Source organism: Camellia sinensis, chromosome 14 (genome assembly GCF_055761805.1).
Source record: "Camellia sinensis isolate YWXY chromosome 14, ASM5576180v1, whole genome shotgun sequence".
Lineage (NCBI taxonomy): Eukaryota > Viridiplantae > Streptophyta > Magnoliopsida > Ericales > Theaceae > Camellia > Camellia sinensis.
Window position 1 is genome coordinate 67236694 of NC_138974.1, and position 72089 is coordinate 67308782.

The 72089-nt window shown below is 35.7% G+C and overlaps 2 protein-coding genes and 1 pseudogene across 5 annotated transcripts; 1 reads left to right on the forward strand and 2 right to left on the reverse strand.

Moving 5' to 3' along the window:
- Window positions 1–3716: 3716 nt before the first annotated feature.
- Window positions 3717–8246, reverse strand: LOC114318733 (scarecrow-like protein 33). 3 transcript variants are annotated; one of them, XM_082905916.1, is made up of 3 exons: window positions 8052–8235; window positions 5358–7781; window positions 3717–4070 (listed from the first exon to the last, which is right to left on the reverse strand). In XM_082905916.1, exon 2 carries the CDS (start codon window positions 7747–7749, stop codon window positions 5452–5454), a length of 2298 nt encoding a protein of 765 aa, XP_082762042.1. In that variant the 5' UTR covers window positions 7750–7781; window positions 8052–8235; the 3' UTR covers window positions 3717–4070; window positions 5358–5451. The 3 variants fall into 3 exon arrangements, with proteins under 3 accessions (XP_082762042.1, XP_028121477.2, XP_028121476.2); XM_028265676.2 differs by lacking the exon at window positions 3717–4070 and adding an exon at window positions 4746–5124 and having other exon boundaries at window positions 8052–8236; XM_028265675.2 differs by lacking the exon at window positions 3717–4070 and adding an exon at window positions 4746–5124 and having other exon boundaries at window positions 5358–8246.
- Window positions 8247–16178: 7932 nt separating this feature from the next.
- Window positions 16179–18308, reverse strand: LOC114318734 (scarecrow-like protein 14; annotated as a pseudogene). Its single transcript, XR_014350668.1, has 2 exons — window positions 16745–18308; window positions 16179–16483 (listed from the first exon to the last, which is right to left on the reverse strand). The product of XR_014350668.1 is annotated as a scarecrow-like protein 14 (transcript).
- Window positions 18309–27518: 9210 nt separating this feature from the next.
- LOC114318724 (uncharacterized) lies at window positions 27519–47778 on the forward strand. The gene is made up of 6 exons (XM_082904968.1): window positions 27519–27582; window positions 45367–45696; window positions 45793–46314; window positions 46420–46470; window positions 46730–47104; window positions 47210–47778. Exons 1-6 carry the CDS (start codon window positions 27519–27521, stop codon window positions 47776–47778), a joined length of 1911 nt encoding a protein of 636 aa, XP_082761094.1.
- Window positions 47779–72089: the final 24311 nt, after the last annotated feature.

Below are 72089 nucleotides of genomic sequence, written 5' to 3' on the forward strand. Positions count from 1 at the left end.
CCAAAATTTCGTAACATTAACCAAAAATTATGTAACTATCTATTAATTGGTATAACAAAAACATCTGAAATTTTTAAAACCACAAATGTCATAACCAACTCACAAAATTTAATAACATCAACTATAAAATACGTAACTGCACCACTAATTGGCATAATAAAAATAATCAAAAATTTTACAAATCACAAATGTCATAACCAACCCATAAAATTTCGTAACATCAATCACGAAATGCATAACAACACAACTAATTGATGTAGCAAAAATATCTAAATTTTTTATAAACCAAAAATATCGTAATCAAACAACAAAGTTTCATAACAATTATTATAAAATGACTAATAAATCACTAAAAATCGTTGAATCACCAATCGGGATCTCTCATGACATAGAGAAAACAAAATGTAATGACAATCATTAAATAATTTAATCAACGACTTAAAGCCATGGAACAAAAAATGAGAGTTAGAGAAGATTAACCAGTAGAGCGAGAGGAAAGGAAATATGAGAAAGAGAGATTGAACGGGCTTATCGCCTATGAAAATGACGTCAAAGGTGGTGTCGTTTTTGATAAGGAACATCGGAGATATCTACAGTGACAGTAAGGAATGAGAGATGCTCGAGGGATGAAAAGAACTGAGATAGCAGAACAGTACAACAAAATATGTAATATTTATTTTTTCAACAGTTCTATAACACATGTACAAATTGATAATAACAAAACCTTTCAAATCATAACTACGGCCAAAGGTTTGTATATGTATGACATATTAATGTGAAAGAGGTAGAGTTTCGAGATAGATGCATTTACTAGATAGAGAAATATCACCAAAATGAATAGTGTTGAAATAGACAGAGAGGGTAATGACGAATTCAAGGATCTATTGCAGAGACACAGGACTAGAGACATGAAGAATCCAGTGAAGAAGAACTATCAACGATGGTCATTTCGATGATTTGAGCGAAATAGAGACATCTAATTAAGAAATAGAGAGAGCTTAGGCATAACTAGGACAAATCAAGGGAAAGAAAATTGAGTGGAGAAAAAAAAAAGTTGGAAAAAAAATTTAGGAGAAAAATTATTTAGTAGAACAAAATAAAATTACGTCATAGATAATTTTTTTCACCATGGTTTTTATTAAAATTTAGTCAAATTATATATATATATATATATATATGTCTATAAGTGTATATAGATATTTTAAAAAGTATATCGTTTGTATATTATTATTTCTATTATATTTAATGAAGATACTATGACTAAAAATAAATCTAAAATAGAGATAAGTAATCAATTGCAATTGTCACTTAGGGATGACACTTCAAAAGTAATTGAAAGAGTTGACAGTTCAGAGAGAATGAGAGTTTGAGAGATGGATTTGTTTGTAAGAAATAAAATGAGAAAGGGATGGTATTTATAGGACTTGGGGGGAAGGGATTAATTTATACATATAAAAATAAAAAATTGGATGTTGGTGGAATTAACGGTTATATGATTGTTTTAAATTTTTGACCATTGCACTAACAGAGGGGGGCAGGGAGCCGTTGGGGTCGAGGCGAGCTCACGGGTCCATAACACACCAGGGCCGGGTCGGGCTCTAGAACACATAGCCTAGGGTCTTAGGTTGGGCTTAGGCTCGGGCCTGGTTGGGCCTACCTAGAGCACGAGTGGACTTGGGATGTGCCACGAGCTTGTGGTCAAATTTACACCCCTATATATGGCTAATGGTTATGAGATATATGATTAGTGATTATGATATATGTGATATTGGTTATGAGACAAGGGAGTTGGTTATGAGATGTGGTTATGACATATGTGTGTAAAAGTAATAAGATATATGATTAGTGATTATGAGATATGTGATTTTGGTTATGAGCAGAATGGTGCAGTTATAGGTCAAATGTTGTTTGGATATAAGATATGTGATTAGTGGTTATGAAATATGTAATGTTGGTTATGATCAAAGTGGTGTGGTTATGAGATATGTGATTAGTAATTATGATATATATGATGTTAATTATGAGTTATGTGGGTAATGGTTATGAGATATTTGATTAGTGATTATAAGATATGTGATTTTAGTTATGGACAAAGCGGTGTCAAAGGGTGTTTAGTTATGCTATATGTGTTAGTGGTTATAAGACATAAGATATTGGTTATGATCAAAGTGGTGCGGTTATGAGCAAAAATGTGTTAGTTATGAGATATGTGACTAGTGATTATGAGATATGTGATGTTGGCTATTAGATATGTGACTGGTGGTTATGAGATATGTGATGTTGGTTATGAGATGTGGTTATGATTCATGTGGGTAGTAATTATGAGATATGTGATAAATGGTTGTGAGATATATGATGTTGGTTATAATTAAAGTAGTGTGGTTATGAGCAAAAAGGTGTTACTTATGAGATATGTGACTAGTGGTTGTGAGATATGTAATGTTGGTTACGACAAAAAAGGGTTGGTTATGAGATACGTGACTAGTGGTTATGAGATATGTGACGTTAGTTATGACTCAAAGTGGTTGGCTATGAGATATGTGATCAATGGTTATCAGATATGTAATATTGGTTATAATCAAAGTGGTGTTGGTTATGAGATATGTGATTATGGTTATGAAATATATGATATTAGTTATGAATAAAATGATGTTGGTTATGAGATATGGTTGTGACTAAGTTATGATTAATTTGATTATAGTTATGAAAAAAAATAATTTTGGCTCATAACTATAAAAAGTAACATGTTTAGCCGGTCACTTTTGATGATGTGATTCAATCTTAACCTTTAATTTTTTTATATACAGTACATTTTTTAAACAAAATGTATTATAGACTTTCCCCCGCCGCACCCGGGGGGGGGGGGGGGGGGGGGGGGGTAGCAACTGATGAGAAATAAGACGAGTGAAATTTGAGATATTATTCTTACGTACCTCCGAGAGATATAATGATAATATATAGAAATCTTCTTCTTCTCCACCTTTTTCTTGCAACAGAGGTCATGAATTTTCCCAGAAACAGAGCACACAAATGCTGGAAAGTGGGAGGAAGAGGATGTTCGTCAGTCAGAGACCTATAAAAAGTAAAGTCTCAACCGGTAATAGCCGGTCAAGTGCGTCTCTGTTTGCAATTCGCTGGTTTTCGAGTCGGTCTGAGTTGTTATACATCTCAATGTATTATACTATAATTATAGATAAAAATCGAAGGCAATACATTAACAAATTCTTAAAGTTGAAGGAGATAATTTTATTACTCAAATACAAAATGGATTATCCATTGTTCAAGCCGCCTCACAAATTTAATATTAAAAAAACAAATGTCATAATCTGGTGATCTTTGACTTCGCATGCCTATCCTCTCTGCGATTTCACATTATATATGGTGTTGAGATGATATTGGGTTTGTTAACAATATTTTCAGAGGATTCATGCATATACGGTGGTAATTTTGATAGAAACTTCCATTAGACTTTGTTTTCAAAATGTAATAAGATAACACATTGTAGTCTTCATGATTTAAGATAAAGTGACAAGGAGTGATATCTTCTAGTGTTTCCACAAGTTCAGTCAGACAAGCACAAACGGCTGCAACAAAATAGAGGTAGAGCTGGCTAGCCCAGTTTGACAACTTGTTGCCCTTCACATGATTGTTATCTGTGTTGTTTTTGCTCAGTGAAATTTAATTTACCAAAAATAATAAAAAGACTGAAACACAAATTCAGAAGGATGCATAACTATTTGATATCAATCAAGTAGAGAATTGTTCTATTTCTAAAGGGATAGGGCAAGACCCTTAAGAGCATATCATTTCCAAACAGCACTTCACAAGCATTTCTAAACAATCTATCATCAACAAAATTGATCTCTAGAACAAGATAAGCAAAGGCTTTGAAAATGATGGCACACAGAAGAAGATAGTGAACCAACTTCATCACAAACATCAAGGTGTAACTTGTAGATAAGCCCTTTCAGAACAAACTGAAGCAGGAACCACTAATAAGACAATCCCAAAACACGAGTCACCAGCCACAGCAAGGTTTGAGGAGAGTCCGATATACACAGCCTTAACCCCTGCACATCCGTGGTTTGAACCCATAACATCTAGGTCAAACTTACTGGAGGACATTCTAAAAGTATATATATGTATATATAAGAAGAGAGCAAATTTTCACTGATTCATATACAGCAACATCAATATTCTATGGCATCAAAGTCAAGGAAGCTCTGTTTTATGGAAAACAGAACATGTACAAGTGGTGCAATGCCAAAGAAGTACTATCTACTTGAATCCTAGTTCTGTTTTACTGAACACGATTTCAAAAAGACATGTAACTAAACATATTGCAAGCTTGGTTTACAATCCAAGGAAATATGTAAGTTCAACAATGGAAATACTCCATAATCAAAAGGTTCAAAGAAAAAGGATACAGTTGTAATAGCTTTAACTATAAAGTCACGAGAAAAAAGAAAAAACATCAGTGATGATCACCCATTAAAAAACAAGCATCAAGAAATAAAGGCCACCCATTCAACAGTGTAAATTTAGTTTAACTACCTCTTTCTAGCAAAATCACATATACGGGTTTCCATCAATACACTTCACAAGAGGGTACATGTAGATTCTGAGATCATTGGGTCAACAATTTTTCAGCCCTAACATTTATTTAGTTTCAATATCTACCATTCAAAGTTGAGATTGCAATTGATCCAAAAGGGCAATATGCAAAGTGGAACTGAAATCAAGAATACAACAGAACAAAATATGAAAACTTTTACTTTCAATTTGCAAATCTGATCAAACAGACAGTCACACGCAGCTACTAGCTTGGGAGAAATCTACAAGCAAGATGTAAATTTACAACAGTAAGTGATAGCATAACAACAGCTTCATGAACACAACAAGGTCCTTAAGTTACAAATCTTTACACTGCTGAACCATTTCTACACCCATGGTACTAAACCATGCTAGAAGATGTTTCTTGAAAACCACGTCCACTGAGTGATGTGCCACTAAATTTACTTAAACACCAAGAAGTATTATCCTGTAAAATTTGTGCATGATAATACACCACCCTCATAACCCTTAAGTTTCTTCTGCACGAAAGCAGATACCACTGCATATGATCTGAAAGCAAGAAACAAGAAATTTCAGCTCCTTGTTTAACTCTATGCGTAAAATTACATCTGTTACATTTACTGCGTGTATTCATCATAAATAGATAATAGAACTAGAAACAGATATAGATTTCCATACAAATACATACCTACATGTATATAAAAATCAATACATGAGTGTGGGTTTGAGTTTGTGAGCGTGTATGAGAGAGAGAAGTAAACACAAGTTGAAGAAAGCAATACCTTTGCCTGTGTTCTGAAACATCAATGCCAGCAACATTGGGTAGAAAGCTGTAGTCTTCAATGCAGAGTTATAACAAGCATGCCTTCAAAAGTTCTATGCAGGTACCCAACAGGAGCTAGCACAGAAAATCCGACCCTTCCATCCCTGCAGCATCCATTGACCATCTTCTTCGATCACAAAATCAGTGTGGTACCCTCCTGTCTTCAACTTACCCCTGAATTTTTTTAACAGCTCCTGATTCAAAGGGAGCATCTTGAAACCAGCCCTCATGTTGTGAACCTGCCAGTGCTTGTATGTCTCGGGCCTCTCAACCCTTTCTGCACCCTCACAAGCAATTATATTCATAACCTCACGCCCATAGAACTCTCTCTCTAAGTTTACCCTCTCCTGACCTTCCTGTCCTTCACGGGACATAGTAATGTCAAACATATCAAATATTGAAGAGTAGTAGAAAAGCGCCTCACGAAACCGAGTGACAAAGAAGGGGGCATTGTGGGATCCATTAAGAACAGAATGAGTGAAAATGTCCGGATTCATCTTCCTAATTAACTTCAGAACAGCATCCCTTGGACTATCCACGTCAACTGTCTCATCAGGTAGTATCCTAAACCGGAAGAGAGAGTTCACAGCAAGCACCTCATCACTCTGTATACTCAGGTCCTCAATTTTGATAGTTTCCCATTTCTGTGCTATGCCATGGTATTGAAATCGAACATTGAAGCGTTCACAATACTTTGCCAAGCGACGCCCTGTCTCCTCAACCAATTCTGCAGGTCGGAAACCAGGTTGTGGAAGCTCTATCCCAGTGATTCGAAGTTCCGGGGCTCCACCAGGTAGGGCTGAGAGGTATTGGATAAGGATGGGCCACTGGAAACCATATAGGATACCAAAATCAATAATATGGAGCTTTTTTTTGGTTGAATTCATAGCTAAATCCAAAATCATTTTGTTTGAGAAGAATGTTGATATCATCTTGAATGGTGCAGCTGAAAGATAAAGCTGGTAAGCTTTCAACTTTTCTGCAGCTGTAATCCTCTTGGAAGCTAGGGTTGCATAAATCTGGCTTCCAGTGCCAGCCAAGCGTGCCTCAAGACCATTGGCAAAGATATGGGCTACCCTCTGAGACCCATTACCAAAAGGAGAAGCGTGCTGCCTAATCTGCTTAAGTTGTTCTTTGGCAGTCCTGCGATCATCAACAGCAACAGATTGCGCGCAATTAATCAAGAGTGTCCTCAAATCCACCGCTTCATTTTTGTTGCCCTGTTTCTTAGCACGAGTCTTTGCGCCACTAGATCCATGTGGTTGTCCATTCTGCTGGGAGGTCTTGGTTGCTTCAGTCTGCTGCACTTCTTCTTCTCCATTACAGCCATTATGGCACACAGGGTCCACTTTCATACCAGTAAATAGCAAAACCCTATCAAACATCTCGGACAACTCAGACTCGTCCATGTAAACTGCTGACTGCTTGCTACTCCTCTCCTCTTCTAAATCAATATCCTCCCGGTGATGATTCTTCCTACCCCTAGATCCATTCGGCAAGCTGTCCCTGCCCTCCTCCACCTTGACTACAACCTCTGAAGCCCTTTCCTCCGATTCTGGAGGCAATTTATAGCTATCCAAATCAATAATCAATTGATTATTTTTAGGAAGGAACTTGCTAGCTTCCTCCATCCCTCTCTTGAACTGCAAAATGGATTCGCTATTGCTAAACATGTTTGAAACCAGATGGCTACTCATAGAAGAGTCCATTAGACCTTTAGAATCATCACTGAAACCCCTTGTAGAGTCAAATGACAACTGCGAAGTAGGTTTCAAAGTGGTCTCAAAAGGGTATCCGGAAGGATAACTTAGTACAGATTGTTTTTGCTCTCCTGGGTCAACAATCCATTGAGAATCAATGGAATTGGTACCGTTAGTATTGGTTCCAGTACTCTGCTCACTGGAACCACCAAATAAAAAATCAGGGCTTTCAACATTTGGATTGAAGTAAAGAGGGGGTGGTTGATTGGGGGAGGCAGGGTACTTTTCGCCAAGAACGTCATATAACGATTTCTCAGTTTCTTGTAGGGCCAAAGGATCATGAAACATACTGGGTTTCTGCTCTATGTTCTCCTCCATGATTATGGAATTTATGTAATTAAGAACATTACCAGAAAAGTCACTATCATCTTGAGAGTCCACTTCTGAGTTTCTACTCGATGTCTGCGCAAAGAAACCGGGGTCGGGAGAATCGGGGGGAAGGAAAGAAGGGTCAACGGAATCGAAATCTAGCAAAGGAAGGTCATCTTTAAGTTTGAACATGTTTGCAAGATTTTCAGGCTGTAAGAAGGAATCATCGTCGAAATTGAAAGAGTCGGTAGAATCGGAAAATTCAGTGAAACGTGGATCCATGATAGCAAAATCAAAAGTTACCCTTAAGAAACCTAAAACCCAAAAATTCGAAAAAAATTAAAAGTAAATTCTAGAGACCGCCATGACACCATATTGATATAGCTTAGCAATGGGTATACCCTAAAAACAATTGAATCATGGTAGATCATACATGTATCATTGAAAAATAACAAAATTTCAAGCTAAAACAGAACCTAAATACAAGTTTGCTAGTAATTCATTCGGTCAACAATTTACCTGATATCATCAACTCAGAATCACAAACACAGAGAGAGAGAGAGAGAGAGAGAGAGAGACCGAACCTTGTACAAGAAGCTAGACGGAGCATTCATAAAAAGAGATTGAAAGGATGAAAGACAGTAATGATAATATATGAATGGATGAAAGAGAGTAATGATAAATGGATGAAAGAGAGTAATGATAAGTAATGGATGAAAGAGAGTAATGATAAGTAATGATAATATATGAATGGATGAAAGAGAGTAATGATAATATATATATGAATAATAAATCAACAATGATTCATTCTACTAAAAACATCATCACTAGTAGTATTAATATATTAAAAAAGTAAAAAAAAAAAATATAACTCTAAGACTAAAACATCACATCATTAATGGTGAGACACACTGCCACCTAATTAGTGGAAACAATAATTAGTACTCCCAAGTATTTTTCATAATAAATATATCTTCTTTTCTTTTTTTTGGAACTGAGTGGAAGGAAGACTCTGAGTGGAAGGAAGACCGCTAAAATTACAAGAGAGTCTTGACCGGCAAGTACCGGTCAACTCCGCTCTGCTCCTTGGCTTGGGAGTTGTGTTGTGTCCTAATTGTACAGGCTCCAGATCTGTATGCCGTTGACCACATTAGTGTCCTATTCGTAAGACCAATAATTGTTTTTTTTTTTTTAATTAGGTCAAGTTTGACTACAAAGAAAAAAGTACACTTATTTCATCTTTTTATCTTTTTTAAGTCACATCAATCAACATCTTCTCTCTATTTTTTCTACGCATAATACAAAAAAAGTCAAAAAGTGCATTTATTTAGTCTTCCCAAACTAGGCCTTAGTGTATTATATTATTATAATTATACTAAGCCTTCATTTGACATCCTAATCTTAGGCCAAGTTTGGCATGATTGAAAAAAGATAAAAAGTCAAAAAGCTACTATCCTATTTAAGTCACATCATCTTATTTAAGTCACATCACCTCTCTAACACATCACTTCAAACCCAACCCAAATCCAACCCATATTTCATAAAAAGTCAAAAAGTACACTTATTTAGATCATCCCAAACAACCCCTTAGCCTAAAATAGTCATAAAATGACAAATAAATTAAAAAATCAATAAAAATATAATGTCATATCTAAATTATAATCATTTCATTTTTCTTTTCACAAAAATTTAAAAAATCAAAAAATTCATCCCAAACGAAACTTTAATCCAAGCTAAGATGGTTAAAAAAGTAAAAAGCCAAAAAATCAATTCATATCCCAAATGAATCCTAAAAATCAAAGATTGTTGAGTGGATTGACTTTTTAGCCATTTTAATTTTGGTTAAAAAATTTCATTTTAGTTAAATTTTTTGACTTTTTTTAATTTTTATAAAAAAAATAATAATTATGATTTAAATATAATATTTTATTTTATTAATTTCTTAATTTATTGAACTATTTTGACCTTTAGCCTAACCAACAGGCCACGCGAATGCTCCATATCTATCCATGGCTTCGTTTGAGGCTTTTTAGTTTTAGCATCGCTGGGAACCCACCACCCCCACCCCACCCCCCACACGTGGAGGGCTGTGAGTACATGCCTTAAAAAAAATAATAATAATAATAATTCTGCACCAATCAAAAAACAGTGGGAGTGGTGGGGTCACCTCCATTGGAGGGTTTGAAGGATTATTCTTTTAGTTTTTTAACTTTTTAATTTCATTTGAGTTGGTTTTCTTTTTTTACTTTTATGAGAGTAAAAATAAAATAATTATAATTTAAATGTAATATTTTATTTTATTTACTTTTTAATCTATTTTATCTCTTTGTAAATAATTTAGCCAAAGAGTTAACCCAACCCAATTGCTACCCAACACTACAAAAAAGGAGGTTTTTAGTGAGTAGAGTTAAGAAAATTCTAAGTGCTTAATTCAAAATTTTTAATTTTTTAATTTAAAAAATAATTAATAAATCACACACTAGTATTTTCTTTTTAAACAAAGAATGCATTTTTATTCTTAAATCATTCATCTCTTACCATCAAACAAGAAAGGAGTTTTCTAATTAAAAAATTAATTAATAAATCACACACTCAAAAAAAAAAATTTCTAATTAAAAAAAATTAATAAATCACACTAAAAAAATATTTCGTAGTAAAATATTTTCTATTAAAATATTTTAAAATTTTCACCATAAAACATAAAATAATTTATTATATAATTAAAATTTCGTAATATTTTTTTTTTCTCACTATGGCCATTTATTACTCAACGTATATATCAAAACTTATTATTTTCATTCACAGTAAACATTAATAGGATTTCTTTAAGATTCAAACTCTCAACTTAATTTTTTTTAATGATGAAAATACTAAGTGTCATTATTTGTTGCATTTTAATTATTTCATAATTAAATTCATGAAATTTTATATTAAACCTTTAAATTATGCTACCATAATTACCATTTCATGTTACTTCCTTAATTTATGTTTACCATACCAAATTTATTTTCAAAATTGCTTCCCCACGATTGCATTGATGCATGATTTTGATACATTTATATGCACATATGAAAAGTAGTTAATTTTTTAACTTACAATTTAAACATTATTGATTCTTTAACATGTCCTATGCTTCTCTCCAGTCCTCCATTAGACTGGAGAGGTACTGTTGGGTTTTGTGAACTTATTTTTGGGTCTCATTTTGATAATTTGAACCATTCATATTTTAAAATTCGTCGAATACATCATCTCTGTAAAAAAATAAAGTCGATCAGCCTTTATTTAGAATGTGGGTTGACTTTTTGGCTTTTTGGCTAATTTAGCCTAGAGTTAAAAAGTCTCGTTTGTAAGAGACTTTTTAATTTTTTTGACTTTTGTGAGAAAAAAAATAAAATGATTATGATTTGAATTTGATGTTTTGTTTGATTGGCTTTTTAGCCTATTTTGTTTTTTTGTGACTATTTTAACCAAGGCTTTTTTTATACCAAATGAAGTCTCGGATAACGACAACCATATATTTGTATCAGTTTTGTATATAAAAAAAAATAGATAGTAAGAAAATAAACGGTTTATACAAAATTCATCCAAACACGTAATTTTCGTTATCTGATCAATTTGATTTTTTGCAGTGATGATCTACTCGACAAATCCTAAAATGTGAACGGTTTAGATCATTAAAATGGGACCCAAAAATTGGTTCATTGAATGTATAATCATATTATTAAAAACTCCTTAACGGTCAGGAATCGATTATGATATAATTTATACATAATGTTTAAATTTGTTATTATCAAATATTTTTACTAAGATTAAAGCTAAAATATGACATAAAATTTAGAGTGGTTCTATCTTAGATAATTTTTTAATATATGAATGTATGTCACTATTTATTTCATAGTGTTAACATAAATATATAATTTTTTTACCTAAGTTCAAAATTTTTAATAGATATCTATCAAATATGTTCATATTTTTTATTTAAAAAATAAAAATACTTATAGATATTTTAATAAATAAATAGGTCAAATGATTCATAAGTTGGGCATAGATCAAGGCATTTTTTAATGATTAGGTAAATGTCATATTGGTATAAATATACAAGCCATTTATGCATAACTCTAATAAAAATGAATAAAATTTAATTGATTATATCATTTTTACTACATATTTTAGATAAATTTTATATTATTATTCAATTTTAAAACTAATTTTTGTTTATTTATTTATACTCGTGCACAGCACAATCAAGGCTATTTTACCGGCTCTTAACACAGAGTAAAAATAAAACTAACTAAGCTTTTAAAAAGAAAGGTAATTTTTTTTATTTAGTAGTTTCAGAATACAAAAATTGCTAAAATTTATGAGTTATTGACACAACAAAATTAAAACGAAACTAATTAAGATTTTAAAAAGAAAAGTGATACTATTTTTTTTATTTAGTAACTTCATAATACAAAAATTGTTGAAATTTATAAGTTATTTACACAACAAAATTAAGAAATAATAATGTGATCCCTTGAATTTTTTTTTTTAATTAAGTAACTTTAGAATACAAAAATTGTTAAAAATTATTAGTAGTAAAAAAAAATAGAGTAGAAATTTGTATAATAAGATATCATAAATAATTATTTTTTAACTACACAAAATTTAAATTTTAAAAAATGATAGTTGTCATTTAACTCTTATCTAATTTTTAACTCACTACACCTCAGTTCTAATATTTTAGTTTTTTTTTTTTTTTACAAATTTAAAAAAATTATAGGTGACATTTCATTCTTATCTAATTTTTAAACTACTACCCTCTTCTGTTTTTCTTTTATTAGAGTTTTTAATTTTTTTTTTTAGGTTTACCTTATTTTATTTTTGAATTTTTAAATTTCAACTTAATTTTTTTTATTCAGTGGTCTTTTGGCAAGTTGGGTTAAAAGCTGCATTTGTAGCTTGTGGGCTAAAAAAGCTAGGGGTGATTATTAAATATTCTCGGAATATGAACATGTGGTGTTTCGTAAGGTTTTGATTGGTAGAGAGGGATAAAGACCCACGATTTATGTTGGGAATGAGGGGACAGCATGAGGGCTAAATAATTGGTGATTGGCTTGGAGTATGGACACGTGGTGTTCCGGAATTATTAAATAATTTTCCAAAAGGTAGATGGCATTTTTAGTTATGGAGTCATTTGGCAAGTCTAAAAAAGCTACATATAAAATTACAATTACACGCTTTATATTATTTAGGGTTATACATGAGTGAAAATGTAAATTTTCTAAATTGGGTGGGGTAGTTTGGTCATTTTATTATGATGTGACATCATTTGATGTTTACTGAATTTCTCTCTACCTCATTTTTCTTGAATTTATTTAATTTTCCCTTTCTACATTCTTATAGTTCATCCTCAAATTTAAACTTGATTTTTTTTTTTTTTTTATCTTTATCTTATATTTACATAATCCACTCTCATTCTTGATTTTCAATTGGATTTATTCTTTTTTGAATATTCATCTAATTTTCTCTTTCTATATTCTTTTTCAACTTTAAACTTAATTTTTTTTTTTGGTTATCTTTATCTTATATTTATAGAAATTCACTCTTATTCTTTCTTTTCAATTAAGTGTATTTCAAAAAATTTAATTAGTCTTGCATATTTATATAAAATAGTGAAATCACTCAAATATATTATTTAAATATCCATATAAATTAATATCATAGTATTTAGTTAATTTTTAACATATTTCGTATTGTTTATCACATTTTCGTGGATAGTACATATTTTATGCTAGTATAGTAAAATAGGCATGGCAGGGCGGAGCTAGAATTATTAGGCTTCATTTACAAAGAGTCAATTTAGCTTGGTTTTTTAATCTTTTGACTAATTTAGCCTGGTTAATTAGTTTAGGAATAACTTTTAATTTATTTATTTTTTTGGTTTAAATGTGATAGTTATGAGAGAAAAAGTGAAATAATTATGATTTGGATGTGATATTTTATTTAATCTATTTTATTTTTTTTTTTTGTACCTTTTTTAGTCTCAACTAAATTGCCAAACAGGGAACATAGTATTTTGTAAATAGTTTTTAGAGATCATGTAAATTGACACCATTAAAATTATTTAAAAAAATATGATGGCATTAAAATAATTTATAGACAGAAAATTTATAAAAAAAAGTATATTTAGAATCATGTGTCAACGATATTTTTAAAATTATGAGGATAATAGTGAGTGTTTTATAAAAGAATAAAATAAAATAAAATTACATCACTCTATTTAAATATTTTGTTTATATGTCATTATCTTTTTTTTTTCTTTTACTTTTTTTAAAAGAAAATAGTTAAGGGTTTATCCAGAGCATTTGGTCTAAAGGTTATGGAGAAATGCCCCCATTTAATCATCCTTAATTATTATATTTTCTTCAACAATAATATTTGGGAGCTCTAATTTGAGAGCTTTAATGATGTGGAGAGTGTCCATGTAATATAAGGGCTAGGCTCGAGCCTGTGCTTAAAGTCTCGAACTGGGCTGAAGCCTAGGCCTAATCGGGTCAGGCCCACTCCAGGCCGCAAGTGGGTTTCGAGCCGCCCATAGACTACGGGCCATTTTTGTTGGATAATCTTCACTGTATTTAAGTTGATTAAATTCTGTTGTGTACTAAACAACAACTAGAATATAAAGAAATAAAGGAAATGAGAGAATTTGTTTGATTACAAAAATCAAACTAGAAATAAAACAAAATAAATAAAAACAGATTTTATTTTGTTACAAAAATAAAATTAAAATCTGATTTAAATAAATAAATAAAACAGAATAATAAATTAAACAACTTACTTGATTAATTTCTTTGAATAATTATCTGATCAAATCCAGTGTTTGACACTGTGTCCTTAAGACAGATTCGTTCTCTGCAAAGCTTTCAGAATTTGGACGTCTATCTCTCAGGATAAAATGATCTACTACAAACAATAGCAACACTACAAATTGTTTACCTAACGAACACACTAAGTGTTTATACTCTCTCACAGAAGAAAATAATGCAGCAATATGAAAAGAATATTTGCAGAATTATGAAGGACGAAATTATTAGAGTTACAAAATACAAATGAGGGCTGTTCTATTTATAGATGGATTGGTGGTTGTAGATTTTGAATTAAACAAACAGATTTGAATCTGTTGGGTTCACAATTCAAACAGATAACAAAAAGGGGAAGGGCCATGTTTGGGTGTACAGTAAAATCGAACAAGTTTATTTCGGTTTAATTTGAATTTTGGACCAAAAATAAAATTAAATTCAAATGTTTTGACCTCAAAAGATTAGTATTGGGCCAAACAAGCCCAACTCAACCACGCACCCGTGCGCAGGCCCAGCCCGCTTGGCCAATCGAACAGCAGCGCGTGGTAATTTTTGGGTCCAATGGGTCTAGCCCATTTTTCCCACAACCTCTCCCTCTAAAACACTTGGGTACCTTTTGGAGCACACCCCAAGTACCAAACCCATGCCTTATAAACTCATTCAAAACTTCCTACCAAATCAATGTGGGACAAGCCTTATTCAATACCTTTAAGGATTTTTCACCAAAACTCTATTTTCATGGAGCATACTTTGGCTTCAATTTCTCATTCACTCGGTAATGGTTTTGAGCAACCAAATATACCACGTGAATCACAACGTGGCATAAAACGCGTTACCACTTTGACCCGCGAAAATCGATGGTCGGGACCCACCTAAAAAATAGACCAAACTTAAGAAAAAATTCTGATTTTACCCAGAATTTTATAACCATGTCCAACAATTTTTACACTCCTAAGTAAGTAGCTCTCTCTACTAGATAACAACCAATCTCTTAGAAACTTTTTTATTTATGTATTTTGTATTAAAAATTTAAAAGCTCACGACTTGAATTTTATAAGCTAATTTTTGAAAAACAAATAAATTATATTTTGTGAAACTTTTTTCCCTAGCAATTAATAGGAATTGGATAACAATGGACATCTAGTCTAATGATAATCATTTGTCTCTCATATACGAGAGATTAAGAGTTTGACTTGACAAGAGTCAAGTGATAGTGAAAATGCTTTCGCAATTTATATTTGTACAACTTATTATCCATTGTAACGTCACTTATTATCATCACTATCATGTCTAGAGTCTAGATTACACTAAAAAGAGTATAATAAAATTTCTCTCCTTGGTGGAGGAATGAAGGGAAAATTATTTGATAGTTGCGGAGTATTATTTCATATAATTTATATTGAGACACTTGTTCTATTGTCCCTTAAAAAGAAGACACAAAAGTGATATATCCCACTAATTAGGTCAATAAAATTTAATAAATTGGAACACTACTTATATTTGCTCTTAAAGCATTATATAATTTTTCAAAACAAACATGTTATGGTGACAAAAGGCCTAGGTGGGAAAAATTTATTCCTAATCCTAAAAATACAAAATGGGCAACAAAAAATGTTAAATAGTAAGCTAAGATCGATTCTGAATAAGTACTTCTCAATAATTAAATTTTAATCTCAGTATTTCATTACATTTTTTCGTAAATCATTCTTTGTTCCTTTCTACCTTCCTAACATTGTTGAAAATAGTGTCATGTGTCCTTGTTTCAAGTCAATTACAAAGTAACACACCTCCTAAATAACTTTGAGATTGCAACTGATTCAAAAGGACAACTAGCGAAATGGAACTGAATCATGAGTCAAGAATACAACAGAAGAAAATATGAAATCTCCTACTTTGATTTGAACATCTGATATCAAACAGGACAAAAAGCTACTACCTTGTGAGAAATTTACAAGCAAGAAGAAGTAGAAGTACTTGATCATAAAAAAAAAAAGTAGTAGAAGTACAACAGTAAGTGATAGTGTAGCAACATAGCTTCATCAAAACAACAGGGTCCTTAAATACGTAACAAATCTTTACTCTGCAAGACCATTTTACATTCATATGTCTAGATGATGTTTCTTCAAAACCCATGAAGTGTCTTCAGCAAGAAAGCTTACACCACTGCAGATGATCTGTAAACAAGAAACAAGCAATTTCAGCTCCTTTTTAAAATCAATTGTTAAAACTACATTAACCAACAAGAAGGATCAAACTTATGGGACACCAGAGAAATGTTTGGTAGATGTAGAGCTCTCTCTCTCTCTCTCTCTCTGTGTCTGTGTATTCACCATTAAAATACATACCTACGTGCATATAAATATATGTACATGCGTGTGGTTTTCAGTTTGTGCGTCTATGAGAAAGAAGTAAATAAAAGTTGAAGAAAGCAGTACCTTTGCCTGTGTTCTCAAACATCTTTGCCACGTTGGGAAGAAAGCATTAGTCTATGCAGGAACCCGACAGGAGCTAGCACAGAAAATCTTACCCCTCCATCCCTGCAGCATCCATTGACCATCTTCATGGATCACGAAATCTTTCTGGTACCCTGCCTTCTTCACCTTATCCCTGAATTTGTTTAACGTCTCCTGATCCAATGGGAGCATCTTGAAACCAGCCCTCATGGTGCGAGCCTGCCACTGCTTGTATGTCTCGGGCCTCTCCACCCTTTCTGCACCCTCGCAAGCAATTATATTCATAACTTCACGCCCAAAGAACTCTCTCTCTAAGTTCACCCTCTCCTGACCTTCACGGGGCATAGTAATGTCAAATATATCAAACATTGAAGAGTAGTAGAAGAGTGCCTCACGAAACCGAGTTACAAAGAAGGGGGCATTGTAGGATCCGTTAACTATTGAATGGGTGAAAATGTCCGGATTCATCTTCCTAATTAACTTCAGAACAGCATCCCATGGACTATCCACGTTAACTGTCTCATCAGGTGGTATCCTAAACCGGAAGAGAGAGTTCAAGCAATGCAGACAACTCGGCCTCCTCCACAGACTCCATGTAAACTGCCGACTGCTTGCTACTCCTCTCCTCTTCTAAAACACTATCCTCCCGGTGATGATTCTTCCTACCCCTCAAGCCATTCGGCGAGCTTTCCCTCCCCTCCTCCACCTTGACTACAACCTCTGAAGCCCTTTGCTCCGATTCTGGAGGCAATGCATCCAATTCAACAACCAATGGATTGTTTTTAGGAAGGAACTTCTTAGCTTCCTCCATCCCTCTATTGAACTGCAAAATGGACTCGCTATTGCTAAATATGTTTGAAATCAGATGGCTACTCATAGAAGGGTCTATTAGACCATTAGAATCGTCACTGAAACTCATTGTAGAGTCAAATGACAACTGCGAAGTGGGTTTCAAAGTCGTCTCAAAAGGGTATCCGGAAGTATAACTTTGAACAGATAGTTTTTGCTCTCCCGGATCAACAATGCATTGAGAATCAATGGAATTGCTGCCGCTAATATTGCTGGTAGTACTTTGCTCACTGGAACTACCAAATAAAAAATCAGGGCTTTTGATATTTGGATGATTGAAGTAAAGAGGGGGTGGTTCATTGGGAGAGGCTGAGCCAAGAGCATCATATAATGATTTCTCAGTTTCTTTTAGGGCCAAAGGATCATCGAACATACTGGGTTTCTGCTCCATGTTCTCCTCCATGAGTATGGAGTTTATGTAGTTAAGAAGATTATTGGAGTAATCACTATCATCTGGAGAGTCCACTTCTGAACTTGTACTCGACATCGGCGCAACGAAACCGGGGTTGGGAGAATTAGGGGGAAGGAAAGAAAGGTCAATGGAATTGAGATCTACAAGGTCATCTTTAAATTGGAACATGTTTGAGAGATTTTCAGATTGATCAAAAGTGGGGAAGAAAGAATCATCATTGAATTTGAAACCTTGGGTAGGATCGGAGAATTCAGTGAAACTTGGATCCATAACCATTCACAACTCAAAAAGCCTAGAAGAAAAAAAAGAAAAAAAAGAAAAAAGAAAGGTACCCTTAAGAACCCTAAAACCCAAATCAACTAATTTCCAGAAATCAACAAAGTTTCTACATCTAATTCTAGACTTGAAATCTAGACCACCATGACACCATAATGAAATAGCTTAAAACGAACTACAATGGGTAGAGCCTAAAACAATCGATTCATGGTAAGATCAAAGATGTGGCCTTGAAAAATAAGAGAAATTCTAGATCAAAAAACAGAGAAAAAGCAGCTATAGGAGAGGGTTCAAGAAAGGAGTTGGAAAATTCGAAAGATCTTCAAAGATCCTTGAAGAACAATTTCGAATTCTCTAGAAGGTGATAAGAGGCTTAGATTCTTCAATAGTCTCATCTTAAGAACACAACAGTAAAGGAGATGATGGAGATAAGAGATTGGGTGAAGAAGAGGGCAAAATAGTTAGAGAGAGAATAATGGCAAGGCTCTCCCATGGATCCCTCACTTTCACTCTCAAGGTTGATAATGGAGAAGGGAAATTAGTTCTTTCCTAAGAGTTAATTCTCCAAAAATCCATCCCTTGTAAAGCTATGGGTGGGTGCTATTTATAGGCACCTCATGATGTAGGAGCCCATGTGCAAGGCACACGGGGAATATTCTCTCTAACCACCTTGTCCGAGGAGGTGACCTCTCCGAGGATGAGGAAAACCCCGAAGAGGAGATCAACCCCACGGCGAACCCATCTTCTTAGCCACACCTAACCAATGATCCCCAATCATCCCAAAGGGTCAGGGGTAGTCCCAGAGGACGTCCTGCCGCATAAGGGTCAGGGGTAGTTCAAGAGAACGCCCTGCCGCAAATATTGCCAAGTCTCAGAGACCCCCTAAATCGTGCCACCTCGACCCAGGTATAGGCTAGTTTAACCAAAGAGTGAATTTAACTCCACTCACCGTCCTCGGGATCGGGTCCTTTGTTCGGACTCCATTACGCCCATGGTTCTGGTACGTAGATCCCGGAAAGCTCCGAGTCCGCAAGTGTTCTGGGACTCATTAATGGAGCGGCTTCTAGATTGCGTCTGAATCCGTTCGAAGCCAAGTGCTTCAGATCTCTAGATTCGTGGATCTGAATCCTTTCGAGTCTGAGTGCCTCGGATCTCTAGGCTTGCTCAATACCCTTTCGAGTCCGGGCCCGAGTAAGTCTCTAGGTTCGTGGATCCGAACCCTTTCGAGTCCAAGTGCCTCGGATCTCTAGGCTTTCTTAATATCCTTTCGAGTCCAGGCCCGAGTAAGTCTCTAGGTTCGTGGATCCGAACCCTTTCGAGACTTAGAACGATTCAACCCGTTTGATGGCGATAAATCTGGGCCCACCGATTCTTGGACTTGCGATAAATTCGGGCCCACTAATCTTGGGTTATTGGGCCTAAATAATTTATTGGGTTCAAATTAGCCCCTCTTACATTTGCCCCTTGCGTATATGAGAAATTGTAATTTTCTCGGACATGCATAGTTTCACCTTGTCTGTCATGCTCCGCATTACGTCTTCAAGAATATTTAGTCTTGATAGAGTCTAAAGATAAAGCTGAAAATTCACCGTAATTTACAAATAAAATCAACAAGTAACATTAAAAATAAATAAATAAATAACTTCTCTTCTTTTTTTTTTTTCCTTTTTTTTTTTTAGTCTAATCTTGTAAAGGGCCCACGAAACTTTTCTTCATAATTTTGATTCAGGTTTCTTTTTTTGAAGCCAAATAAACAAATCTCAATAAAATATATACATTTTGTAGAATATCTTAGAGACAAACTCTCTTACCCAAGTCAATAAAAAATAAATAAAGCCCACTTCCCTTACTTGAAGGCAAATTTTGGAAGCTTACAATTTTTTTTGCTTTTCTAAAATCTTCAAGGCCCATTATAAATATATATATACGAATATTTGAAAGAATATTCCATGCATCACACCACTTTTTTTTTTTTCCAATTTAAAGAGAAAGGCGACAACCCTAATCAATAGCCTCTTTCCTTTTTGATTTAGCCATTTCGGCTCTTTCTCTTTCTGCCGAGACCACCAGCTTTCTCTTTTCTTTTTTTTTTTCTTTCTGAAATCCATGCGGCTGACTCTCTCTCTCCAAGACAAACCTAGATTTCAACATTTTCAGAGAGGCTCTGTTTCTACAATAACAGAGGCCGGCACCAACTCCTTGCATCTACGACATCTCCTCTATTTATTTATTTATCTGTGCTTCATCTTCCTTACCTCACTAACGAATTTTTTTTTTCAGTTTGATAGTGTCCATTGCCGCAGCTCCAGACACCACCGTTGTCGGTGTTTCATCTTGGCCCAATGACGCAGGCTCTGTGCTCTGGATACACCAGATCCCGGTCCTGCTCCGCCGGCGACCACCTGTAACTTTACCACCGTCTTAAGCCGTGATCTGGCCAACGCTGATCACGCCCGCCCTTTCAACGCGGCGTCGGTCTGCCCAGCTACTCCGTCGCTTGCACACCGCTTGCTGCCGTAGCTTCGTCGTAACACCAACCTTTCTAGTGTTTTCCAATACACCGTCGCCCAAAATATTATCTGCAGATCTACCCATTCCACGCGAGAACCAGATGTGGATCTCTCCTGTGCGCGCGACCATCCACCTCGCGGGGCCTGTGTGCTTTTCATCTGTCACTTGCAGTCTCGCTACCACTTCCAGTCGCGCCTGGCCAGCGCCGACCACGTCGCCCTTGCAACCCGTCGTTGGTCCGCCGAGCACCCTTCTCACATACTGCTTGTCTAAGCCATACGCACTGCTGCTGACTTGTCTTGGCTGTCCCTGGCGCTGGCTCTACGGATCTCGGCCTTAGTTCTCTCCGACGCTGCTCTCTGCTGCAAGTTGGCCACCGGCTTCAACTATTTCAGCACCGACCACACACGTTGCCCACTCAACGCGACGTGTATGGTCGCCACCTTCTTTCTGACACCATTGTCGCCTCCGGTCTCGACTTGTCCGACGCCGACCACGCACGTTCGCCCACTCAACACAACGTGTGTGGTCTTGCCTAGCACTGCTCATTCTTGTTTTTGTATCCTATTGAAGACCAACTTTCTGCTAAATAATTAAATAATCAAGACTCTTGGTCAGGGCATTTTCTCAAGACCAACGGCCAACAAAGCTTCTGCCGAGTGCCGACCAAAAAAAATCATCCAGACCCATTTTCGTTTCTCTGTACAATATATAAGACCCATAACCTTCAACATTAAATGACTGGTTTGTTTATTTCAGGAACAATATACCGGTGCTCTGTTCTTGGCTACTTTCTCTCACAAGCGTGGCCTTCAGATCTGTAAGTATTTTGTCAAATCCCACTCTCAAACCTCTTGTTTTGACGAAATCCGAATTTCCGAGCCTTACTAGAAATTTGCTTTGGGCCTTTGAGATTTGTGAGTATTGTTGTATAGCAATTTTGAACTTGAGATAGCCAAAGGTTCTATTGAATCTTGATTGGCATGAGTAATGTAATCCTGAAATTCATGTTTTGGAGCTTGACCTTGTGTTGATAAATCTGACATAAACAAAATATTTGATGCTTGCACTAGGCTATTGATGTTGAGAGAGAACATGGACTACAAGTGAGTGTTGTTGCTATCTTTGCTTGCATGGGACGAATAAAATAATTATTGTTGTTGTCGATGAAACCTGAGGAAATAAACCCCTCATATTGCATATAAATCTTGTTATCGAATGATTGATTGTTGCAACCCCGAGAATATTAGATATCATGCTTGAACTCCTGATGTAGAATTCATCGTAGGACTTGTTGATATGATGAAATACCTCGTTGAATAATAAAGATGATATATTGTGGTTTGTTTAACTTGTGGATGCTTAGGAAATACATAGCTGATGCCAAAATTTTGTGTGACCGTTATAGCTTTACGTCGGCTTGAGAGGAACCGGCCCGGAGAGACAAAAACTTGATTGTTGCATTTTCATAAACTTGCTCAGAGTAATAAAATTGTTGTAGCTTAAATAGATCATTATTATTTGTTGATATTGCCCCATTCCGATAATGCCTGAATCAGGATATGAAATTGATATTGCTCATCTCATTTGTCGATTTTACTATTTCAGGCAAATAAATTTTTGTGCGAAATCCACGACCCCGAGGCCTTCAGAATCTTCAGCAATGAGAGCAAGGGCTATCCTTCGAAAGTCTGAATGAGAGCAAAACTGTCCCTTAGGTGTCCGAAAGCAGCATACACCGTACTTCGGCAAAAAAAATCCCTCTGGACGGCAACCGAGTCTACCAAGCTTGCACCAATAGAAGTAAAGATTGTCTCTCAGAAGTCCGAGCAGAAGCAAGACTGTCCCTCAAAAGTTCGAGCAAAAACAAGGCTGTCCTTCGGAAGTCCGAGTGGATGCGCACTTCTACTTCGGTAGCTAATGGAAGCAAAGGCTATCCCTCGGGAGTTCGAGTAAGAGTCCACTCTACTTTGAAAAGAAAGATCCTCGGAGCTCGTATTGATGAAATCAAGGGCTGTTCTTCGGACCCGCACTAATGAGAGCAAGAGTTGTCCCTTGGAAAGCTCTCCCTCAGAAGTCCGAGCAGAAACAAGGCTGTCTCTCGGAAGTCCGAGTGAATGCGAACTTCTACTTCGGCAGCTAATGGAAGCAAAGGTGTAGACGTCCCCGAACGCCCCGGGAGGACGAGTCTCGTTCTGTTCATATTGGGTTCACTACAGTTCAAGACTCTCAAATTGTCACGGTTCTTAATCTGAACCAAAGAGTCCAAATCCGGCAAATCGTTTTGTGAAACAGATTTTTGAAAAAAAGTGCCAAACATGGACTGCTTTGCCAGATACAGAGTCACCACCTAAATATTTTATTTTGGGGGAATTTAGGAAACCCTGACTCGGTGCCAAAGGCCACGTGTCCGTCATCACCAAAGTTGCCTCGGCTCGGGAGCTAGGGTACGATTGGGGAAGGTCAGCTATGAGAACCCCCTCTCGTCCGATCCGAAGATCGGCCTCTACTAACCGTGATATCCGTTTTTAAAAACGTTATGTGTTTTTATCCCGATTATTAGCCTAGAATTACTATGTTATGCGCACAGCACAAAAGTATAGACTAGATTGCCTAATTTGGGAACAAGCATTGCATATCCGTTTGTTTTGGAAAAATGTTTTGGAATTTGCTACTCGCAAGTAGGCTAAAACACGGATTTCAATAAGCTATTCCAACTCAGACAATCCAACCTTCACCCACAGGCATTCAAGCAGTTATATCACCTATGCAGCTAGCCTCATGGTAATTATGCTATCATGGCAACACTCACACGCATGTAAGGATGCTAAAGCATAAATACTTACATCGTACCCCGTGCCAAAACAAAGAACTCGTTAGCAATCCATGCATGATCCAAGTCCATATTTAAATGTCTAATGCAACGCATATGGAATGTCACTAGAGTAGGCTCGGCTAGTCTATGAATGATATGTGAAGATGCACAAGTAGCATGTATTCAAGTCAGATTTGAAATACTAATGCAGTTAGCATGATACGCCGAGCCCGGTGCATGCAATACTGATGAATGATGCACGCATGCATAGCATAAGGTATGCTAAATTAAACATGACCTATTACTAATCATCAAAGCAAGTAAGTAAAAGGGAGAAAGAAGTGGGGGTTGGAAGACATGCACACACTCACCCACACTTATTACAAATTCGCCCTCGCTCGGAGGGACCAAAAGAATAATACAATTCGAATAATGAATTAACTATCCTAGCTAATTAATTATTACAGACCAACTAAATTAATTAAACAAATTAATTAATTTAAGAAAGTAAGAAAAAGGGCCTCGGGAAGAGGGCTCAATGCACACGTGCTTGGGTCTTGCTCGGAAGTCCACTGCCATGCGTAGGCTGCCTCTGTTTTCCCTGCTCTGCCCCTCTGAAAACTGCCAAAGTCTTAGAATTGCTTCCCTGGACATTGGGAGACACCACCGGCTGAGGAGAATCCTCATCGGCTGTGATTTGGTGTCGATCGGCCAAAAATGAATCCATCGGCCACAGATTGGTTACCGGTCGGCACTCTGTGCAGTCGATCGGCAAAAAGTTCCTGCAGAATCTATTTGACAGCAGCAGAGGACAGAGCTATGCATGGCAATGCAGTTCAAGCAATGTATGCACCAACCATATCCCTTATCATGTTTATGACTCAAAGGGACATGATCCTCGATTCTCAGGCCACCAATCACGTATTTCGATGCATGATGGCCCAAGGAATTAAGTGTGCAACTTCAATTTCAAATGTAATGCAATGCAAATAAACAAGCAAAGGGGCTCAACCTCTATCATGCTCAACTCAAGAGGTATAGTATGCATGTTAATGCAATGCAATCCTAAGCATGTGAGCTAGCATGCAACATAGGCAATGCAATGTGTACATGCAAGTATGCAAGCAAACATACAAGGTGAGCATGCAAACAAGCAAAGAGATGGACTTAAACATGATTAGGCAATTCTCAAACAAGCCTAAATCAGTGGCCAAAGTGCTCAAACATGGAGGCCAACACACGCACACACACGCACATGTTAAAGGGCTAATACTTAAGAACAAAAGGGCAACTCTCAAGCACACTTGAAAGAGGCATAACATGGACGATTAGCATGTGAATTAAGCTTTGAAAACCATGCAAGAACATGGTGCCAAACCAACCCAAACAATGCAATCAAGGTATGCAAGCTAAGTCCAAGATTCAAAGCAAGCTAAAGGGGTATTGAACCACACTTAACAAGACCAAACATGGCATGAATTCAATGACCCAAAACAGAGTTTTAGCACATAAAACACAGCCCAAAAGATTACTTAGATGGCATCTAAATGACTTGAATTCAAAAGCATGCACAATGACCAAAACGTGGAGCATGCAACACAAGCCTTTGACACATCAAAGGGACCATGAAATGCAAGCATACAAGCATACTAAGTGGACTGAAATGACATGGAAAATGGTCCCAACCCACTAAATCAAAGCAAGTAATGCATGCTATACACTCACACCCTTAAGGCCAACAAGCCAAAATGCAAAGGGGCTATACAATGCATGCCAAAGTCGACCCAAACAACTAAGGACAGACCTTAATCATGGCAAAATAAACATGAAAGCTTCACAAAGCCAAGCCTAAAACATGCTAGAACAATGGTTTACAACCTAAGGCATATTAAGGCAACAAAATGGCATTACAAGGCATGTATACTAAGCAAGCATGGTGTACCAAAACCAACTTAAAACAATGCTATTTCATGGCAAAATAAGCATAAATAACAGCTAAGGCATGGTCAACAAGAGCCTAAGCTAGGTGCTCCCTCAAGAGGCAAAAATGGTCCTTTTCAAGGACAACAAGGAGAGGGGGTGTCCCTCAACAAGGAGAGGGGGTGGCCCTCTCCTTCTTGGGACCTCAAGGCACCATCCTTACCACTGAAATCCCTCAAGATTTCAGTGGTGAGGAGGCCCAAACACCAAAGTCCCGGAGCTCACACAAAATAGCACAAAACAAGGCTTAAGAGGGGTCAAACAATCCCAAAGCTTAAAACACTCTTAACAAACTATTTAGAGGCCTTAAAAACAGAACTTTTATGTATTATATGCAAAGCCAAAAAACAGTTGCAAGATAGGTAAAAGTGGTGTGCAAAAATGGGATAAAAATGGCTAGTTTCTTACCCTTGAAGTCCTCATTCACAAATGATGATCTTGTTGCCTCCTTGAGCTCAAATCCAATCAAGAACACCAAGAACAACCCTCTGGTCCCTCAACAACCAAGAGAATGTGTAACACTATGTATTTGTGTGCAATAGTATGGACAAACACACACTAGACACACACAAGAGAGAGATATAGAGATAGGAAATATGTATCAACCCTAACCCTAATCTAGAACTCCCTCTGAAATTTTTTGTAACCCTAATGCCAAGAGAGGAAGCCTCTTCTTATAGGCAACTCCCTCTTGTAAGGCTTCCAAAACAAGCCATCCAAGAGGGAAATCCCTCCATACACGTGTATGGAGGGGAACAGAGTGGGTGCCAGCTATCACAGCTGGCACAAAATATCTACTAAAAGTAGATGAACAGTGATCGGCCATTCAAAATTGCCATTTTGGCAAAATAAATGGCCGACCGGCAACAAAGAGTGCCGACCGGCAATATACATCGCCGATGGCATAAAATCACTGGCCGGTGGCCTCAAGCCATGGCCGGTGATGTATGGGGATGCCTCACAAGGCATTCCCTACCCCTCCAAGGCAAAACACAAGTGTTTGGTGCAAAACCAGACACAACACGGTCGAGTCGAGAGATCCTGAGGCAAGGCGCGCAACCGAGACCTCCGGGAACTCAAGACGAACACAAACAAGGGTAATCACCAAGTATTCCAATGGTGACGTCCAAGTCTTGAGGACGGTCAAAAATGGGGTGTCTACAAAAGGCTATCCCTCGAAGCTCGCACTGGCGGAAGCGAGATCTGTTCTTCGAAAGTCTGAGGCGGAGAACACACTCTACTTAAGCAAGAAAGATCCTTGAGGCTCGCATTGATGGAAGCGAGGTCTGTTCTTCGAAAGTCTGAGTGGGAGCACACACTCTACTTCAACAAGAAAGATCCTCGAAGCTCACGCTGATGGAAACAAGATTTGCTCTTCGAAAGTCAGAATGGGAGCACACACTCTACTTCAACAAGAGAGATCCTCGAAGTTCGCCGAGTGGGAACACACACTCTGCTTCAACAAGAAAGACCCTCGAAGCTTGCACTGATAGAAGTAAGTGTTGTTCTTCAGAAGTTTGAATAGAAGCAAAGGCTGTCCTTCGGAAGTTCGAACCCACACTAATGAGAGTAAGAGATGTCCCTCGGAAGTCTGAATGAAAGCAAGAGATGTCTCTCGAAAGTCTAAATGTATGTATACTCTCTTCTTCGGTAATCAATGGAAGCAAAGGTTGTCCCTCGAAAGTACGAGTAGGAGTATACTCTATTTCACCAAGAAAGATCCTTGAAGCTTGAACTGACAGAAGTAAGGGCTATTCTTCGGAAGTTGAAGTGGAAACACACACTTTGCTTCAATAAGAAAGTCCCTCGAAGCTTGCATTGATAGAAGTAAGGGCTATTCTTCGGAAGTTCGAGTGGGAGCACACACTCTACTTCAGCAAGAAAGACCCTCAAAGCTTGCATTGATGGAAGCCATGGCTGCTCTTCGGAGGTCCGAGTGGAAGTACACTTCTATTGTGTCAAGAAAACTCCCTTCAGGTTGGTAACTGAGTCTACTATTCCTCTTTCTTCTTTGAGGGGCAACAAAAAATTGAAAACTGTTTCAAGCAACATAACATAATGAAGATATGCAATGTAGAGAAAATAACTTCTAATGGAGATACATAATATGGAGGAAATAAATTTCTTCATGACATAAGAAAGATAGAACTTCTTGGACAATGCAGTAAATGCAAACTGTAAATGTCATAGATAGACTTCTTCCACGGAATGTTGAAATTTGCCCCTAGAGTTACAAGATCATTTGGAAAGCTTTCACCAGCTGCTCGGGTTGTGGCCATCATGCACCATCATAGCCATGTCTTTGGATCTTTCTGTACAGACTGATATCTCCATCCCCGCAAGACTTTTCATGGATCTATTGTAGTCGAAAACTTGCTTCTTGTTGGCCAACACACCGGGCTAGGAATCCGGTACCTCCTCGGAAGTAAAGTTCACCTTGAATAATTATGAATTGGGCAAGCTTGGCCATAGTCAATTTTCCAACTTTGCTTCTGAGTTGTTCGAGGACTTCTCCTCTCTAGTCCTCTGGAAGGCCTTTGTCTTCGGGTATTATCGAAGGCTCTGTTCTCTTCTTGATAATAATTGTCACCTCCTCCTCCGGAATATCAACTCTTGCCCCTAATGTTGCGAGGGCATCTGAAAACTTGTTGTCGGAGTGAGGCACATGCTCTATTTCAACCTTCTAAAATTTGTCAAGAAGCCTTTGGACTGTTGTTCGATATGTGGCCGAGGTAGGCTCCTTTAAGATGAACTGTCCTGAAACTTGCTTCATTATCAGCTTTGAGTCTCCCCGAATCTGAATCTTCTTGATACTGTGCTTCTCAGCTGCTATCAAGCCTAAAATAAGAGCCTCATACTCGGCTTCATTATTCGAACAATGGAAATCCAGTTTATAAGACAAATACAACTTTTCCCTACTTTTGCTTGTAAGGACTATCCCGGTTCCTCCTTTACCTCCGGCTGCTGTTCCGTCAAAGCTTAATGTCCAAAAGTTTTCCTCGGAAGCCATAGCTGCATGCACCTCTCCTCTTAATTCTTCATTCACTAGTTCATAGTCACCACTTGGAAATTGAGAAAAGAGATCAGCTAAGGCTTGGCTTTTGATTGCCTTGGAAGCTACACATGTGATCTCGAATTCACCCAGTGTTAATTTCCTTTCTCCATTATCAACCTTAAGAGTGAAAGTAGGAAATCCATGGGAGAGCCTTGTCATTATTCTCTCTCTAACTATTTTGCCTTCTTCTTCACCCAATCTCTTATCTTCATCATCTCCTTTACTGTTGTGTTCTTAAGTTGAGACTATTAAAGAATCTAAGTCTCTTATCATCTTCTAGAGAATTCAAAATTGTTCTTCAAGGATCTTCGAAGATCTTTCGAATTTTCCAACTCCTTTCTTGAACCCTCTCCTACATTTTGGCGACTCCGCTGGGGAGGCGGATTGGTTAATGGTCTCAACGAGATCTGGAATCCACACAACTCCAACAAGGATGGCGGGAGAAGATGAAGTTCACCAACAAGGATCCTTTAATGGTGGTGATGACAAAACCATGGCTCCAGACCAACCACTTTTGCTTGAGGCCATCCAAGGCCTTCAAAATACTCAGCAGGAGATTATTACCACTCTTTAGAATCTCACTCACACCATGCTAGTAATGAGTTCTAATTTTTCACCGGTGCCAAACGAAAATCAAACGGGTGGTGGAGTTATTCCCGCTGGAGCACAAAATCAAATCCAATGAGAAGTAGGCCCCAATCATCCTATGGCTCATGGTAATACGGCCACAATAACACATGCTCAAACCGCAGTAGGCGGCAGCAGTTTGCCCATGCCCGGGCTCCATGGCGTACCAATCCAAGATCCAATGGTGACTAGGGGAGGTTCGGGTGTAATGAATGGCGCTCCGGCGACTGTTGGTGTCCAGGAAAACATGAGGAGCATGATGGCGCAACAGGGAGCTCTGCTTGTACCTAATCTTGTTACGCCACCAGTAAATGTTACCCAAGCACCAAACGGGCCTTCTTTGGTGCCAACAACAAATTTGCAAGCACAACCGGGTATAGCGGCACCGTGCGGTGGACTTTACGGGCCTCAATTCAATGTCTCATCACCAACTAGCTTGTCTATAGAAGCTGATGGCCAGTATCGTCAAATGTCCTCACCAATGATGAATTCGCAGCACCAGAATGGCCAAGTCGCCCCTAGCTCAGTCTTTGGGTCCATAAACCAAGTTCCGAGAATACCACTATCAAACTCTCTACCTCAACAGTTTCTCACTCTCGCCGATGTGCAGGCCATGTTCGATCTCGAACGGGGCAAGAGGACCTTACCCTCTTTGACTGATCTAGACGTGAAGCCGCCTTACCCCATTGAGATGCTGAGCTATCCATACCCTGAGGGGTATACAGTGCCGAAATTCATCAAGTTCGATGGCAAACAAGGAAATGCTCGAGAACATGTTGTGCGATTCATTGAGGCTCTAGGTATTCATGGTTCAAACCACGTCCTCCGGTTGAGAGAATTCTCTAAGTCCCTCACCGACCGAGCATATAGTTGGTATGTTAATTTGGCCCCAAACTCTGTCCGAAGTTGGGAGGAAATGGTCAACAAATTCCACTCTAAGTTCTTTCAAGTGGCGGAGAAGGTGACCACACTTACATTGTGTAAAGAAAAGCAGCAAGAAAGTGAAGACATCCTTGACTACGTCAAAAGGTTTCAAGACAAGGCCGTGGATTGCCATGAAGTAGTGGAGGAGAGTTATTTGGTTCAAATCTGTTTAGAAGGGGCATTGAGCAAGTACAAAATGTTTCTAGTTAATCACAAGCTGCCCACCTTCTCGGCATTAATAGAAGCAGCTCGAAACATTAGCATTCCTCAGGCTCAGGAGTCTGGATTTAAGGCCAGTTACAAGACTAGCTTCAAATCATCTCGTGGACCTATGGTTGCTGCTGCCTCTGCCCCAGATACCCGAAAGTCACAAGGAGGAGGTCATAGAGGCCAAAAGAGAAAGCAATATAATGGTGAAAAGGGGAATGTTTCTTATCCATGTGGAATCGAGGAAGTGAAAGCTCTAGTTAAGGAATGGGTGGCTGACGGAGAGCTAAAATTGCCTTATGTTGAAGAAATGCCATCAAAAAAGGACCGTGAGAGCCCTGAATTTTGTGTCTACCATCGTACATTGAAACATCCGACAGAGAAGTGTTGGACTCTCAGGAAAATCTTCAGAGGTAAAGTTGAGGCAGACAAATTGAGGTTCAAAAAGCAAGGGACTCAAGACATCCGAGAACAACCATATCCTCAACACCGAGACAAGGGCAAGAATGTTGCTATGATAGCTTATGAAGGCCCGATGATCGAGGCTATCGTCAATCTCGATGACGATGATTGTTATCTGGACGACATCCTCGAGCTAGAGGATGAGCAAGTTTACTATGGAAGTGCTCTCGATCCAGAGGGCAGAACATTTATGACTCATGGCGAAGATCCCTTTGATCCAAAAGAAGGAGAGGAGTACTATGGAAGAGGAGGACACCATGTTTATGTGGCATCTTATTTTGAAGAGACCGAGGAGATGGTTAACTACGAGCCTCCAAGAATGGAAAAAGATCCGGATCACTATGCCAAAACCTTGCAAGACTGTGTAAAGTTCAAGTAATTCTTCGACCAGCTTGGACTTTCCAGGGAGGCAAGAACAGAAATTACTAAGTCTATCATTAATATAGCCGAGGCACACCATGAGGAATGCATGTCGACTGAGGGCTCTATCTCGAGGAAGGCAAAAGAGCAATCTAGTGCCATTACTTTTTCCGAGGCTGATCGGAAGTATCCTTTTTCTCACAATCGCTCGCTTTATGTGACTGCTTTTATTAACGGAGTTGAGTTCAAAAGGGCCTTTCTAGATAGTGGAGCCTCTATCAACATTATGACTCGTGCTACTCTAGAAAAGGCCAAAATCTCCGAAGAACGCATTGTGACGTAGCCGATAGTCATCACTGGCTTCGGTGGAGAAAGGAGAGTTACTATCGGATGTGTAACAGTTGATTTAGCCATCGGAGAGATTCGCTCGACCACCAAGTTCCATATTATCGATTCTGAGGCAAATAATCACATCATTCTAGGGAGGACCTGGATGCATAGATATGGGACTGTACCATCAAGTTATCATCAGTGTGTTAAGGCTAAATAGGGAAAGAAGACGGTGACAATTCAGGCTACAGAAAGGCCTTTCGAGATCCATAAAGCTCATTATTCTGATGCCATCTACTTCACCGAACTGGCTGTCGAAGAAGTTCCCACCACCTCTAAGCCTTAAGGGGTCAAAATTCCTCGTTGGGAGGATATCAAAGATGACAAGGAGCCTATGGTAGAATCACGTAAGCGGGCGATGTCTAGACCAGAAAGTCCGCCTATTCCTCGGAAAGTGATGAAAGTTCGAGAATGAGGCAAGATGGTGTACTATTTATGAAGGTGCGGGGAGTCGGTTTCTTCAGTCACCGACTCCGAGTCAAAAGAAGAGCCTCCTGACAATGATATAATAATAAAGCCTGAAGTGGCTCCAGAATGTATACAAGATGGGCCGAAGCCTCAGCCCGAACAACTTATTGAAATAGATCTGAGTGATGGACAAGATGCACCGAGGCCGATGTTTGTAAGTTCGAGCCTTAGCCCAGAAAAGCGGGAACAGTTGTTAAAGTTGATAAGCCGATACTCAGATGTGTTTGCTTGGTCATATAAGCAAATGCCCGGACTAGATCCTGACCTAGTCTCCCACTATCTTGATGTGTTCCCAAACTCCAAGCCAATTAAGCAAACTGTTCGAAAATATCATCCGAATCTCGAAGAGAAGATTAAAAAGGAGATTGAAAAACTTCAATAGGCTGGTTTCATCCGACCAATACAATACCCCACGTGGTTAGCAAACATCGTGCCAATAAACAAGAAGAATGGCCAAATCAGAGTATGTGTAGACTTTCGAGATTTGAACAAATCTTGGCCGAATGATGAATTCCCTCTTCCTCACATCGACACCCTCGTGGATGCTACCTCGGGACACCAGATGTTCTCATTCATGGATGGATTCAGTGGATACAATCAGATTAAGATGGCTGAAGAGGACGCAGAAAAGACTGCTTTTAGAACACCTCTCAGAAACTTCTTCTATACAGTCATGCCTTTCGGACTCAAGAATGCCGGTGCAACTTACCAAAGGGCTATGACTGTAATCTTTCATGACATGATCCATCATGAGGTGGAAGATTATGTTGATGATCTAGTAGTGAAATCCAAGAAAGAAGAAGACCATCTCCGAGACCTTGAGAAGGTATTCAAGAGGTGCCAGAAATTCAAAATGAGGATGAATCCTCTCAAATGTGCTTTCGGGGTGACGGCTGGGAAGTTCCTCGGGTTTCTTGTACACAGACATGGTATCGAGGCAGATGAAGACAAGGTCAAATCTATCAGAGCAATGCCTCCCCCGAATTCTCAGAAGGAGTTAAAGAAGTTCCTCGGGAAGGTGTCTTATATTCGGAGGTTTATCCCAGCACTTGCAGAGATCTTTGCCCCTTTCGGCACATTGTTAAAAGGAGATGCCAAGTTCGAGTAGAACCAGGAGCACCAAAAGGCCTTCGAGAGAATCAAGGCGGCCTTGACCTCACCTCAGACCATGATAGCCCCACAGCCTAGGGTGCCTCTAATGTTGTACTTAACTTCAGCCCCCAAGTCCATAGGGGCATTATTGGTCCAAGATGTAGATAGAGTAGAACGTCCGGTGTATTACATCAGCCGGAAGATTCGAGGACCAGAAGTCCGATATACTCCGATAAAGAGACATTGCTTAGCTTTGGTATTCACTACCCAAAAGCTCAGACATTACTTCTTAGCACATCAGATTCAAATTGTTACTAGAAGTGATCCAATCCGATACCTCCTCAGCAAGCCTGCTCTAACCGGGAAGGTGGCAAGATGGTTGTTAGCACTAGGTGAATTTGAGATCACATGTGTAGCCCCCAAGGCGATCAAAAGCCAAGCCTTAGCTGACCTCCTTGCTCAATTTCCAAATGGTGACTATAAACCAGTGAATGAAGAATTAAGAGAAGAGGTGCATGCAGCTATGGCTTCTGAGGAAAGCTTTTGGACATTGAGCTTTGACGGAGCAGCAGCCGGAGGTAAAGGAGGAACCGGGATAGTCCTTACAATCAAAAGTGGGAAAAAGTTATATTTATCTTATAAACTGGATTTCCATTGTTCGAATAATGAAGCCGAGTATGAGGCTCTTATTTTAGGCTTGATAGCAGTTGAGAAGCACAGTATCAAGAAGATTCGGATTCGGGGGGACTCAAAGTTGATAGTGAAGCAAGTTTCAGGACAGTTCGTCTTAAAGGAGCCTGCCTTGGCCACATATCGAACAACAGTCCAAAGTCTTCTTGACAAATTTCAGAAGGTTGAAATAGAGCATGTGCCTCGTTCCGACAACAAGTTTTCAGATGCCCTCGCAACATTAGGGGCAAGAGTTGATATCCCAGAGGAGGAGGCGACAATTATTATCAAGAAAATAACAGAGCCTTCAATAATACCCGAAGACAAAGACCTTCTGGAAAACTGGAGAGGAGAAGTCCTCGAAGAACTCAGAACCAAAATTGGAAAACTGACTATGGCCAAGCTTGCCCAATTCATAATAATTCAAGGTGAACTTTACTTCCGAGGAGGTACCGGATTCCTAGCCCAGTGTATTGGCCAACAAGAAGCAAGCTTCCGACTACAACAGATTCATGAAAAATTCTGCAAAGATGGGGATATCAGTCTGTATAGAAGGATCCAAAGACATGGCTATGATGGTGCATGATGGCCACAACCCGAGCAGCTGGTGAAAGCTTTCCAAATGATCTTGCAACTCTAGGGGCAAATTTCAACATTGTGTAGAGGAAGTCTATCTATGACATTTACAATTTGTATTTACTGCATTGTCTAAGAATTTTCTATCTTTCTTTCTTACGTTATGAAGAAAGTTATTTCCTCTATATTATGTATCTCCATTAGAAGTTATTTTCTCTACATTGTATATCTTCATTGTGTTATGTTGCTTGAAGCAGTTTTCAATTTTTTACTGCCCCTCGAAGAAGAAAGAGGAATAGTAGACTCGGTTACCAACCTGAAGAGACCTTTCTTGACGCAGTAGAAGTATACCCCCACTCGGACCTCCGAAGAGCAGCTATTGCTTCCATCAATGTAAGCTTTGAGAGTCTTTCTTATTAAAGCAAAGTGTGTGTTCCAGTATACCCCCATTCGGACCTCCGAAGAGCAGCTATTGCTTCCATCAATGTAAGCTTTGAGGTTCTTTCTTATTGAAGTAGAGTGTGTGTTCCCACTCGAACTTCCGAAGAGCAGCCCTCGCTCCCATTAGTGCGAGTCTCAAGGATCTTTCTTGCTGAAGTAGAGTATGTGCTCCCACTCAGACTTTTGAAGAACAGACCTCGTTTCCATCAGTGCAAGCTTCGAGGATCTTTCTTGTTGAAGTAGAGTGGACTCCTACTCGAACTTCCGAAGGATAGCCCTTGCTTCCATTAGCTGCCAAAGTAGAAGTGCACATCCACTCAGACTTCCGAGGGACAGCCTTGTTTCCGCTCGGACTTCTAAGGGAGAGCTTTGTTTTCGCTCGAACATCTGAAGGACAACCTTGCTTCTGCTTGGAGTTCTGAGAGACAATCTTTACTTCTATTGGTGCAAGCTTGTTAGACTCGGTTGCCTTAGAGGGATCTTTCTTGTCGAAGTAGGGTGTGTGCTACTGTTCGGACTCCTGAGGGACAGCCTCGAACTTCTAAGCAACAGCCTTGCTTCTGCTCAGACTTTCGAGAGACAATCTTTACTTCTAGTGGTGCAAGCTTGGTAGACTCAGTTACCTTCCAGAGGAATCTTTCTTGCCAAAGTAGGGTGTGCGCTACTTTCGGACTCCCGAGGGACAACTCTTTCTCTCATTAGTGCGGGTCCGAAGAACAGCCCTTGCTTTCATCAATACGAGCTCCGAGGATCTTTCTTTTCAAAGTAGAGTGGACTGCTACTCGAACTCCCGAGGGATAGCCTTTGCTTCCATTACTGCCGAAATAGAAGTACGCATCCACTCGGACTTCCGAGGAACAGCCTTGTTTCCGCTCGAACTTCTAAGGGACAGCCTTGCTTCTGCTCGGACTTCTGAGAGACAATCTTTACTTCTATTGGTGCAAGCTTGGTAGACTCAGTTGCCTTCCCGAGGGATCTTTCTTGCCGAAGTAGGGTGTATGCTACTTTCGGACTCCTAAGGGACGGTTTTGCTCTCGTTTAGACTTCCGAAGGATAGACCTTGCTCTCATTAGTGAAGATTCTGAGGACCTCGGGGTCGTGGATTTCGCACAAGAAATTTATATGCCTGAAATAGTAAAACCGACAAATGAGATGAGCAATATTAATTTCATATCCTGATTCAGGCATTATCGGAATGGGACAACATCAACAAATAATAATGATCTATTTAAGTTACAACAATTCTATTCCTCCGAACAAGTTCATGAGAATGCAACAATCAAGGTTTTGTCCTTTCGGCCGGCTCCTCTCAAGCCGATATAAAGCAACAATGTTCAAACAAAATCTCGGTATCGGGCATCAACTATTTATTTTCCGAGCATCCACAAGTTAAACAAACAACAATATATCATCTTTATTATCCAACGAGGTACTTCATCATATCAACAAGTCCTACGATGAATTCTACATCAGGAGTTCGAGCATGATATCTAAGATTCTCGGGGTTGCAACAATCAATCATTCGATAACAAGATTTATATACAATATGAAGGGTTTATTTCCTCAGGTTTCATCGACAACAACAATAATTATTTTATTCGTCCCATGCAAGCAAAGATAGCAACAACACTCACTTGCAGTCCATGTTCTCTCTCAACATCAATAGCCTAGTGCAAGCATCAAATATTTTGTTTATGTTAGATTTATCAACACAAGGTCAAGCTCCAAAACATGAATTTCAGGATTACATTACTCATGCCAATCAAGATTCAATAGAACCTTCGGCTATCTCGAGTTCAAAATTGCTATACAACAATACTCACAAATCTCAAAGGCCCAAATCAAATTTCTAGTAAGGCTCGGAAATTCGGATTTCGTCAAAATAAGAGGTTTGAGAGTGGGGTTTGACAAAATACTTACAGACCTGAAGGCCACGCCTGTGAGAGAAAGTAGCCAAGGACAAAGCACCGGTATATTGTTCCTGAAATAAACAAACCAGTCATTTAATGTTGAAGGTTATGAGTCTTATATATTGTATAGAGAAACGAAAATGGGTCTGGATGATTTTTTTGGTCGGCACTCGGCAGAAGCTTTGTTGGCCGTTGGTCTTGAGAAAATGCCCTGACCAAGAGTCTTGATTATTTAATTATTTAGCAGAAAGTTGGTCTTCAATAGGATACAAAAACAAGAATGAGCAGTGCTAGGCAAGACCACACACGTTGCGTTGAGTGGGCGAACGTGCGTGGTCGGCGTCAGACAAGTCAAGACCAGAGGCAATAATGGTGTCGGAAAGAAGGTGGCGACCATACACGTCGCGTTGAGTGGGCAATGTGTGGTCGGTGCTGGAATAGTTGAAACCAGTGGCCAACTTGCAGCAGAGAGCAGCCTCGGAGAAAACTAAGGCCGAGATTGGTAGAGCCAGCGCCAGGGGCAGCCAAAACAGGGCGGCAGCAGTGAGTGTAGCTTGGACAAACAGTAAGTGAGAAGGGTGCTAGACGGACCAACGACGCGTTGAAAGGGCGATGTGGTCCACGTTGATTAATCACGGCCGAATCCAGTGAGTATGCAAAAACTGAGATTCAAATTCTGAAAAAATAGCGCCGGGCTGTGAGACTAACGAGCTGGATGATGTTAGGCAAAACCACACATCGCGTTGAGTGGGCGACGTGTGGTTCGCGTTGAACAGCCGAAGACAAAGGCAAAGCACTGGGCAACCAAAGATGAAGGCAAAGTTGTAGTAGAGAAAGGCGGACTTCAGCGGCTGTAGGAGCAAGACCAAGGTCTAGCGTGCCTGAATGTCTGAGCTCACTAGGCCAAAGTGGAGCACTGATGGCGAGCAACAGCTTGGAGCACACGTCTATGGTAGTCGTGATGCTGAAACAGGATAGTGGCAATAACAAACAGTAGTAGCTCTGGTTTGTTCACGAAGAAGAATAGTTGTATTGGTCTTATTCAAGAGGAGCCAAAGCTAAAAAAAAAATATTGAGGTTTCCCAAGAGTTTACCCACAGATCTGAGGTGCCAATGGATAAGGTGTAAAGCTGAAAGAAGCAAGAAGCATCAAACGGCGGAGGCCATAAGTTGAGGCAGGGCAGAGACGGCGCAAGCCGCGTGCACGAGCAGTGGACGAGCGAGGCCGGGACCAGCGGTGATGCACACGACGCGTTGAAAGGGCGACATGTGTGGTTGGCACTGGAGCAAGCAGTGGCGTCGATGCTGGTTAGTTGAGGAAGGTTTGTGGCCGCCGACGGTGTGCAAGGTAGCGTGGGTCTTCGGTGACGATGACGGCGCTCGGAGTGGCAGCAAGCTAGGTTGGTCTTGTGAGCAACCAATGGTAGCTTTTGGTATAGCAGCTTCGGAGCTTCGTTGGAAAAGAAGGTTTGTTTTGTTGAAGAAGAAAGGAGCTGGGTTGGTGCCTGCAGAAAGAGAGACACCTGGAACAGCTATGAGCAAAGAAAATGGGTGAGATTTAGGGTTTTACACCTGTCCTTAAATAGAAAAAAAGAGGAGGCGTGATGCTAGAATATTCTTAGAATGTACTATTTATATATATACATATATCTATATGTGGATGGATCCGTTGGGTTGCCTAACCAGAAAAGGAAAGGTGTGGTTTGGGGTAGCCTCTCAAAAACTTTTTTTCTCTCTCTCTATAACGGTTTGCTAAGGTTTGTTTGGCTGCCATAAAATGGGTTCACGTTGCTAGAGACAGAACATGTTTTGGGTGTGTGAAAAAAAATAGCACCTGGAGTGAATTTACAAAAAGCTGAAGGGTTATTGATTCTTCTAGAAAGAAAAAAAAAAGAAGAGGAGTTATTTATTTATTTATTTATTTTAATGTTACTTGTCGATTTTATTTGTAAATTACGGTGAATTTTCAGCTTTATCTTTAGACTCTATCAAGACCAAATATTCCCGAAGACGTAATGCGGAGCATGGCAGACAAGGTGAAACTATGCATGTCCGAGAAAATTACAATTTCTCATACACGCAAGGGGCAAATGTAAGAGGGGCATATTTGAGCCCACTAAATTATTTAGGCCCAATAGCCCAAGATTAGTGGGCCCGAATTTATCGCAAGTCCAAGAATCGGTGGGCCTAGATTTATCGCCTTTAAACAGGCTGAATCGCTCTAAGCCTCGAAAGGGTTCGGATCCACGAACCTAGAGACTTACTCGGGCTCGGACTCGAAAAGGTATTGAGCAAGCCTAGAGATCCGAGGCACTCGGACTCAAAAGGGTTCGGATCTACGAACCTAGAGGTCCGAAGCACTTGGCTTCGAATGGATTCAAATGCAATCTAGAAGTCGCTCCGTTAATGAGTCCCAGAACACTTGCGGGTTCGGAGCTTTCCGGGGTCTACGTACCAGAACCATGGGCGTAATGGAGTCCGAACAAAGGACCCGATCCCGAGGACGGTGAGTGGAGATAAATTCACTCTTCGGTTAAACTAGCCTATACCCGGGTCGAGGTGGCACGATCTAGGGGGTCCCTGAGACTCGGCAATATTTGCGGCAGAGCGTTCTCTTGAACTACCCCTGACCCTTATGCAGCAGGACGTCCTCTGGGACTACCCCTGACCCTTTGAGATGATTGGGGATCATTGGTTAGGTGTGGCTAAGAAGAAGGGTTCGCCGAGAGGTTGATCTCCTCCTCGGGGTTTTCCTTATTCTCGGAGAGGTCACCTCCTCGGACAAAGTGGTTAAAGAGAATATTCCCCATGTGCCTTGCACATGGGCTCCATCCTACATCATGAGGTGCCTATAAATAGCACCCACTCATAGCTTTACAAGGGATGGATTTTTAGAGAATTAACTCTTGGGAAAGAACTAATTTCCCTTCTCCATTATCAACCTTGAGAGTGAAAGTGGGAGATCTATGGGAGAGCCTTGCCATTATTCTCTTTCTAACTATTTTGCCTTCTTCTTCACCCAATCTCTTATCTCCATCATCTCCTTTACTGTTATGTTCTTAAGTTGAGACTATTGAAAAATCTAAGCCTTTTATCATCTTCTAGAGAATTCGAAATTATTCTTCAAAGATCTTCAAAGATCTTTCGAATTTTCTAACTCTTTTCTTGAACTCTCTCCTACAGCAGCTAAGAAAGTTCATACAAGTTTGCTAGTAATTCATTGAAAAAACCTATGAGTTGAAAGTAGAAGACGTAAACGAATCAAAGGCAGAGAAGCAACAGATGACAAAGATGATGAGAAACTAGTGTGACATTTGCGTACCTCCGAGGAAGAGAAAAAACAAACAGCAGTGTAGTGAGAGAGAAAGAGAGAGAGAGAGCAATGATTCACTGAACCTTGTACGAGGAGCTAAAAAGGAGGTTTATGAAAAGGGATTGAATGGATGAGAGAGAGTAATGATTATATATATATATATATAGAAAGAAATCTATTTTCTTTACGTTTCTTGCAGCAGAGGTCATGAATTTTTCAGATAGTGGAGGGTAGACGAGGTCATGAAACAGACCACTAGAAAGTGGAAGGTAGACGAGGTCAGCTCGACCGGTAATAGCCGCTCAATCCCGTCTCTCAACGAAGATTAAAGATTGTTTTAACTGTGACTTATAAATTAATTTTTTATTTATTATAAAAATATATATTTTTTAAGGGGGCGTTTAGTATGTGTCAAAAATAATAATCTTATTTGGGCCATAATCATTTTATTTGGATTATATCATTTTTCTATTACATTACTTAAATTCAATTTATATTTCACATCTTTTTTGTAAAAAATTAAAAAAATACATTTATTTAAATCATTTCAAATACTCCTAAAATGTTGTCAGTAACGCCAATTGACTTTTTTAGTTGGCTGGTGGACTATAGCTTGCGATTAAAAGTTTGTTTGGTTTGACTTTTTTTAATTTTTATGAGAAAAAAATAAAATAATTATGATTTGAATATGACATTTTGTCTTATTAATTTATTTAGTCTATTTTTTCTTTAGTGTTTTTTTAGCCAAAAAGAACTCTAGTCAAAATATTTATAAATTAGTGAAAAAAATTATTTGTTTAATTATTAATATTTATAAATTTTATCATTAATTTAACTCTTTTTATTTATTTATAAAATTACACTGATTTGTAAATTTGACTTTTAAAAAAAAACGTATTAATGAATGGCTGAATTTAGATGTAGGGCAGGGCTTCCGACCCTGGTTTGAAGGGTTTCCTTCACGTTTACATAATTTATCACTAGTCTCCTTTCAAATGAATTGAACCAAATCATAAATTATACATTTATTTTATTTGTCACTAAAAAGGATGAATAGTGTATTTTAAATAAGAAAAACACATTTTTCACCTATTTAAGTAGTGTTTTGGGAAGTTGGTAAAAACACATTTCTGTATATAAAAACAAAAATACATTTTTGTGTATTTGTATATAAAAACACAAGAGTTGATGTTAAACATTTTGAAATTTAAAATTCAGGCATGTAAAATGAAACTTTAAAAAAAATTAAAATTACTAATTTCTTGCAAAAATATTCTATTTAGTTTCATTTTCAAAATGTATTTTTTTATTAAAAGAAAAACTAAAAGGCTAAAAATTAATTTGGTGGAAATTTTCATGTATTTTTCTCATTTTTAGGGTTAAATATATTTTCAGTATTTGATTTTGTTAAAATAATTTTATTGCTTTTCCTCTTTTAAGGAAAAAATAGTGAATATCTCTCTCTATTTTTGTGCAGTAGAAGAGGTCTAAGATTTTTTTATTTGCTAAGATCCCTCAATATTTTCACATAAAAAATTCAACTCAAAGAAATTTTGCCTGTCACGGAAAAAATTTTCTATGAAAATTGAAATTTCTCTGAATCAGGATGAAATTTCTCTGAGTCAGATAAAATTTCTCTAAGTTGAATTTTCTCTGTAAAAATGTTAAGGGATCTTATCTTTTATTTTATAAAATCTTTTTATCAAGAACTTTAAGAAAAATTCCTTTTTTAAATCAAAAAATAAATTTTAAAAACCAAATCAAATAAAATGAAAGTTATATAACTTTTTATTGCACACGTGTCGTTGCATAACTCTAGAAATAGAAAATTACTCTCTCTATATAGCATAAGAATATATAACTTTTTATTGCACACGTGTCGTTGCATAACTCTAGAAATAGAAAATTACTCTCTAATAATCATATAGCATAAGAAATTCCAACATTGACAATTTTCATAAAACAAAAACAAAAACAAATACTTATTTTGGTAATTGGGTTAAAAGTTAATTTTTTAATATTTTGATTTTTTTTTATCACGTCATCTCTCTATTTTTTTTATATATTTTTTATAAAAAATTAAAAAGCTAACTTTTAATATATTTCTCAAAATAGACCTAATGAATTTTTTGATAATAAAAAATGTTAAAAATTCAAATTTTTTATTAAATTTTTTATTAAATATCATACATAAATATAAGACCCACGCAACATGACTCTTAGATGGAATCAACACTCATAAAACATATTTAAAAATTTTGATAAAATTTTGAAAGTTTTAGCATTACTTTTTGACAATTGAACAAATTATAATCCGCCACCATGACCCACGGGATCTACCACTGGGATGACCTGTGTTGCCGGTGAAAAACCGATATCGTGCAGCCCACCATTTTTTGACTTTGTTGAATTCAACACATTAAAAAAATAAGGGCAAATTACATATACACCCCTCGAGGTTTGGCTAAATTACAGATGCCCCTGAGGTTTGAGAAATTACGAATTCCCCCTGAATGCTATATTTGCATAAGAAATTAGGGGGTAATTTGTTATGAAATATAAACCTCAGGGGGCAAATTGTTATGAAAATACAAACCTCACGGGGCGGGATGTAATTTCCGAAACTTCAGGGGTATCTGTAATTTAGCCAAACCTCGAGGGGTGTATATGTAATTTGCCCAAAAAATAATTATAAATAAATAAAATTCTTGGAGAGCAAGCCTCTTTAATTTACAATTAAATTTTACACAATTATATACAATATATATCATGAAAAATGATTTAGAGCACTAATAGAAGAGGACTAAAAGAGCATTAAATTGTCTTTTTCCTCTGTGTTTTGTCTTTTTCCTTTTTTCTTTCTATTTTAATTTTTTTTTAGGCATGCCACGTCATTAGAGCTGTTTTTAGTGGTCTTATTTTAGTGGTCTGTATCATAAACATTGACATTTATCTAAATGGGCCAATCACGATTGTGGTGGCATTTGCTGAATCGGGTCAAACGGATGCATAGTCATTGTCAAAAAGGTAATGTGTCCTAATCTTTATTATTATCGTTAGGGGTGTTTGTTTGGACGGATTGAATAATAAGAGATTATAATTCATCAGATTATTAGTTGTGGGATACATTGTCTCCAGACTATTTGGTTGGACTAGATTTGTATCTTATGTTTGTTTAGTTATGAAATTAGATGTTTAGATTGGACTATTTTTAGTAAATCCAATGCTTGTTTGGGATATTATGAAAAATAATAAATACTCAAACGACTATTTTATTCTTTTCAATTATTTACTAAGTAATAGCAATATTAAACATAGTTTTAATATTTTAATTATTTTTAACTAGATTAAATAAAAATTTATCTTATTTTATTTTTTTCCCAATTAAATAAATTTATTTTAAAAAAAATAAATAAATTAAATATAAATATAAATATATGCTATTTTTTAATTAAAATTTTAAATAAATTTATTTTAAATAATAATAATAATGAAATAAAATAAAACATCTATTAAAATTTAAATAATGAAATTAAATAAAATATAAATAAAATTTTAAAATAAAACATCAATAAAATATCTATAAAAAAATATTTTAAAAAATTAAACAATTAAAATAAAAATAAAATTAAATAAAATTATTTTATTTTTAAATTGAGACATTTAAATTTTTTTGAATTTTACTAAATATAATATATAATTAAATACTAGAGGGCAAAAATGTAATTTCATTGGCTAATCCCATGAGATGAGTTATTCCATGGTTTTTATCCCACCCCCCATGGAATAGGATAGTCCCACAAATATGAGACTAATAGTCTGGGGGGACTACTAGTCTGGAGCAAAACTTTTGAAACAAACAATAGCTGTTAGTCCGATAGGACTAATAGTCTGATGCCATAACCTAATTCTTCAAAACAAACACACCCTATTTTGTTTTGTAGATGGCCCATTTAGATAAGTGCTTATGATTTTTATTTTGTTTTTGTCCATGAGAAAATTTGAATAATTGATTTGTTATTATTAAGTTCTAATGACTGCCGATTAAGGCTTATTTTTGTGGAATAAGATTAAAAGTTAATTTATTGGCTATTTAGTTTTTTTTATGTTTTTTTTAATCACATTATCTATTTTTTTATGCATTTTTTTTTTAAATATGTCAAAAAATAAACTTTTAATCTATTTCTCAAAATAGACCAACAACATAATTTATGTTTACTATACCAAATTTATTTTCAAAATTGCTTCCCACGATTGCATTGATGCATGATTTTGATACATTTTATATACACACATGAAAAATAATAAATTTTTAACTTAAAATTTAAACATTATTGACCCTTTAAGGGTTTTTTACTGGTCGGTCCTGAGTTTTGCACTTATTCCCTTCTTAGTCCTAACTTTTCATCTTGTGCACCAACAGGTCCTGAGCCTTTTTTTTTGTAGCGTTTTGCCCCTCCCCTGTTCTGGCGCGTTTCTGTTTGGATTTTCCATGAAAATATTGTGTTTGTGATTTGGATTTCTGTGGAATTTCATGATTTGCTACTGTATTATTGTGGAGCTTCGTAATTTCTGATTTCGCACTTGGTGTATCTTCGCGATTTGTGATTTGCGATTTGCGATTGCGTGCTTGGTGATTCTTCCTATTTGCGATTTCGCGTTTGGTGTATAGTTACATTTTCTGATTTGCGGTGTTGTGAAGTTAGGTCAACTGGTATGTTTGATTTTGATTTCAATTTCAATGTTTTTGTTCTTTTTAGTTTGAGTAGGTTATTTTGATTTTGTGGTGATATTGTTGTTACTCTATTGTTTCTGTTGCGATTGAATTTGTGTTTTGATCATGATATTGAAAGTTTTGAGATATGTATTTGTTGATTGAATTTTAGATTTTTATTTTTTTTGGTTACGAAATTGTGTTGATTGAACACGCGTGTTGGTTTGTTATTTTATACAGTGATAATTTTATCACTGTGTATTTTTGGGGGTGATGTTGGATTAACTTTTTCAACAGTGATAAATTTATGAGTGAGTATGGGAATAGGAGATGAAAATGTTGCATAATGTAATGGTAGGATTCAAATCGAGTTACCATGTCTAATAAGTGTAAGCCTTATTCACTGTTCTTGGTCTTTGGAGGTGTTAACTGTTAAAGTTATTTGTGTTGGTTTTTGGATGTGTTTGAGTTGGTTGATAATTTTATCGTTGTATTTGATTTTGTTTTAGGGTGTTTGAGTTGTTTGCTGAAATGTAATTGTTGTTTGTTGCAGGATTTATAGTGATGGAAAATTGTTTGATTCTTATGTGCAAGTTTAGAGGTGTGACATTGGTTATCAAGTATAATGATGGATTTAATTTCAAGGATTTAGTATATAAATTGTGTGCAAAGTGGAGTGAGTTAGTTGGTAGTTCTATGAATATATCGTATTCAATGCCTGGACATTTTTCTTGTGGTCTACAAAGTGAAGAGGATTTGGAGGTTATAGTTGGACTGGCACTTTCTTGTGATATTCATCGTATTGATGTTTTTGCAAAGGGTTGTTCTTTGGGTGAAGGTTATATGATTTGTGATGGTGAAGCTAGTAGTAGTAGTAGTAGTAGTAGTAGTGTTGTTTGTGAAACTGATTTTTTGCCTTCATTTTATTCAAATCAACGGATACCTTTACTCTCCGATGGGTGAGTTAAGTGTATGGAAGGAGTGGGACAAAGGTTTGCTCAAGAAGTTGTTGAATTTCGAGATGCGTTGTCAAAGTATTCTATTCATTCCGGTTTTAATTTTGATTTTGTTAAGAATGATAAGGATCGTGTCACTGTTCATTGTAAGAGAAGGGCTAATTTGGGATGTTTATGGAGCGTGCATGCTAGAGTGGAAAATTATAGTAAAGCTTTTGTTATTAAACAATTTGATGATGTTCATACTTGTGGATCTTCTTTTCGTACAATTAAACATGCTATGATGACTTCAAGTATGATTGGTGGGCTAATTTCAAGTGATAATCGTAATAAGGCTTTGACATCGGTTAGTGAGGTGGTTTGTGATTTCGAGGACTATTATGGAACAAAAGTTTCTTATCGGCAAGCTTGGATAGGTGTTGAAAAAGCAAAGGGGTCTTGTTTTTGTGACTATTCATTATCATTTGACGATCTTCGTTGGTATGTTGATGCCGCTAATGCTTGCAATCTGGAGAGTGTTTTTGATATGGAATTTGATATTGATAGTAAATGAAGACATTTCAAATGTTTGTTTTTCGCTTTTGAGGCATGTATTCATGGTTTCAAGTATTGTAGGCATGTGTTGATGCTTGATGGAACTTTCTTGAAAGGAAGACACAAAGGTTGTTTATTGGCTGCTACGACAAAAGATGGTAACCAAGGTATATTTTGTGTCTATGTGTTATTATTATTGAAACAGTGATAATTCTATCATTTTTGTTACTGGAGAGCGCTGATTATTGAGTATGGTCAATCTATTAGTGATAAATTTATGCTGTATACTTTTGTTAAATTTTTATATTTATACAGTGATGAATTTATCTATGGCTAGTGCTATATGTTATATACTTTGTGTTTTGATTTTCTTTTTGTAATTTTTTTATTTGTTACTGATAACGTGTATATATATTTTGTTTGTAGGTTTATATCCATTATGTTTTGCTGTTGTTGATAGTGAAAGTTATGACAATTGGCATTGGTTCTTGTCAAAGTTATTAGGTATTTTGACTCCGGAGAGGGATATTGCATTTGTTACTGATCGACATGAAGGATTGCTGAAAGCTTTAGCTGAGGTCTTTCCATTTTCTTCTCATTCTTTTTGTCTAATGCATTTGAAGACAAACTTGAAGACTTATTTGTCAATGATGAGTCTTGAATCTAAAGAGTATTTGCTTACTCTTTTTAGTAGATGTGCATATGCTCCTACTATTGAGTTGTTTAATGAGCTATTTGAAGAATTTAAGGGTCGTTGTGGTCGTAGTGTTGAGAAGTTTCTTGAGGATTTGCCTAATGAGTGTTGGTGTAACGCTTATTTTTAAGGCAAGAAGTATGGTGAAATGTGCACAAATGCTGCGGAATCTTTTAATTCATGGATTAGGGATGAATGCCATTTGTTTTCAGTTAGTCTTGTTGATGCTATACGGGTGAAACTAATGGAGCAATTGTCAAGAAGGAGAGAAGTTGGGAATAAGTGGAATCGTATTGTTTGTCTTTTTGCAGAGAAAAAGTTAGAAGAAGCTTTTAATGATACAAAAGTATGGATAGTTAAGAAATGTAGCGATGACATTTATGAAATCCAATTGGATCATTCAATTATGGTTGATATTGGGAAACGTTGTTGTTCTTGTCGATTGTGGGAAATTGATTCTTTTCCTTGCAAACATGGTTTTTGTGCTATAAAAAAGAGTGAGAAGGATCTGAATTGCTTTTTTGATGATTACTACCGTGTTAGTAGTTATTGTGATTCTTATTCACATTCTATCTATCCAGTTCCCAGTATGTGGAAGCCAAATATAGTTGTTAATGATGACATTGTTTTACCTCCTCTTTGTAAGAGACCAGCTGGACATCCAAGAACGGAGAGAATACCTTCTAAGGGCGAAATCAAGAGAATTAGATGCAGTAGGTGTGGAAAGATGGGAACTCATAATCGGAAGATATGTAAAGAAGCTCTGCTTCAGTTGTATTGATTTTAATTGAATTACTTTGTTTGAGAGTTGAGAGGTGTTACTTGCATTGAATGATTGAGTATTTTTGGAAAGATGTATCATTCTGGTACTTGCATTAAATGATTGAGGAATTTGTTGATTAGAAATTATCTTTTTTGCTGATTTTTTACAGGATTAAGTTTCACAGATTTATATTATTTGATTTGGGTTAAATGTAGTTGTTGTTTTTGGTGTTTTATAAAGTGATAAATTTATCACTAGTTGGTTTGGACAAGTTGATGGATTATTTTTTTGTAAGAATGATAAATTTACCAGTAATGTGGTTCTTGAATTTTGTTATTTTGAAAAATGATAAATTTATCACTTATTGTCTGGGAAGAGTTGATGGTTTATTACATTTATGTCAGTGGTTGATAAATTTATCACTGTCATATCCAAGCAAATGTTATTTTCTACAGTGATAAATTTATCATTGTCTAGAGTTATCTAGTTTTCCTAGGAAAAATTTCCACAATACAAAGGTGTAGATCAAATCTCTAGAATACATAATTGCATATCTACTGTGTTAACTGCTTTAAAAAGCAAAAATTTTAAGATCAACTACCATGTTTATCTGGTTTAGCAACAAGTTCTCAGTCTGCATACTGTTTTGTGGTCACTTAGAAGCTAGCTTTGGATGTTTGAGTTGTTTAACTGAAGTATCAAATGGTTTTGATTATTCAGAAATCACCAAGGGTGGCATGTTCTTACATTCATTCTCAAAGTTGGGAATATCTACAAATTGTAACAGTATTTTAATTTCCAATTTGAACAATGTAATAGTGTTTGTGTTTTAATTTTCAATTAGGTAAATTTTTTATTATTTTTTATAGTGTTTTGTTTACTTGAATTGGGGAAAAAGAATGAGAGAGAGAGAGAGTCGCTGGTCATTTTGTTTGAAAATTGGTAAATTTATCAGTGTTCACAGTGATAAATTTGTTGAAATAGTGATAAATTTATCAGGGTAAACAAAACACTATAAAAAATAAATTTATAAGTATAGTGACTCCAAACCTGTTATTACCTTTTAAATTCAACACAAATACTCAGATTAGAATCAATTTTTTGAATGAAATTTGGATAACAAGACTGATATGAAAAACCAAGTCTGGTAACGATATGGCTAAAAAAAACTGAATGTTTTATTGAAGCGAGATTGTAACAAACAAGCATTGTCCATAACTTTGGCATTGTAACAACGAAGCACTGTCCATAACTTTGATATTGTAACAACAAAGCATTGTAATATTCATTGGAGGAAAGTAAGAACCAAGATCATCAAAATACAGGTAACACTGTAACAAGCAAACAAACAAAATGTATGAAGTATTGACATTCTAACAACCAAATGAATCAGTGTTTCCTTTTGTTTTCTTCTATTCCAGATCTGTTGGTTATTGCAGAGGCAAGTCATCAATGTTTTAATCAGTTATTTGTAGTTGAGGAACTTGTTGGTCAGTCAAGAAGATAGTTAACATATCACCTCTCAATTGATTGCATTCGTCCTTGGAAAAAGTAGGCATTATGTTGTTATTGGAAACATATTGCCTGATGATGTAGCAAACAAGGATTCCGCAATCAAGCCTGCAAAAACATTTTGAAAACAAAATATTATAATTTGGTTTTGTTGCTTTTTTTTTTTTTTTAATAACAGTGTTTTGTTATTGATAAACTTACGATGTGCCTTCTTGTTGTGGGCTGTTGATGACGTTCTCTGTCTGCTGTTGAAATTTATCAGGGTGAATGAGAGTTGGGTTCTCATCCTTTATGTATTTTTCAATTACCTCTCTCTACAACATATACATTTGTATAATTGTTGTATTAGAAAGTCAGTTGAAACAATTAATGAGAAACCATGGATTTAAAGAATGAAAAATATATTACTATATAAATTTTTGATGTATAATTAAGCATGGATCAGGATATATGTATTGGATTAATGGTAAGTTTGATAGTGAAAAGATTTTTACCACTTCATTTGCAGCATTGAAGTGTGGATCTTTAGTCATTGTTCCCCTTGGTCTCATTGAATTGTAGAATTTTCGTGAAGCTTCTTCAATGTCAAGGACAAGTATTGTCTAGTGAAAATTTTGGTGGATTGGAAAGAGAAGGTATCTTGCTTTCATGGCTTCTGACATCATTTTGTTCAGCATTCTTTGTCTTGCTTCCTCATCTTTTGTAGTGAACAAGTGCTAACAAATATAAATAAATAAAAATAATGTTAATTTAACTTTAAACTTTTTCAAATTAAATAGGTGGTGAGTATGAAACTTTTTGTCACTGTGATCAAAATTTTATCAATCCATATCAAAATGTATCAGTGCATTGCAAAATTCATCTATACTACATATAAAGAGAACACATCTATTGGTGTCTTGAGGGCTTTTTTTCTCCTCCATGTGAAATGGATCTTTATATCCGCTAATATATCTATACTATGCTTCTCTTTCATTATGTAAATATTCACAAATGATCTGTAACAGGCTATATATCCATACTGCTTATTTGCAGTACACTCATGTGAGTGTGCACATCTAGTAATATATATGTATATGATGATTCTCTCCATTCCATAGTTGTAATGAAAGTTGTCCGTTACTTAATAAATTACATCAAACAAGAGCTCTATGAGGCTCCACCAGTAACAAAATGAAAGTGAACTATGTCCGGCAATATTATAGCATATAATCAAGCTATTTCAATTTCAAGACATCTCAATATTTGTTGAAGTTCTCAATATCATATGCAGTAGTTTTGAAAACCCAAAAAAGTGCCCAGAATTTTTAATCAAAGTCTGGGATTTACTCATACTGTGGCACCACAATAACAAGGTCAAAATGTGGAACAGTGATTAGAAAATCTGAGTCAGAAATTCTGGTTTGGTTTGCTTGACTTTTTGTTTCACATGTCAAGCTTTGAATTAGGAAACAGGGCCAATTGAAGAGGGAAGGTAGTGTCATTTGTTTGAAACTAGTTACTCAGTTAAGCAAACAGAGGTTATACATTGATAAAAAAGAAAACAAGTGTTGTTCCTCAATTAAGCAAACTAGTTACTTACATGGCAACTTGAAATGAATACGAATGATGTTGTTCCTTGTTTTTGTGCAAGCAAATGTTCTACATATGCATCTATTACCTATGTTGAAAACAAAAAACAAAACAAGGAATTAATATAAATCAAACACTAAAATGTTATTTTAATTAGTTACAAATTCAACTTACAATGCCTGCCAAATCTTGACCCTTCAATATTTTGTCAATGTCATTTAAGTAGATATAGGTTCCATGGTGAGATCCTTGCCACACTGGCTGATCGTTAAAAAAAAGGTTATTTGTGTTGGAATAATAAATTTATTAATATTTTTGGAATATTTGATACTTATAAATTCAATATGAGTTAATGATAAACAGTCGGCAAAAGTAAACAGGAGTCAAGAGAGAAGATTGTTATTTTTTTTTTGTATTCACCCAATGTGCAATGAGATTTTGCCTTGATTTTTCTGGTAGGATATTGAAAATTTCGTTTGAAGTTTTTAATTTCTTCATTGTAGGTTGCTGTTATGTGTGTTGTTCTTCCGAGTAGTTGTTTGCCTCAGCCAATGTTTCAATTCTCTCATGGAGTATTTTGATTTCTTCATCTTTCCTTTGCATTTGTTTTTTGTGTTGTTCTTGTATTTTCTTTTTCAGCTTGTTGAGTTGCTGTTGCAGGTTATCATTTGCAGTTTGAAGGATGTCCCTTTTCATTTTTAACTTTTCTATTTTGAGCATGTCGTCTTCTATCATCTCAAAAACAAGTACTTCTACCAGATTTGGATCTGCTTCAGGCTCTTTGTCAACTTTGTTTGCTTCACTATTTTCTGATTCAAAGGGTGCTGTTTTCTTTTTCTTTTCAGGGCATATTTTGTATGGAATTGGTTCCCATGTTTGATGTTTGGATTTGTCTTCAGTCACTGTTTGTTCTTCTTTTTCAGAATTTTCAGCCTAATTTTCTTGCTGAAAATCAACATCTTCATCTTCATCTTCATGTTCATCTTCATCTTTATCCTGAATTTCTCCTAGCAGCATTCGGTATATTTTTTTCTCTTAATCTGTGTGTTTCAAATTGTTCTCCTATATAAATGAAAATTTAAAAAATGAATGATATGATACAAATTTTAGAGATAAATTTCTCATAGTAAATTTTATCACTCAACTAGGCATAGTAAATTTATGATTGTTATAGCAAATTTTATCACTGAACTAGGCATAGTTAGCAAACCTGTCATTGTATATCAAATTTTATCACTGAATTAGCAAAAGTAAGCTAATAAAGTAAATATAAGACAAAATGTCTAATTCAATTCATTTTTACAGATAAATTTATCAATACAAAAACCTAATCAATTCTAGTCGAATATAAAGTAACACAAATAAAGTAAATATTAAACAAAACTCATGCACAGTAGACAAATAAAAAAACATTCACTGGATAAAAGAATTTATCACTCAATTAGATATACTAAGGGAAATTTGTCACTTAATTAGGCAAATTAAATAAATTTATCAGTGTGAATAAAAATTTATCACTGCATAAGAAAATCCATCATTTGTTTAAACAAAACAAAGGTTAGCATTGCATACCACAATATCTTTTAGCTCTTGCAAGGATGAACTTGCCAATTGCTATCCCAAACATGTGATGTTCCATTTAACAAATCTTGGGATTGCATTTTTGGCATTGGGTTTGATGGTGCTGGTGTGTTCGCATATCCAATACTGTTGAAAACAAAAAAATTGTTATAATCAAGTATTTAGTAAACGTAAATATTATAGTTCATAAGTTATAAGTGAGATATTTACTTACCAATAGGACCATCACACATCCAGACACTTTATCAATTTGGTTGATGTTTCTTTCTATTGATTTTGTGAGCTATGCCTTTGCTGTGTCGCACCAATCATAAGACTTCATTTTGTCAATATCCTCAAAATATTTCATGAACCCCCAACCAATTGTAGTGCCAGTCCCAGGATATAACAAGAGCAAGCAAATCAAGAGGCACACAAGCCTCACAACATCTTCTCTGTCTTGCTTCTTCTTGCTTCTCAAAAGTTTGGTTATCAACTTTTGGATTGAAGCACTTGTCATTCTATTCTCTCTTATTTTCCTTCTTTTTACCAAATGTATGTCATTTTTTCTTCCATATACAAGATGCATCTTCTTTTATCCACATGTAATCCCAAAAATTAACTTGAAATCATTTCTTTTCAACTTCAGCTTCTTCCCTCCAATTTGAAATGTGGTTCCATCCATTTGGTATGTTTGCAAGATTTTTGCAACCATATCATCATATTTTATTGAATCTACTTTTTGCACCTTTTTCTTTGACAAAATGTCAACTAGAAGGAAGAAAAGAGTCTTTTTCAATATTTGGAAATGCTTCTTTTCAAGTTTCATGGCATTGAAGAATCTGATGAGGGATTGCATGTTTGAGCGGTACACATATTTTGCTTCATGGTCACGAATTTGATCACTTCTTGTTTTTCTTCCATCTATTTTCTTCTTGCTTTCTGGTTTGTGCTGGTTTGGTTCTTGTTTGTTTTGTTGGGGCTTGGTTGTTGTTTCTGCTCTTTTCTGATGTTGGTGTTCGGTTGTTCTTTCTTTTTATTGTCCTTGTTTTTTAGCTTCATTTACAGGTTCATCCTTCTGTTGTCTCTGTCTTTTCTTCCTTTCTTCTTGTTTGCTGGTTGTTTCTCTTGTTGTTGTTTCCTTTCTTTTTGTCTTGTTGCTTTTTTTGTCTCTTTCTTGTCTTTCTCTTCTTGCTTTTGGGTTTTTGTTGGTAAAGATCTTCCCTCTGGCATAGATAATGTCATGAGAGAGCTCACAACATCTATATAAAATAAGGATATCAATGAAGTAGGCAAACCATGCTAAATTCAAGGATATACAACCAAATTTATCATTTAATTAAGCAATAATTCCTCTGTATTGATTTTGTTAGCTAGCAAACAAAATAATTCAAACAATGAAAGAAGAATAAGAAGAATTATGACAAAATTTATTATGTAATTAAGCAAACAACGCTTATACAGTGAAGAGTTCTAATAATGATCAGCAAAACAGACCACTCAATTCAGTTGGGTCAGATGTATGTGGCAACAGTTGGGAAGGAATTCATTGCACCAATTCACGTGTGACATGTATATAAGTTGCTATTGTTTATTATCTTCAATGGATTCTTGTTGTTTCCTTATTCTTATTCTTTCTTTTGCTTTTGCATGTTATTGAGCTTCATCTGCAGGTTCTTGTTTTTGATGTCTCTGTTTTTTCTCCCTTTCTTGTTGTTTGGTTGTTGTTGTTATTCTTGCAGTTTCTTCTTCGTTGCCTTGTTGCTTTTTTTTTTTTTTTTTCTCTTCTTGCTTTTGGGTTTTTGCTGGTAAAGATCTTCTTTCTGGCATAGATAATGTCATAAGAGAGCTCACAACATCTATATAAAAGAAGGATATTAATGAAGTAGGCAAACCATGCAAAATTTATGGATATACAACCAAATTTATCATTTAATTAAGCAAAGAAACACTGATAAAACTTGAATATATTCATAATTTCTTTGTATTGACTTTGTTAGCTAGCAAACAAAATAATTCAAACAATCAAAGAAGAATAAGAAGAATTATGACAAAATTTATTATGTAATTAAGCAAACAAAGCTTATACAGTGAAAAGTTCTAATAATGATCAGCAAAACAGACCACTCAATTGGGTTGGGTCAGATGCATGTTGTGACAACCCTCACCACTGTTTACTGCTAAACTGAGACTAAGCATGTTAATTGACTGATTGACTGAAAGTCTGAACTAATTGATTGAGTATATGAGTTTAATTGCATTTCTCTCTGTTTGACTGGTAAATTATCTGTTCATGTTCTGTGTTTAAATTGCGAATTGAAGGCCTTATCGGCGGCCGAATCAAAAATTGATTAATGTTTTATGATCATTATAAATTATGTGATTTAATGGTATATTCATTTAAAATGCGATTTGGTATGATTAAATTAGATTAAAATAAGTTAGATTACAAGAGTTGGCCCTATTTACCAATTTGCCACCTAGTGGATTAATCTAGGCAACTCTTCTCCACTTCATACACTCCTGACTAAACATTTCATCAGCCCATTTTGAGAGTCACAACCGACTAGAGAGAGAGAGGGTAGGAGAAAATCTTGAGTTCTTGAGAATTGGCTTGGAGATTGAGAGAAATTGAAGGGATTCTTGCATATTTGTGCTTCTACACTTGAATTGAAGACATAAGGTAGAGAAATCACTCTCTTAATTATGTATCTAAGTTGTATCTAGCATGGATCGTGGTAGTTTAGAGAGCTAAGTCTAGAATTGGCTCTAGTATGTTGTATTGTAGCTCAAACCATGCATGCATGTTTACATTGTTGAGTTTGGAGGTTGGATTTCATGGGAATCTTGCATGCATGTTCATGTTTGTGTTAAAATCCATGAATTCATCTTGTCTTTGAAGAAATTGACTCACTTGAGCATGTATTTGAAGCTTTAAAGTTGATTTAACTCATGTATGTTGCATTGAGGTCATGTTTATGAAATTTGGTTTGAAATTGGGTTTAATTGAACTACCTTTGGGTTTCAATTTCTCAAATGGATCTTTGAAACATTCACCCAACTGTCACTGTTCTGTAATACTGTATAGACTGAATGTTTTTGAACTGTACTGTTTACATAGGGATTAAGTCTCTGTCCTGAAAGATTGTAAATATTGTGCATACTATTTGGTACTGAGTATATACATGTATGAAAAGTCTTTTACATACAGACTATCACAGCTCATTGGACAACTTTAATTACTGTATTGGCTTCCGCCAGCCCCTGTACTCTGTATTACTGTTCTATTGTTAAGCAGGCCTTCGGTAATCTCGGATTACTGGCCGGTTACGGTGCTAAACCTATAGGGGCGGGTTTGGGTCGTGACAGAGTAGTATAGCCCAAAAGGATCGAATTTGATACATTTGAAGTTGATTTTGAGCTTGAGGTTCAAATCTGGGAATTCCAGATTTTGGACTCACGCTCGAGCGGGGTGACTGGCGCTCGAGCGTGAAATTCGTGCATCCAGCACTTTAGTTGTGTTTGCAGTTCACTCGAGCAGGGTATTAGACGCTCGAGCGGGATCTTGTGTCTCACGCTCGAGCGGGTGTAGAGCACCTATCGAGCGTGATTTTCACACATCTAGCACTTTTGACTGTTTTACAGTCTGCTTGAGCGGGGAAGTATACGCTCAAGCGAAACCTTTTTGTTGCATGTCCGCTCGAGCAGAGATATTCACGCTCGAGCGGGACCTCTATTTTCTAAAAATTCTGAAAATGTTTTTAAAACGCATCTTTGCATCCTCATTTCATTCTAGGCATTCCTAGGCCTAGTTTAAGGCATCTTAATGAGGATATTGATGTAGAACCACACCGAGGCAAATTAGGGATTAAGTTATTATTTTTCCCAACTGTGTAGCTTAGTGTGTGTTCAATCTATAACTGTGTAGGGTTGGCATTCTGGAGACGCTCTAGCTTATCTGTAGCCCAGAACTCTGTGAGTAACAATGTTGTAAAGATATATTTAATAATGATTATCTTCTGAACAACTGAACTGTACTATTTTCTGAAATGATATTGTTACTGAATGAATGATGTCCTATTTGTGAACTGTATTCGTGGCATCCATAGCAACCTACTGTTACTGTACTGTACTGCTATTGTCAGAGAGATCTCTGTCGGTTCCCATGTGGGAACCACTACTGTTTACTGATATGATGGCCATCAACTGATTGTTCGGTCTATAAGACCTACTGTACCGTTTTGCTATTGGATGTACCACATATGACTACTTTAGTTTCTAAATGACTGTTGGCATGAAATATGAGCCATAAACTGAATGACTGATATACTGTTTAATTGACTGTTTTCAATACTGAAAGGACATTCATTCTTAACCTCTTTATGCATATGTTATTCACTGGGCTTCAGCTCACTGTTCATATATATATATATATATGTAGGTGTTCAGGCACCGGACCGTTGCTAGGGGTGTCAAGCAGGCTCTTATTTTGTCAGCCAACCATTATGCCTCACCGCGAGGTTCCAAGTGTGATCAAGCTTAGGCTACTTTTGGGGTGTCTTAGTTTCACCCAACTGTCACTGTTTTGTAATACTGTATAGACTGAATGTTTTTGAACTGTATTGTTTACATAGGGATTAAGTCCCTATCCTGAAAGATTGTAAATATTGTGCATACTGTTTGGTACTGACTGTATACATGTATGAAAAGTCTTTTGCATACAGACTGTCACAGCTCATTGGACAACTTTAATTACTGTATTGGCTTCTGTCAGCCCATGTACTCTGTATTACTGTTCTACTGTTAAGCAGGCCTTCGGTAATCTCGGATTACTGGCCGGTTATGGTGCTAAACCTATAAGGGCGGGTTTGGGTCGTGACAGAGTGGTATCAAAGCGATACTAAATCACGAGTTATACCGCACACACGTGTCCAAACAAGCTATAGGAGGTCCAAGAAAAGAAATTAGGGCATTGCATGAACATGAAAAGTGTGTGTGGTTACGACATGAATATAAATGTTAATGTGTTAATGTATTTAAGTATGCAACTGCCTATGTTTACAATTACCGTATTGCCTATGGTGTAATGAAACGAAACCTATGTACATAATCGAAGAAGTTAAGTGGAATAACGTGTAACGTTAATGTTAATACCGAATGTGGAATTTATGTGAACATGGACGTGTGAAAGAAAAGGGTCATGTGACTGTACGTGAGCTGAAATGAAAGTATAAACACGTCTGATATGAGATAAAACGTGAAATCAGTAAGAACCTTCCTATACTGATAATCACCCTATTTGTGTGTAAACAAGGGAAAGAACGAGGAATGTAGATGAAACCGAATCCTCTGATCCTAGAATTAATGAGCTAGAAGGAATGGTTAAAGCCTTAACCGAAAACCTGAGACAATAAAGACAGACACACGTGCTTGAATCAACTATTGATGATCTGATGACATTACTACAGAAACGCAATAAACTGAAGCCACCGGAATTTCTAGGGGGTGTCGAACCACTGAAAGCTGAGGCTTGGGTTAGAAACTGAGAAAATACGTGAAGTTTTCTTCAAAAAATATTTTTCCCCAATGCATCCAAGATAGGAAAGTATTTGAGTTTGAATAAGGTGAGTAAGGTGATAAGACTGTGGTCGAATATGAGGTAAAATTTACCCACCTAGCTTGCTAAGCACCCCACGTGATAGATACTGACTACAAAAGGCTAGAAAAAAAATGATAATCTTGAAGTGGGTTGACCTAGATGTGTTTGACCGAATTGACGTTTTAAAACCGTCAAAGTATGTGGATGTCCTGAATAGTGCATTAATGCCTGAGATAACACGGCAGTATTGAAATATCCAAACCAACATCATCAACTGAATCAGAAAGAATGAAACAGAAGAAACAAAAAGTGGAAATGACCAGTAATTCAATGACCTGTGAATGGAAAATCTCGGGCAATAGCTTTGAACAAAGAAGGTCGAGGAAGCAATGTGAACAATGATATACTTATCTGTTGAGAATGTGGGAAATAATATTGGAGCGTTGCCGGTGCCTATCTGAAACTTATTTTGGATGTGGACAGGAAGGACACTTGCCTAAATCCTGCCCACGAACTCATCCGAACAACAATGATCCTAAATCTATACCCTAGTCTAGAAAATGCTCAGAACACTGAAATGACTGACACGGGTATTACCTTAATTATGTGTAATTGCCTATACGAACATTTGTGTGGGAATCGTACATTTCTTAATTTGATGTAGACTGTGGACATGTTGACTGAACCAATTGAATTACTGAAATTATGAACCCCATGCTATGAGAATTGTAAGGACTTGCGAGCAACGAGAATTTGCTGGGATAGGTCCTTGTATCGTATTACAACAACTGAATGTGAACTGTTAGGTCTGACCTTTTGAACTGTGCTAGAACTACTGAATGTGGGAACACCTTATGAATGACTGTAATTCAAGAAATCTGTACAACTATGACCCGAACCGAATTGTTATATGTCGACAGACATCATTGAACGATCAGACCCATGAACTCGAATTATATACGTGAACCGTTGTGTGTGAAACTTCTGAAATTAAGAACCCATGTCGGTTTAGGATGGTGAACTTCTATTTATGAATTTGCGAACGAATGCCTTAATGATAATTGATGTTAGACTCACACCTGTATGTGTATTCCCATGCTTGTAATACTATTAGAACTGACGGGGATGGACTGTGGTTAATGAATCCTTTAAGATCTACTGTTGATGCGAACTATATGTGCGACACTGTAAAACCTTATGTTACCAATTACCTATGTTATGCAAAATGTTTGGACTTATGTACATATATGCATACCTTTGCTTAAGGATGTTATTAGACTGAGTAGACTTATGACTTGTTACCCTAACTATCGTATCTGGAGAAACTACTTTGTATTGTACATTGAACTCGTGAATCCGTATTGGGAATGTTAGTAGACTCTGGACATGCACACATATGATGATACCTTTGCTCGGAATGATTGGCATGTTATTGTTTGATAATATAACTGTTGGGATTATGACTCCAGGATTGTGTGACTAAATAAAGACCCCAAATAACAAACTCTAGACTATGAATCGTGATTGTGGAAATTGACAAGACTATTTGATTAGACCCGCAAGCCTATGCTTTAGTGACTGTACGACTGATTTGAGACCTTCGTATGACAACTCACTATTACGTGTCACCAAAGGTCTTATATGCTGTATTACTGTGTACCATATGCCTATATGAAAGACTTATTTGGGAAATTGCTATATTAACTGTGATACTTACCTCTCGATGTGAATAAATGCATGCCTGTGCATTGCCTATAAACTTATTGGGAGGAACACGTTGTATATGACCTATAACGCTTCGATGTGAATTATAATAGTACAAGACTCGGATGTAAGTTTGGCAATTGATGAACTTAGACTAATTGTGAAACTACTGACTATGTACCTAAACGAATGGAGTATGAGCTAATGTGCCTCATCTGGAAATGATAAGAATGGAACTTTTAACTGATCTGGTCTGATAGAACCGTGGGTTGATGAAACCCTTTGTGTAACTAATTGACCTTCTGTTTGATGACTCATGCTTTGAACTTTTACTTGATATGACTGGGCAGAACTTTCAACTAATATGACCTGGTCGAACTTTCATCGATTTGACCTGAGAAAACCCTTATTGAGAGCTATTACTTTATTTGCTTACTTTATGGAGGAAAACTATGTACATGACATGTGATTACTCGGTATTACCGTTATGACCATGACCTTGTTTGACTAGGGAATAATTGTTTGGGTGTTACTGTACTGCAAAACTGATGGAATTTGTTGACAACAGACTGCTTTTGATTATAAACTCTGACTATCTTGAAGTATATGTAATCAGTATAACTACTTTCGTATTGACACGAAGTACGATCGAATCTGTAAGGACTGAAACTGACGAATAATAAATGAATGATTACTTCAGAATTTCGCCTACTGCTATGGGAGTAATATACAAATTCGCCTTATATTTCCGATAACTCTAGAATGACCTGGACTGACTGTGATTGATTATCGAATTGAGAACCAAATTGAACAAAGACCGAATGAATGACTCGGAATTGAATGGATTGAATCTCTGTAACTTAACGGGGGAACTACTTATGAAAACGAGACCAGTGCAAATCTATAACCCCGATAAGTACTTGATATAAGTAAGGTGAGTAATAATACAGTAAAGTTCTGTGCAACTGTATTTATGTTCTGTATCACGAAATAAGTTTTGCTTTCTGAAACGCTATAGGCTGTATACTGAATGGTTGTTTAATCTTTGATATGTGTTCGTGACTCTTGGTATTATGTGATATCTGTTAGCTGTTACCGGTATCGGAGGTTCCTTTACGGAACTTATATCTGTCTGCACTCTGTTACCCGTACCAGAGGCCTTGTCATGGGGGCTCAACTTCTATTCTGTTCTGTTCTGTTACCCGGATTTGAAGGTTCCTTTATGGAAGTGGTTATTCATAACCATCACGTGTCTGTAGCTATTCTGTATCTGCTATGTCTATATTTGTTCTGTATCTATTTTGTATCTACTCTGCCTGTATCTGTTCTGTATCTGCTATGTCTGTATCTGTTCTGTATCTGCTATGTCTGTATCTGTTCTGCATCTGTTCTGTATCTGCTCTGTTAGTGCTAATGAATGCACCACGTATGCTTAAGCAAGAATTGTGCCAGCTATGTATGATCTGGACAAGAATATGAAAATGAACTTGTATCTGAATCTGTTCTGGACTAAAATCTAAATGGGTATAAGACTCTGTTTTGATATGAACCCTACTCTCTGTATATAATTTATAACAATTTATAATCCTGTTAATGCTTGAAGCTAAGGTCGAGATCGGGTTGAGCATGTCCATGAATATGGTTGTGCTTCTGTTTTTATAAAAGAGTTAGAACTATACCTCTGTTGAACATCCTGTCTTTAATATTAGATAATCCGAGTTTGGAGGACCAAACTCTTTGTAAGGAGGGGAGACTGTGACAACCCTTACTACTGTTTACTGCTAAACTGAGACTAAGCATGTTAATTGACTGATTGACTGAAAGTCTGAACTGATTGATTGAGTATATGAGTTTAATTGCATTTTTCTCTGTTTGACTAGTAAATTATCTATTTATGTTATGTGTTTAAATTGCGAATTGAAGGCCTTATCGGCGGCCGAATCAGAAATTGATTAATGTTTTATGATCATTAGAAATTATGTGATTTAATGGTATATTTATTTAAAATGCGATTTTCTATGATTAAATTAGATTAAAATAAGCTAGATTACAAGAGTTGGCCCTATTTACCAATTTGCCACCTAGTGATTAATCTAGGCAACTTCTCTCCACTTCATACACTCTTGACTAAACATTTCATCAGCCTATTTTGAGAGTCACAACTGACTATAGAGAGAGAGGGTAGGAGAAAATCTTGAGTTCTTGAGAATTGGCTAGGAGATTGAGAGAAATTGAAGGGATTCTTGCATATTTGTGCTTCTACACTTGAATTGAAGACATAAGGTAGAGAAATCACTCTCTTAATTATGTATCTAAGTTGTATCTAGCATGGATCGTGGTAGTTTAGAGACCTAAGTCTAGAATTGGCTCTAGTATGTTGTATTGTAGCTCAAATCATGCATGCATGTTTACATTGTTGAGTTTAGAGGTTGGATTTCATGGGAATCTTGCATTCATGTTCATGTTTGTGTTAAAATCCATGAATTCATCTTGTCTTTAAAGAAATTGACTCACTTGAGCATGTATTTGAAGCTTTAAAGTTGATTTAACTCATGCATGTTGCATTGAGGTCATGTTCATGAAATTTGGTTTGAAATTGGGTTTAATTGAACTACCTTTGGGCTTCGATTTCTCAAATGGATCTTTGAAACATTCACCCAACTGTCACTGCTTTGTAATATTGCATAGACTGAATGTTTTTGAACTGTACTGTTTACATAGGGATTAAGTCCTTGTCCTGAAAGATTGTAAATATTGTGCATACTGTTTGGTACTGAGTATATACATGTATGAAAAGTCTTTTGCATACAGACTGTCACAGCTCATTGAACAACTTTAATTACTGTATTGGTTTCCGCCAGCCCCTGTACTCTGTATTACTGTTCTACTGTTAAGCAGGCCTTCGGTAATCTCGGATTACTGGCCGGTTACGGTGCTAAACCCATAGGGGCGAGTTTGGGTCGTGACACATGTGGAAATAGTTGGGAAGGAATTCATTGCACCAATTCATGTGTGACATCTATATAAGTTGCTATTACTTTTTACTGTTAATGGATTCTTGCTGTTCCCTTATTCTTTCTTTTGCTTATGCTTGTTTTTTAGCTTCATCTGCAGGTGCTTGTTTCTTATGTGTCTGTCTTTTCACCCTTTCTTGTTGTTTGGTTGTTGCTGCTGTTCCTGTGGTTTCCTCTTTGTTATCTTCTTGTTTTTTTGTCTCATTGTTGTCTTGCTCTTCTCGCTTTTGTCTTTTTGCAGTATAAGATCTTGTTTCTGGCGTAGAAAATATCTTACGAGAACTCGCAACATCTATATGAAAGATGTATATCAATGAATTAGGCAAACCATGCAAAATTTATGGATATATGACAAAATTATCATTTAATTAAGCAAAGAAACACTGATAAAACTTGAATATATTCATAATTCCTCTGGATTCATTTTGTTAGTTAGCAAACAAAATAATTCAAACAATCAAATAAGAATAAGAAGAATTATGAAAATTATCCTAATTTATCCCTGAGGCAAATTCTTTCCCAAAAGAGATCAAATTTTGTTTAAGTTGGGAGTCTATTGACTATTGTGTCAATCATCTTCTGCCTACATCAAATTTTTGCAAATGTATCCCTATATAGAAATGGAGATGGATGTGTAAATGATAAACTTATCATTTGGTTTGGTATGTGAACCAAACTTATGAGTTTGTTTAATAAACTTATTAGTTGTATATTTATTTATGTATCTATTGTTACTATTATCTATACTATCTATACTATCTATACTATTATATTATGTCAGCCCCTATATTGGTTTGTTGAAACTTTTTCCATGTGGCATTTACATAATTTAAAAAAAAAAACTAATCAAATTTTACTTGATGTCAGTTACTCTCTTATGGGAACAAACAGTTACAGAACCACACCCTATAGTATGGTTTAATTATCAAATCGATAAATTGGTTTGAGTCCTAAAACAGAAAAAAAGGTTTATCGGGGTAGATGCCTTGATTTGATGCACTTCTATTATAAGGTAAAAGTATTGCAAGGTTCTATTTGTAGGTTACATCAACAGCATGATTTGTATATTTAAGTTTGGTAAAGATCATTGAGTTACCAAAAGAGAGGTGTAGTTTATAATCGATCAAATATTAAACAAAAATCAGGAAAAAAAAAAAAAATTAGTCCATAAGGTGTAAAAAAATTGGAATTTTTGAGAAATTGGACATAATGAAATAACCAAATAAAAAATAAAATAAAATATATCAAAAGAAGGATGCAAGTTATTATCAATCAAATATTAAACAAAAGTTACACAAAATTTAATGTATAAAAAATTACACACATGTAGTGTGTGCACCGTTGTAATTACTATTATATATGTGAACAACTCATTTTAATATGTTGAACCCACTGCCTACTTTAGTCTCTTGAGCCGACTCCCTCCTTTTTTGTTAACTGATTTTTTTTGTATCAAAAATTTAAAAAATATATATTTTAAAATGAACCTAATTTTGAACTTGAAAACCAACACCCTTATTACTTGATCAACGAACATTTTACATATTCACAAGTTTTATTTTCTGAAAATGCCCTAATATTGTTGAAATTTGCAAGTTGTAATTGAACCATATCTAGGGTTTTAGAAAATGTGTTTGACTAGGGAGAGAAATAAGGGTTTCAGTTGCTTACGCTTTACAGGCATGTTTCCTCGAATTTTTTGTTCGAATCGGTTGATTTGGTGTTCGAATCGTCTGGGTTGTGGTCGTTGTTTTGACTAAGAGTGGAAGGGATTCGCCGACGGTGGAGAATGATAAAAACAGGTGTTCAATCGTGTGAATCACGCTTTTGTTTCCCCTTTCTGGCAAATATATTGTGTTTGAATAGTACTCTTTTTTTTTTTATCGGTGATAAATTTATCAATGGCAAATATCTTGGTACAATAGGAAGATATTTTGAGTTTTGCAATTCATTTTCAATTTAAATTGTTCAACATTTCAGTTTAGAAAATGCTTCAGCTTTCTGATATTCATATTCATATGAAATATAACATATTATATTTGGTATTGAAAATAAAATACTTGTAATACTTATTAAAAAAAATTAAAAAAAAATTAAATTAGCTATCAACTTAAAATTAATAAAACTTGATTCTTAAATATTAGTATTTTGCATTGTAAAATTATAGTAGGATCTTTCAATATTCTTGAACTCATGTGTAGTTAAGTACAAATAATTTTTTTTAATTTTTTTTTTACGAATGTATTTTAAACATTGAATGTAATTAAGTACAAAACATTAAATGTTTATAAACATTGAATAATTTTTTTTAATTTTAATTTTTTTTTTTAACAAATGTATTCTAAACATTAAATGTATTCTAAACATTGAATGTAATTAAGTACAAAACATTGAATGCTTCATTGTAGCAAATTAAGAACCAAAATGATCAAAACAATGTAATACTGTTTATGTTTTAATTTTTAATTTAGGTAAATTTTTTTATTTTTTTTATAGTATTTTGTTTACTTGAATTGGGAAAAAAGAATGATATATATATATATATAGATAGAGAGAGAGAGAGAGAGAGAGAGAGAGAGAGAGAGATTTTACAATAGTAGTGTTTTTCTTTTTTATTGTCAGTGGCAAATATCTTGCTACAATAGCAAGATATTTTGAGTTTTGCAATTCATTTTCAGTTTAAATTGTTCAAAATTTCAATCTAGGAAATGCTTCAGTGTTCTCATGTTCAGATGAAATGTAATACATGAGAATATTATTGAGTATTTTATAAACATGATAACACTCTTGAGCATTCTTGAGCATTCTTGAGCATTTTAATAACACCTAATTCTTAAATATTAATATTTTGCATTGTAAAATTATAATATTATTTTTCAACATTCTTGAGCTCATGTGTAAGTAACTACAAATATAATTTTTCTTTTTTACAAATTTATTCTAACTATACTTATATCTTATTTTTAAAAATTTTACAATGATCAAAACAATGTAATAGTGTATGTGTTTTAATTTTCAATTTAGGTAAATTTTTAATTTTTTTATAGTGTTTTGTTTAATTGAGTTTGGAAAAAAGAATGAGAGAGAGAGAAAGGTACTGGTTTTTTTGTTTGAACAGTAATAAATTTGTCAGTGTTTACAGTGATAAATTTGTCAGTGTTCACAGTAATAAATTTATCAGTATAGTGATTCCAAACCTGTTATTAATGTTTAAATTTGACAGAAATAATCAGATTATAATCAATTTTTTGAATGAAATTTGCATAAAACCAGACTGATATCAAAAGCCAAATATGTTAACAATATGGATAAAAAAGACTAAATGTTTCATTGAAGCAAATGAAGAACCAAAATAATCAAAACAATGTAATAGGGTTTGTGTTTTAATTTTCAATTTAGGTAATATTTTTATTTATTTATAGTGCTTTGTTTAATTGAGTTTGGAGAAAAGAATGTGTGTGTGTGTGTGTGTGTGTGTGTGTGTGTGTGTGTGTGTGTGAGAGAGAGAGAGAGAGAGAGAGAGAGAGAGAGAGAGAGGTGTTGGTTTTTTTGTTTGAACAGTGATAAATTTATCAGTGTAAACAAAACACTATAAGAAAACAAATTTAACAGTATAGTAACTCCAAACCTGTTATTAATCTTTAAATTTGACACAAATAATCAAATTATAATCAATTTTGAATTGAGAGCGGTGCTGGTTTTCTTGTTTAAACAGTGAAAGATTTATTAGTGTTTACAATGATAAATTTGTTGAAACAAGGATAAATTTATCAGTGAAAACAGAACACTATAAAAAAATAAATTTATCAGTATAGTGACTCCAAACCTGTTATTAAGCTTTAAATTTGACATAAATAACCATATCATAATTAATTTTTTGAATGAAATTTTCATAAAACAAGACCTATATCAAAAGCCAGATCTGGTAACAATATGGTTAAAAAAGACTGAATGTTTCATTGAAGCAAATTTGACATTGTAACAACCATATCATTGTAATATTTATTGAAGCAAAGTAAGAACCAAAGTGATTATAATCTTTGTTCGAAATTATTCAAGCGTTGTTGTCATTGTGTATTGTGTCTCAAAACTCCTTGTCTTCAAGTACCGCTTCTATTGCCTCATCAACAATTTGCTGGGTGTCTGTCTGTTGGTTAGTCAACAAAGCATCTATGATATCTACTCTGATTTGCTGGCACTGCTCCTTTGTTAAGTTTGGAAAGATGTCTTTGTTACAGACATATTCTCTCATGAGGTAACAAACTGTGACACCACAATCAAGTCTACGATGACATTGGAAAAACAAAGTTAGTAGTCATCAATGATAATTTTATCAATGTAATGTGTTTTTGTTTTCAGAAACTTACGAATGATCAACTTGTTAGGGACAATTCATTGCAATTTTTGTTTCTTCATGTAACTTGTTACCTTCAATGAGTTTGGGATTGTGATGTTGAAGGTATTTTTCAATAACCTTTCTCTGCAAAATATATTAATAATTAATTAGTGTGTAACAAATAAATGCATAATAAAATTTGATATAGACAAGGGGAATGGATGATATAATAATTAATTGGTGTTTTACCACTTTCTTTGCCTCATTTAAGTGGTTATCTGCTTCTGTGCTTGGTGTCATTGAATTGTAAAGCTTCCATGAGCCATTTTTAGTATCGAGTACCAACAACGTCCAATGCTTTTCATTGAAAATTGGGAAAAGAATATATCTTTCCTTTACAACTTCTAACATCAGTTTGTTCAACAATTGATTTGTTTCTGCTTCATCCTTTGTGGTGAACAAATACTGTGTTTTGCAAATATATTAGTTTTGATTACAATGTAATTCGTTAATGGTAATTTTATCACTATAAGACTGGATAAATGAGAACTTATGCACTTGATGTAGACAAGGGGAATGGATGTTATGGTAATGTAATATATATATATATATATATATATATATATGTAATTTACTTACATGGCATGATGTAGTAAATATATATGTTGTTCCTGCTTGCGAGTTGAGGCTGAACTTTGGTTTCGATTGCTCTTCTGTCATTAAGATTTCCTTGTATGCATTTATTGTCTGTTTTAAAAACAAAAGCAAACAAGGTTAATGAGAGAATTATTATTTGGTATTACAATTGATATATGCACAAATAGGGATTTGACTTTACATTTCCAGAAAGTTCTTCGCATTTGACTATTTTGTCAATATCATCCAAGTACAAATAGCTGCCTATTTCCTTTCCTTGTAAGATTGGATAACTGCAAATGTGAAAACAAAATTTATCACTATATAGAAAAATTTGTTGCTCAATTAACGAAACAAAGGTTAGGGGAACAAATTGAGCATCAAATTTTACTTGATGTATCAAATGCGAACAATGAAATGAGGTACAGAACATAAACTCAAATGCCTAAATAATTTGATACCATAGATGAGACACCATGAAGATTAGCAAAATATATCACTCTACCAAACAAATTAAGTAAATTTTATCACTATGTAGCAAATTGTATCACTGTATGTCAAAATTTATCAATGAATGAAGTAAACAAAGGTTATACATTGGTAAATGCATGACTATGTACTAAAATTTAGATTCCAAATTTGGAAATTTTAGAACCAAATCATGTTCCTACCTGTTGGTTTTTGTTGCCCAAAGACTAATGAGTTTCATCCTTGATTTATTTGGCAATTTGTGAAACACTGGATAGAAAGTGTCAATTTGTTTTGTTGGATGTTGATGTTGTGTCTGCTCTTCTTTGCTGGTCTTTGCACTTTCTTTAACCATTGGTTCTACTTCATCAACTGTCTTGTTATGCTTTGGTTGTCTTTTCGTTATGTACCAAAAATCTGGATCTTTGTGCTCTTTTCTTGTTTCTCTATTTTTCACCCTTTTCATCATTGAGCTCACAAGAGGCGATGTTTTGGGAGTGATGGCTTTAACTTCAACTGTGATTTTTTCTTCTTGACTGTCCAGGTAGAGATTTGATTCAACCAACATTGCAATTCTATCATTAAGTAGCACTATTTCCACATCTTTCACTTTCATTTGTGTCTTTGCTTTCTTGCTCTGTTCTTCCATTTGTTTACTGAGCTTCATGAGTTAGTCCTTAAGCTCATCATTTTCTGCTTGGATTCTTGCCTTCTCCTTTTCCAGCCTTTGGATTATCAGGACATTCTCTTCTAGTTTCTGAAAGGTATGTTCATTAATTTTGACATGGTAGATATTTGTTTCATAAGCAAGTTTCCTTTTTGCTTTCCTCTTTTGAGGCGGTGTTTGATGCTTGAATCCCGGGGAAGTTGTTGGACCAACTTTCTGTTTGATCATTGTTTCTTCTTCATCATTTTCTAGGTTGTCAAAAGAAAGCTCATTTCTTTGCGCATGATCTGCACCTTCTTCACTTTCATGCTGAAAGTTTGGTTTCCTTCTTGCATTCTTTTTTAATTGCAATGGCGTTGATTTTCTCTTTTTTTGAGCAACTGCTTAATGCTTGGGATTCGGTGAATTTCTTCCTGGATTGAGACTGAATATCTTTCTGATAGTTGGTTCTTCTTCCTTTTCAGATAATTTAGTCTCCTCTTGTTCCTCAAAGTTACATTCTTCATCTTTATGCTCATCATCTGTTTGTGATTGCAATTGTTTGTATATGTTCTGTTCTTCAATTGTGTCTTTCAAATTGCTCTCCTACATGAATGAAAATTATTAAAAAGAATGATATGACGCAAAGTTAAGTAATAATTTATCATTTAGTGATTCATATGTATAATAAGACTAATGATTTTTTTTCATGATAACAAGTTTTATCAGTGAATTAGCAACATTAAGCAAAATTTATCACTCAATGAAGCTTATTAAGAAAATTTATAACTGTGAGCAAAAAGTTATCAGTCCATATCAAAATTTATTGTTGCATAGCAAATTTCATCATTCAATTAAAGAAATAAAGGCTATACACTGATAAAACTTGTTTATTGAATAATTTCCTAGCACAGATAAAATGCCTAAATAATTTTTATACCACAAATGTGACACCATGAAGATTAAGAAGAATTTATCAGTCTTGCTAAAATTTATCACTACATAACAAAATGTAATATTTGTTTAAACAAAACAAAGGACATCAACCGATACCTCAATATGTTTCAGATCATGCAAGGATCACTTTTCCAATTGTTCTCCCAGATGTGTAATGTTCTATCTTGCAAATCTTGGAATTGGGTTCTTGTCATTTGGTTTGATGATCTTTGCATGCTCACATATCTAATACTGTTAAGGACAAAAAAAATGTTATAAATTAGTATTTAGTAAATGTAAATATTATAGTTTATAAGTTGTAAGTGAGGTATTTACTTACCAATAAGATGATCACACATCCGCACACTCTATCAATTTGGTTGATGTTACGTGCTATTGATCTTGTAAGATATTGTTTTGTTACGCCACACCAATCATAAGACTTCATTTCGTCAATATTCTCGAGGTATTTCATGAACCCCCAACCAATTGTTGTCCCAGTACCCGGATACAACAAAAGCAAACAAACCAGAAGGCACACAAGCCTAACGATATTTTCTACATCTTCATTGTTGTTGCTTCTCAAAAGTTTCGTTATCAACTTTTGGATTGAAGCACTTGTCATTCTACTCTTGGTTATTTTCCTTCTTTGCACCATAGCTTCCTCATTTTTTCTTCCATATGCAAGATTCATCTTCTTCTGTCCACATGCAATCCCAAAAATTAATTTGAAGGTATTTCTTTTCAATTTCAGCTTCTTCCCAGCAATTTCAAATGTGGCTCCATCCATTTGGTAAGTTTGCAAAATTTTTCCAACCACTTCATCATATTTAATTGAATCTCTTCTTTTAACCTTGTTTTCACTCAATGTATCAACCAGAATTGAAAAATGTGTCTTTCTCAATAGTGTCAAATGCTCCTCTCTGAGTTTTGTTGTCTTGAAAAATTTGATAAGAGATTGAATGTTAGAACGGTAGACATACTTTGCTTCATTATCATGTATCTGTTCAGTCCTAGTTTTTCTTCCATCAATCTTTTTCTTCCCTCTTGCCTTGTGGAGCTCTGTAGGTTGTTTCAGTTGTTCCTATTTGGGCTGCTCATTGTCAATGTTAGATTCAGGTTTAACTTCTAGTTGATTTTCACTTTCATGTGTTGTTGGCTGTATAAGAAACTGAACTTTTTCAATCTTTTTCTTCTTTGAGAAACTTGTTTCTCGACGACGCGATCTTTTACAATGACTGGCAACATCTGTACAAAAAACATTGAGCATGAACATTGAAAATAAAGAAGAATTTTATCACTGAACTAGGCAAAGTAAGAAGAATATATCACTCTATTATGCAAATTAAGCAAATATTTAACTGTATAGCAAAGTTTATATTCCAAATTACAAAAATACATGAAGTATCATGATGTAGATGAAAATAATTGTATAGCAAATTTTATCACTAAATTAGCAAAAGTATGAAAATGCATCATTGTATAGCAAATGAACATAAAGGTATGATTATCATGACGTTGAATATCACTCATAAATTAATATTGTATGGTACAGGTTCAAAATAGCTTCAAGTCAAATTGTATCACTCAATTATAGTTATAAGAGAAGAAGAGAGGCAAATCTATCATTATAACAAATTTTATCACTGAATTAGGAAAATTAAGCAAATCTATTACTGTTGTAGCAAATTTTATCACTGAATTGGGCAAAGTAAGCAAATCTGTTATTGTATATCAAATTTTATCACTGAATTAGCAAAAGTAAGCAAATCGATCATTGTATAGCAAATGAACATAAAGATGTGATTATTATGAAGTTGAATATCACTCATATATTAATATTGTACGATACACATTGAAAATAGTTTCAAGTCAAATTTTATTACTCACTTATAGTTATGAAAGAAGAAGGGGAGCAAATCCATAGTTATGAAATAAGAAAAGAAGCAAATCCATCATTATAACAAATTTTATCACTTAATTAGGAAAATTAAGCAAACCTATCATTCTTATAGCAATTTTTCTCACTGAATTGGGCAAAGTAAGCAAATCTGTTATTGTATATCAAATTTTATCACTGAATTAGCAAACGTAGGCAAATCCATCATTGTATAACAAATGAACTTGAAGATGTAATTATTATGAAGTTGAATATCAATCATAAATTAATACTGTATGATACACATTGAAAATAGGTTCAAGTCGAATTTTATAACTCAATTACAGTTATGAAAGAAGAAGGGAAGCAAATCCATTATTATAACAAATTTTATGACTCAATTAAGAAAATTAAGCAAATCTATCATTCTTATAGCAAATTTTCTCACTGAATTGGGCAAAATAAAC

What these genes read in the sequence shown, in the direction of transcription:
- LOC114318733 (XM_082905916.1), bottom strand. Translation starts at nt 7,749, where the DNA reads ATGGATCCACGTTTCACTGAATTTTCCGATTCTACCGACTCTTTCAAT.
- LOC114318724 (XM_082904968.1), top strand. Translation starts at nt 27,519, where the DNA reads ATGGCTGCTCTTCGGAGGTCCGAGTGGAAGTACACTTCTATTGTGTCA. An exon ending in TAGTAGTAGTAGTAGTAGTA is followed by an intron (nt 45,697 to 45,792) that starts GTAGTAGTGTTG and finishes AGTGTATGGAAG; the next exon opens with GAGTGGGACAAAGGTTTGCT. An exon ending in TATGGAATTTGATATTGATA is followed by an intron (nt 46,315 to 46,419) that starts GTAAATGAAGAC and finishes CTTTCTTGAAAG; the next exon opens with GAAGACACAAAGGTTGTTTA.